Consider the following 60948-nt stretch of genomic DNA (forward strand, 5'->3'; position numbering starts at 1 on the left):
CCTACAAAAATGTATGGCATTTGGCAGGGATTTAATACATATCAGCTAAATGCCTAATTGTATTATTCATGATAATATCCATTTGCTTTATTTTGGCACACAGGCCTTTACACGTGGCCTTCCTCTCCAGCCCCACTTCCCACTCTAACATCTCATAGTCCCCCAAGTGCCCCATGTTCTCATAGTTTTGTACCCTCTTGCCCTTGTCTACCCGATTCCTTCTCTTTGAAAACTTAATCATGTCCTCTAGTAATCCTCTCCTCACTCCAACTGCCAGCTGCATTAGGCACCTCTGTTTTTTGTGCTTATTTACACCATAGCAATTATGATGAATTATTATCATTATCACCATTATTAATCAGCTAATGACCTCTTATCATCTGTTGTGTTAAACATCCTGCAAACGTGATCTCATTCAACCCTTAAGACAGCTCAAAAAACCAGGTATTATCCCCATTTGTCATGTTAAAAAATGAATCTCTCTCAATCCCACGTCTCCTGACAGCTACCATCCCATATTGTTGCTCCTCTGTATGGGAATAAAAAGTTGCTTGAAAAAAGTTAAAACAAACTTTGGCTGCTAGCGCACCATCTGTTCTACTCAGATTCCTCAGCTGGGTCTCTCATCTCCCCAGCATGTGAAAGTCAGAGGACCACATGGCTGGGACACACCTTTTTCTCTCACTCCTCTTGTGGTCTCATTCAGTTTAGTGGCTTTAAATTCGCCTGTAACTCCCTAGGTTGAATCTCTCCCCTTAATTCACTTATTGAACTGCCCACTCAACATCCCCCCTTAGATGTCTAGTAGATATCTCAATTTTAACATGAGGAAAATGTTAAGATGCTCTGCCCCTCCAAAATCCCCCTCCTCGCCATCACAGTTACTGGCAACGCAATTCTCTCTGTGACTTAAGCTAAATATGCTGGAGGCATTCTCTCCTCCACTCTTTCTTGTACCTTGGTCTGATCCATCAGCAAATCCTGTTGGCTCAGCCTTCAAAATATTTCCAGAATCCAACCACGTCTTGTCACTTCCCTACCACCCTAGTATTCATTTTTACTTTTTGCTGTTAGCACTGCAAGAGCTTCCCAACTAGTCTCCGGCTTGTACCTTTGCTCCTCAACCTAGTAGCCAGCGATCCTGTTAACACTTAGATCATGTCATTCCTTGACCGCAAGCCGTCCAATGGCTTCCCCTCTGCAGTCTAATCAAAGTCCGAGTCCCTCCAGTGGCCTACAAGCCCCTCTAAATCTGCTGCTCTTCTACCCCTCAGTCTTTATCTCCTACCATATCTTCTTAGAACACCCCATCCCAGCCTCTCCGGCCTTGTGGGGTCTCTCAAACGCCAGGCTCACTCCCACATCAAGGCTTTTACACTTGCTGTTCATGTTCACTCTTCCTGGAATGCTCTTCCTCCAGGCCTTTGTTCAAACATTACCTTCAGTGACACTTTTTTACAACCATCCTGTCAAAAATGACAACTTTCACAACTTCCCTCCTACTCCACAAACATCTCAGGCCTTCCTTTTTCTCTAAGACATGTATCACTACTGAATTTCTATTTTGACTGTCTGTTTCTCCATCCTAGAATGTAAACTCCACGAGGCGGGGCTCTTTCTATGGTCTATTTGCTCATGCATCCTGCAGCACCTAGAGCAGAGCTTGGTACAGCGTGGGGGCCCCATAGGTACTGACTAAATAACAGACGAGAGACATAAAATCTCGGTCAGTTTCTTACCCAAGGTCTTCCTAGTAAGTGGTGTGTTACATTCTAGAGCCCTGCCCTGGATCTTAAGCCTAAGTGAAGCTTCCCTGTCTGTCATTCATCAGGCAGAGAGCCAGAGGGGAGCTCTCTCCTGAAAGTGCAGGGTTCATCCTCCTCGCCAGGTGGGAACAGTACTGGCTTCACAGGGTTTTTAGGACACATGGAGGTATCTTCCTATCTGTTCGAATTGTTTGGGAAACCCTCTTCTCTGGAAACCACCCTGGATAAGAAGAGAAGAGCAGAGGTCTTCCTATCCATATCGTCTGAATAGGGCTATACCATCCCACTGTGAATTGTTCCAGCTCATCCACCAGACTGTACGGAGCCTGGCGCAGAAGTTACTTGCTCATATCATCATGATCCTGAATCAGGAGTTTTTAGGAAGGGGTTCTCTGTACTTTTTCTTTGTATGGCATCTAAGACAGAACTTAAGGCCTTCAAGGTAAGCTTTCTGCTATGGGAAAACTTTTCTGCAAACGATGGTAGAACTCTCAAAACAATCAAAACTACATGAAGTACATATGCACAAAAGAAACCCAAAGATGGATGACAAAGACGGAGTGGAAGAAGGAGTCCTCAGCGAGCGGAGTTAGCACACAAAGGATTAGGGGTGACCACGAGGATATACAGGTTAGAGGGCAAGCTGGGACCAGCACTGCTATTAAAATCACTACCGTGATCCCAGCTCCTATCCTAAACAGAGGTGTCATTTACTAGTAGCTCTCAGACTTTAGCAGAGGACCAATTCGGACAAAGGCAGTATATACACACAACAAGGACGCTGTCTTAGATTCAGAAATCAACCCCGCTGAGGTCATGCCATTTTATCGGGGGCCTTGATCTACTTCATTCTGTCCACCAAGTATTAGGGTACAGAATGTAACCTCCTTCCCTCCGTGGCTGGCCTTCTCCCTCCCTTGATTGGCCAATACCTCAGGAACTACCAGTAGTACCCTCTGGCCATCCCTAGGCCTCCCATAATCTGTAGGGGACCAGGTCAAAACAATCACGTATTAAAAAGCTAGTTATTGCTGCCACATGAAAGGAAGACCGAAGAGGCAGCTGGAGTAGACCAAACAGACCAAGACAATGAGAGGTTATGGGAATGGAGAAGGAATGGTTCTGAACGACGCGTCTGAGGAGACATCAGCAAGAATCGGTGATGCTCTGGAGTGGCGCGGGGGGACGGCAGTGAGGAGGGCTCTGAGTGAGGTGCAGCCACGGTCCTGCCACCACGCAGCACTGCGGCTGTTCCTTCACCTGCTCTTCACTAGTGGCGCCCAGCTCCCCTAGGGTAATACACATACATCCCAGGTAACAAATGACAGACAGATCTTGTCAAATCAAAGACAAAGTACATCAATCTGCATTGGCAATTTTTAATGTTTCACTGGTGTAGAACTGAAATTTGTATTTAAAGGCAAGGAAAGAAGGAAAGGCAGTTATCATGAATTCATAGGTAAAAGATGCTGGATAAAATCATAGGACTGTTCCTTAGGAAAATAAATAATGTGGTACTAAACTAGAGGCTTATTTTTATTATGTTTCCATGTAGAGACATCATCCAAATATCATCTGAGCGAAAGACTTTCTGGCCAGAGGCCAAGCGCACACAGTTGATCCCACTTTGGAATAAATGCCTAGAAGGTACACATCACCAGTGAGTGGGACTCTGGGCACAAAGTTGGGTCTCATTCAGAAAGTGAACAGAGGTGTGAGTCAGACATGCAGCTTCAAAAACTGTAAATCTTTCATGACATTTGTTTTGAAAATAAAAATTGCCTGCATATCAAGAACTATAATTTTCTAAAATGGAATTAGGCCTGATTAAATAAAACAGTACTCATGACTTACTAATAAAAATTAGAAAAATAAAAACAGAAACTCTTCTGTCCAAAGAGATAGAAAATTATATTTCTTCCTGTAACATCATAAGAGAATGATCAGTATTTCACCATTATGTCTCTTAAAATGTCATTTCTTCTTCTTCCCACATTCTCCCACTTTTAACAGCAAAACCTGTTCAATATGGCAATTTCTGCTAAGTAAAAGGATATACTATTTATTGAATACTTAAGAGTATGAATGAAAAAAGCTGAATGTTTGGGAAAATACTATATTACCACTAATGGGATCATACCCACCAGGTGGAAAGAAAGATAAAGACTGAGATTTTCTAAAAAAGAAAAACAAAACCCAAATACTCTGTACATAATTTCTAATTTCAAAACATTAGGAATTCCTGATCAGTGTATAACAAGAGAGGGAACCAAGAAATTTGGTAGAATAGTAGAGAGCATATTTCTAACTACTTTCAGTTACATAACATCAGCCTTATGAATTATTATCTTTCTTCCTTATTTAAAACACTGATTGGCCAGCTTAAATTGTAACAGCTTAAAAGTAGAAATAAGTTTCAACTTAGGTATGAGCACAGTGATTCGGGACCAGTTTCTGCCTTACAGAGAGAATTCAGAGGTGGTGTTCCCTTTTTAAACATATGCCCCCAAATACCTTATATGCAGGTTCCATATAAGCATGTAAATAAAACAAGTTCTGTATTTTCTCAATTTTACAAGTTGATGGTAAACTGGATTTTAAAGATAAAACTATGCCTTTAAAAACATTAAGCCTCAAAATTTCATCCAGTGTTTTCTTTAAGAAATGGAATATTAAAATCATTTTTGAAATGAGATATTAAATGTATTTAAATCTTGGCTTTTCTGTACTCAATCATTTTTCCTAAAAAAAGAAAAAAAAAAAGTTAAAAACATCAAGAGCCAGAACATGCTGCCAGGATGGAAAATAATCAGAAATGTCTTCAGTTGCAGATCCTGGGCAACTCAGTCTTGTTTTGAATTTTTCAGAGCTTGAAGTCTCTCTAGTAGTGGAGGATGAGAATAATGCCACATGGAAAACAACCAGTCAGAAACAGGGAATCCCAAATTGTCTTTGTTTAGTTTGATTAAAGCAGAATATAAGTCTTTGGCCTTCCCAAGTTTCTTTGCAAATGCATCGGCTTGAAACTCAAATCTGCGGCTGAGGACTGTTAGGCAAAAAGAAAGAACCTGAAAAAGGAAATAAAAGCATTTTAACCACTTCCCCTCTTTGTTGTCACTAAAGCTTTCATGAGCCAGTACTGCAGAGGAAGTTCAGCTCAGGACAAGAGAAACAGCAAGCCAGAAGAAACACCACTTGTATTGTGGAGACCCTGGGGTGGGGGAATTATTAGAAACCGAGGCTTTCCCCCTCGAAGCAAATGTATCAGAAACAGATATATATCCAAAGACATGTCAATCTTAATGAAGAGATACTGACTTCTGACAACCTGTCATGGGCCAGGCACTGAGTTGGCATTTTACATTCTCCAGCAATCCTACAAGCTGATTACTCTTACTCCTGTTTTACAGATGAAGAAGCCATATCTCAGGAGTGAGACAACTTGTTCGTGGTCACACAACTAGAAGGTGGTAGTGGTGACATTCTTGATGACTCCAAAGCCCATGACACCATCTTTCTCAGAGGTAAGATGTGGGGATTTATATTCAGACTCTTTTTTTCATTTAAAAAAAAATACTTGCTCACTTACCCACATTTAGATGTTAACAACAGTCTTCACTGAGAATATTCTAATATATATATATGTAAGTATACATGTATAGGTGTATATACATGTATATAAACACACTATAGCCTCTAATGATGGCCTCAAAATAGAATTTTCTAGAGTGTTCTGAGCTATGGTAGCTTCATTAGAATATTCAGTCTCCGAGGGAGACTACTATGAAGGGGACAAGTTTCATTTGAAAATAGAAATTTCTGAGGGAAAAACAGTTTATTTGCATACTGACATATTAATATTACAGGTTGGATGACATGATGTCTATCTCTTACTTTAAAATACATCAAGCAATAAAGCAAAAAAAAAGTTTAAATCTCTCAACTGTACTTCATATTGCCATCAGCAGATCCAGAGCTTCAACATAAAGTCTGGGAGCTCCTGACATCTTCTTAGACATGTTCAAAGCTAGTATCTGGCTCCTACCTGAAATTTCTTTCCAAATCTTGAATGTACTTTTTGGGTTATAATCATTAACTAATCTGTCTGTCTATGTGCCTCCTGATTTCAAGTGTCCCAGGGCAGCTGTCCCTTGAACCTCACTGTGACACAAATAAACCCTGAGCAGACACTAGCCCGCATTCATCTGCTCCACTGTAGGTTTTCAAACCCTTCTCAATAAGGCATGTTTCCCATTTCCCAGGAAAATATCTCTTTCTTATTATGACCTCTTAAATGCAGACATTAAACATACAGTTCTCTGTTTAAATACTTCAGTTCAGTTCAGTCACTCAGTTGTGTCCGACTCTTTGCGACCCCATGAACTGCAGCACGCCAGGCCTCCTTGTCCATCACCAACTCCCGCAGTCCACCCAAACCCATGTCCATTGAGTCAGTGATGCCATCCAACCATCTCATCCTCTGTCGTCCCCTTCTCCTCCTGCCCTCAATCTTTCGTTTAAATACTTAGTCTTTTTGAAATGAGTACCCTGGGCTCATTGAGGTTTTTAAAACAGTTGCTAATATCTCTAAATTAATTATATTTCAAATCACTCTAATATCCCTAAGTAAATATCTAATTTACTTAGCTACTTTTTGAAGTGAACTCAACTACTCAAAATAGAAGGAGGTAAAACCAAAAACTGAGAGGCCAAATCAGATGCCCAAAGCAGACTAACATTACTGGTGCCTTATTTATCAGAGGACACTTACACTCAGTCAGAATCCAGTAACCTTTACCTAATAAGTTTGATTATCTGATTTCCCAGTCTATAGTTGGTTGAAGAAGAAAATTATAAAAAATAATGACCATATCAGAAAGTTACACTGACATTAGCAAGGATTATCAGCCTGACAGTCAACGAAGAGATTATAAGAAAATTAGTTATATAAATAAATAGCACTACTGCATAAAGAGTAGAGGATTCTGGGGCATTTCATACACACAGCTCAGTGTCTTTAAGGCATTCCTGAATTGTGACTGAAGACAGAAATGACAACATCATTATGATGGTAGTTTAGCTGCTAAGTTATGTCCCATGGACTGCAACCTGCCAGGTTCCTCTGTCCATGGGATTCTCCAAGCAAGAATACTGGAGTGGGTTGCCATTTCCTTCTCCACAATACCATTACAAGCGGTTCTATAACCTCTTTAAGAAGTAACAATCAGCATACAGCACTTTATAAATATTCTCAACAAAAGTTAAAAAATTAAAACATTTAGAGTTTAATGATAATAAATCTTATTTCTCTGGAAAATGAATGTAGATTCTGTGGACAATGCTATACAAACATGATTTCTTCCTCCCCGTTTTTCTTTCCTGTTGCCTTATACCTCACCCTTCCCCCACCTTTCAAGGAGAAAGTTAAAACCTAAACTCTACAACTTGTCCCAAAGAAAGAATTCTTCTGAATGGAGATATCTCAAGATCCCTGATCTCTTGGCTTACTCTGGAAGCCTAATCAAGTAGTATGTTGCCATCACTGGATTTATTCATACACAGTCTCATTAATCCATGTCTTATCACATATATGGCATTCCCCTACTGACCAGTCATGGAGCAGTGGTTCTCAAACTTTGCTTACCATAAAACATCCAACTTTGCTTCAGAGGGTCTGGAGTGGGATGCCAAGTCTGTTATGAAGTAGGTGGTCAGGAAATGCAACCAGAGGAACAGTCATACAATCTCTCTTATCCAGTCATACACACACTCAATTATCAGTTGTTTTGTCCCCTCACACACAGATTTTCACCAGTACTTGGAGAAATGTGGTCTAGGACATAGTGTTCCAATAGTTAATTTCCATCTACCAAGTCTCTGAGGTACATGCTACATCGAGGTTTTCACCACTGAAATCTAATTCTCTACTCTTTTCCCCCTAACAATATAGAAGCACTTATTATTTGGGACTGGGTTTTTCTGCTACATTCTTATACTGGCCAGTAAATAAAGGGACTAAAACTTTGTTTTATCTGCTTGTTAAAACTATAGTTTTGTTTCTTTTTTCACTACTCTCAAGGTACTAGATTTGAAATAGACAAGAGCATAGGTGAGATAATTTTAAAGATTATATACATTACCTCATTATAAGGTGAAAAAATAAACTGGAAGATGATCAACAGTCCAATTAGAGTGGGCTGGCTGTCATTAAAACCAAATGCAACAAAAAGTTCCTTTCGACCAATTAATACAGCAAACAAGAAAAAACACAGGAAAGAATTCATCTAGAAAGAAGGATACAAAATTTCTAAGTTATTACTAAGGTATTTTCATTGTGGGATCAGTAGAACAAGACATCATGATGTGATTTTAAGAATGATGCTAGCGTGACCACAGAAAAAGTTACTTAGGTGGTTTTATGGTTTTGCTTTTATTCTAGAAGTAGAGAGGGCCTGAGTTGAGGATATATATATATACTAATTCATTATTAGTGAGCAAATAATGGTTTAGCTGGATGATTAGGGCCTTGGAACAAACTAGAGGATGGCTAACAAGGAGATTTGGAAAACAGTTATGTGGGAAAACTTCCAAAACTAGCCCAGAGTATGATAATACTTAGGTCTAATGTGAATCTTCACCAAAACTATTCCACAGCAGAGGCGGCTCTCTCAATGCTCAGGTGGAGAAGATACCTGCTCTGTGGATGTAAGCCAGCTTCTTTGCCCAGCCACTCTAGGACTTGGTCAATTGCTCATGAAAAGAGTGGCCATAGTGACAGGGATGGAGTCAATGCACTAATCAGCAACACAGACATTCCCCACTGGCTCTAGCTGAAGTGCCCAATCTATTAGAAGAGGCAATCAATTCCAACCCCGATGAGGCACCTCAGGGATCAGCCACTACCCTCACAGTAGGCTACTGGACCCCTTCTTTCATGAATGGACCAGTGATTTTCCTTATTAAACTGAGTACTTAAATAAACTTGGATTTGGACTTATTTAATGTCTTACTCACTGCCATGTATCCATACAACATAGCTTCCAGCCAAGGCACTCATTTTTATACCTACAGATGTAAGGCAACAAAGAAGTGCCTATAGGAGCAGGTACATAAGTCTTCCCATGCAATCCATCACCCAGAACCAGCTGACCTTTTAGAAAGCTACAAAGACCATTAAAGATGCAACTGAGACCATACATGTTCAGAACCAGTCAAAAAACAAGAGTGCTATTTCACTCAGAGCCTGAAAACTATGGTCATTCTGTTGGTTTAGCAGTATTAATACCCAGAAATGTTACAGAAAGTATTTTCTTCTTTATATTTACTACTTTTTGCAATTTCTTTTCAATGATTGTACAATGACTTTTTAAAAGAGAAAAAATGGTTTTTAAAAAGCATTTTAATGTCCAACTTATCTAGGCTCACTCCTTTTGAACTTCATAGCTCCTACAGCTGAGCAACTGATAACAACAATAAATATTTATGTAGTATTTACCACATTTCAGGTACTACTCCAAACTCTTTACATGTATTAACTCATTTAATTCTTTCAGTCTTACGAGGTATCATCACTCAACAAGGGAATGGAGGCAGAGAGAGGCTCAAGAACTTGTTTGAGGTCACAAAGGTAATAAGTCAGCAAGCTGTGATGTGAAGCCTGGCTACAGAGTTTCTCTTCACTTCTCTACTATCTGAACTCTCATGCCTGCTATACTTATTATTTGACTCTCCTGCCATAAAAAGAGAATTGTTGGGACTTCTCTAGTGGTCCAGTGGTCAAGACTCTGTGCTTCTACTGCAGGGGGCATGGATTCAATCCCTGGTTGGAGAAGCTGGTGGTGTGGCCAAGAGAAAAGGGGTAGAGAGAGGATTACTCCAGACTTACCTGGCTAATAATGATATTTTTGACCGTGTGTCCCAGCTTCCAGTGCCCCAGCTCATGGCCTAGTACAGCAAGCACCTCCTCATTTCTACATCCTTGCTTCTTACTCTGGATCAGAAAACAAATTGAAAATAAACCGTCAAGAAGCTTCAAAAAGTATATAGCTTTTAACCAAGTAAGAGCCCTTCTTAGATTCTAGCTTAAGGAAACAATCAAACTTTTGTGCAAAACTGTTCATTCACTGAACAGAACATTATTCCCCCAGCCACTCCACATTAGATACTGGGTTAAGCTCAAACATAGAATCATGAAGAAGACACACAAATTCTGATTACATGAGTCTAATTTAGGTTAGAAAACATATAAATCTTTATCAACAGGAAAAGAGTTAAATAAATCATGACAAAGTCATGTAACAGTCATATTATAAACCCACTAGAAATTTTGCTTTCAAAGATTATGTTATAACATGGGAAACTGCTCATGATAGTGTCAAACAACATTTATATTATACATCCATTAGAAATGTTTTGAAAGATTATGTTCTGACAAGGGGAAAATGGCTCATTAGGTAAAGAAAGCAGGAAACAAAACTAAAAATAAATAGTGTGATTCCAATTATGAAAAGAGGCAAATGTGTATGTAAGAATACACAAATAAAGAAAACAGACTGAAAGTATATCAAAATGTTAACAGTTTTTTCTGTATGGTAGAAATACAGTGATGTTTAACTATCTCAAATCATTCCTATTTTCCAAATGATCTACAAATAAGTACATGTCACTTGTGACCTCCAAAAACATCATGAATTGCCGTTTTAAAAACTGAGACCCTATAGAGTGAGGTAAGCCAGAAAGATAAAGAACATCACAGTATACTAACACATATATATGGAATTTAGAAAGATGGTAATGATAACCCTATATGCAAAACAGAAAAAGAGACACAGATGTACAGAACAGACTTTTGGACTCTGTGGGATAAGGCGAGGGTGGGATGTTTCGAGAGAACAGCATGTATATTATCTATAGTGAAACAGATCACCAGCCCAGGTGGGATGCATGAGACAAGTGCTCGGGCCTGGTGCACTGGGAAGACCCAGAGGAATCGGGTGCAGAGGGAGGTGGGAGGGGGATCAGGATGGGGAACACATGTAACTCCATGGCTGATTCATGTCAATGTATGACAAAACCCACTGCAATACTGTGAAGTAATTAGCCTCCAACTAATAAAAATAAATGAAAAAAAATTTTTTTTAATAAATAAATAAAAAAAACCTGAGACCTCCAAGTTAAAATGGCAGAAGGAACATTCACATCTAATTTTATTCCCTCCAAAAACTCCAGTAAAACTGCAATCAAGAGTTTTTTTTTTTAAAGACATAAACAGGATAGAGAAAAGGATAGGGAAAACAGGAGAGCTGGCAACAGTAACAAGATTTTGGAAGCAGGAAAGCAGACAGACAAATAAAAATGGACTAGGCAGGTCAAGAAGAATCATAAGCCAGCAGTGGAGAAAATATATAGAACCAGTCTGATTTACACTACAGTGTCTTCAAAGGACTCGAATACTAACAGTAACCAGGTATTTCTGAAATGGGAGGAACAGGAAGGAGGTTGTGGCAAATAAAAGAATTGGGTGAGAGCTGTTTGAGAAATGGTACAGATTCCTCTCCAACTCCACACTCAAGCAATAGGCAATTGCTTGTCCCTCATCCTGGCAGAAGCCTGAAAGCTCATTTTGGATAGGGCAAAGAAAAGGACACTTCACCTGGAAGTTCGGCATAGTTGAAGGCCTCAGTACACCAGCAACAGACCATGGATTTGCTTACCTAATGGTATTGTACACTGACTACCGAGCACTCCCTCTCCCAAGCTAGCCCTCTCCCCATACCTGGTTCCCAAAACACTCCCCTCCAGGCAAAAGACTGGAAGAGTACTCCCTGGGAACTCTGATCCCTCTTCCAGGAAAGACCAGGAGATACTAACGCAGGAATCCCCCAACTGCAAGCACCCCTAGGACACACCACAGTGAAGCTCAAAGTTGATAAGCCTTATCTACAGGCTCAGAGAATCAACCAGGTTTTTAGTCCCATTCTCTTACTAAAATGAAAGAAAGTGAAAGTTGCACAGTCGTGTCTGACTCTGCTATCCATGGACTGTAGCCTGCCTGGCTCCTCTGTCCATGAAATTCTCCAGGCAAGAGTATTGGAGTGGGTTGCCATTTCCTTCTCCAGGGAATCTTCCCCACCCAGGGACTGAACCCAGGTCTCCCGCACTGCAGGCAGATTCCTTCCCAACTGAGCCACTTGGGAAGCCCATTCTCTCACTAAGGAGCAGACAAACAACTGTATATGTTATAAGATATACAAGGTAAGGGTCAAGGTGGAAGACCAGATACAGAAAAAATGCAGTATGGAAGAACAAATTACCTAAGGAGAAAATTGAGAGAGACGCTGCTTTCATGGGAAAACTGAAGATACTACAAAGAATGGGCAATTCAGGACTCCCCTGGTGGTTCGGCGGTTAAGAATCCAACTGCCAATGCAGGGGACACAGGTTTGGTCCTGGGAAGACTCCACGCAGCTCAGGGCAGCCAAGTCTGTACACCACAACGACTGAGCCTGCGCTTCAAAGCTCGCGCTCTGCCGTAAGGGAAGCCACTGCGGTGAGAGGCCTGTGCGCCACAACCAGGAGGAGCCCTCGCTGGGCGCAACCAGAGAAAGCCTGTGTGCAGCAACAGGAGCAGCCAAAAAAAAAAATCCTAAAAATAAATTTAAAAAAAAAGAGGACATTCAGAGAAAAATAATTCTTAGAAATTTAAGCTTAATAGAATGATTGGAAGATGATGGTATCACCCAGAAAATAGAAGAAAGAGATAAACAAATGGAAAAGCAGGGAAGAAAAGGTAAGAAAGTTCAGTATAAGGAAGCCAACATTCAAATAACAGGAACTCTGAAAAGAAAGAATAGAAAAAATAGAGAGGAGAAAATCATCAACAAAACAATTTCAATAAGTCTCCTAGAACCAATGAACTTCAATTTCCAAATTAAAAGGGCCAAATACATACCCAGCACAACGGGTAAAAACAGACTCACAAGGTTATACACTGGAAACTAGTATAATATTGTATATCAACTATACTTCACTTTTAAAAAACAAAAGGCACACACCAAGGTATGTGAAATTTCAGAACACAGAGAAAGGATTCAACAATTTTCCAGAAGAATAAAATTAAGGTAACATATTAAGGATCAGGAATTTGAATGGTTTCAGACGCCTCACCAGCAATGTTGGAATCAAGATGGTGATGAAACAGTGCCTTCACAATCCTGAAAAAAAAGTATTTTCAATCTAGAAATCTAAACCCTAGTCTAAGTGACAGGAAAAACATGTGACAGAAAAATGAAGGCACTTTGATGCAAGAACTCAAAAACTTTACTATGCAACCTTTCTCAGGAAGGTGTTGGAGGATGTTCTTTACTAAAATGAAGGAGTAAATTAAGAACAAAAAGTCTGGAACACAGAACACAGGAGACCCAGTGAAGGAGAGAAGTGAAAGGGATCTCTAATGGTAAAGGACAACCACAGAACGACAACCGTACACCAGATAAAAGAGGAAAACCTATTCAGATTTGAACAATGTGACTCAAAAGACAAATCTGCTGAGGACTGCCATGATCGCATTCTTTCAGTCACCATAGCATCTTTTTTACACTGAAGAAATTTGTAGAAGATGTACACTGCTGACAGAAAACGGTAGATCAACATGAATTTCAACCTAAAGAAAAGGAAAAGAAATATCAAGAATGACCTGGTGGTCCTGCAGCTGAGACTCCGTGCTCCCAAAGCAGGGGGCCTGGGTTTGACTCCTGGTAAGGGAACTAGACCCCACATGCCACCCCACATGCTGCAACTAAGACCTGGCTCAGCCAAATATAGAAGAATAACCACAGGGGAAGTCTACTGTGAGAGCTGGAGAGCAGGACTTCAGAGAAACACCCCAAAGAAAGAGAACAGAAATCTCTCCCAGGGTGTAGGAGGGATGAGGGGGACTAAAACTAATAAGGTTAATGATGCAATTAACCTTGTAGGAAATTATATTGAGAGATAGCAAAAGTTGTGAGAAGAATTAGCAAAAAGAAAAAGGAACACTAAGCACTTTTTTTTAAAAAAAGCAATTATTAAGCAAGAGGGAAAAAAAGGTAACATATTCTCAGCAGTGAAAAGGTACAATATTGTTTAACAATAATGTTTTGATACTGGTTGAGAGACAGACATAGAGAACAGACTTATGGACAGGGGTGGGGGGTGGAAGGAAAGAGTGGCATGAATGGAGAGAGTAGCATGGAAACAGTACACTACCATATACAAAATAAGACAGCCAGTGGGAATGTGCTGTACAGCTTAGCGAACTCAAACTGGGGCTCTGTGACAACCTAGAGGGATAGGATGGGGTGGGAGGTGGGAGCGAGGTTCAAGAGAAAGGGGACATATGTATACCTATAGCTGATTTATGTTGATATAGGGCAGAAACCAACACAATATTGTAAAGCAATTATCCCTCAATTAAAACTAAATAAATTTTAAAAAACCCACAAGAACTATAACTGGACTATACTGGAAGAATTGGGAGAAGGTAGGAGCAGAGCACATGTTAGCCCAAGAACTAAATCCTCATCTACCATAACTAAAAGTCAAGATACTGTCAGTAGATAATACTATACATATATTGTATATATAAATGATATGCATAAATGTCAGAAGAAGCTAACAGAGCTGAAATCTGTAGGGAGAGGAGCCTGACGGGGTGAGAGGCATAGAGAAGGGAGGAACACGAAACTACTATATTTCATTATATGCTTTTTTGTACTCCTAACTTTTAAACAATATGTTTACATTACTTTAATAAAGTTAAATTTAATGTTAAAATTTATTGGTGTTCTACTTCCCTAATTTTATCATAGCTCCTCAAACCAACATTAAAAATACATATATGTAAATACATATATATGTATACACAAAAATATATATACACATGCATAAATATATTTTTTTCCTTCAACACACATGAAGAATAGGCCAGGAAAGATTTAAAAAATAACAATAAAAGTTGATAACATGTATTAAACACTGACCATGTACCAGGCCCTCTGTGCTATATACTGTATTATTTATACATCATAATCATGATATGAAATAAGTATACTTATTACCATTTTACAGATGAGAAAATCTAGGTACAGAGAGATTAGCTAATTTTCCTATGGCCACACAGCCAATAAATAGAAAACCTGGGATTTGAAGCCAAGTAGTCTGATGCCAGAGACCTGTGCTTTCAACTTTCACACAACTATAGATAGAAAAATAAATTATTCAACATTTATCAAATAAACAATTTTTAGTTAACAGATATGTAATCATTTGTATATTGTTATAGTACTGCTTTTAAAATAAACATAAATGGCAGGTGGTCATATGAATGATACAATATAATGTTTACAAAACCAAATAAAACTCTCATTGTTTATAAACTTTCCAGGTTCAATTTAAATAGTGCCAAGACACAATGAACAATTTCTTGTACACACACTCACATGTGCATACCCACATTCACTCACCAATACACACACACTCTGAAAAACATCTAAAAAATGCTTAATAAGGTAAAACAAATACCCTTTTAAACATACAGTTTAGTTCATTTTAAAGTAAGGAAAAGCTGAGGAGTTGAAATTAACATTCCTTGTATAAAACTATGAACAGCTATACTCTGAGTCAAAGAGTGAGCTAGGGGGGGAAATGCTGGCAAAATAACCCAATTTTGTCAAGCTCACCTAAAGTGGAGAAAAAGAAAAGTCTCTTATTGAAATTAAAAAACATGGGACTTCCCTAGTGGTCCAGTGGTTAAGACTCCACACTTCCACTGCAGGGGGCATGGATTTGATCCCTGGATGGGGAACTAAGATCCTGCATGCCCAATGGCATGCACAGCAAAAAAAAAAAGAAAGAAAAAAAATTCAAAAACATTATCTGCCTGGACAAGAAAATGCCAAGTTGGCTTGCTAGCACTCGAGGCAACTGATAGAAGCAAATGCATATGCTCTATTGAGGAATGTACCCTAAACCCAGACCCTTCAAGATTCCTGAAGATTAAGATTACTGAACTATTATGAATTTACAGTAAAAATTATCAAATACTGCAGAAAACAAGCCACAGTAAATAAGAGTTAGCAGAAACAATACAGAATTGCAGTAGTTCCTTAAGACTTCAGATAACGGAATCATCAGATACAGAATATGAAATAAACATGTTTTATACAAAGAAGGGTGGGCTTCCCAGGTAGCATTAGTAGTAAAGAACCTGCCTGCTAATGCATGAGATATAAGAGATGAGGGTTCAATCCCTAGGTCAGGAAGATCCCCTGGAGAAGGGAATGACTACTCACTCCAGTATTCTTGCCTGGAGAATTCCATGGACAGAGAAGCCTGGCAGGCTACAGCCCACGGGGTCGCAAAGAGTTGGACATGACTGAAGCGACTTAGCACAGCACACATACAAACAAAGGAACTAAAAACATGAGGAAGGAAAAAAAGGCTACCAGAAATGACTGATTTGAAAAAGAACCAAACAGAACTTTAAAACACAATGGACTGGTCAAAAAACAGACTAAACATAGCTAAATTCTATGAACTGGAATGTGGAGCTCGAAGAAACAAATTTAAAAGTGTCAGTACATGTGGGAGACAGAATGAGATGGTACAACATTCATCTAATTGGAATTCCAGAAAGATAAACTGGGGAGAATGGGAAAGAAGCAATACTCAAAGATATAATGGAAAAAAATTTTTAAACTTCAGGAAAAGACATGAGTCCTTATAGTGGCCAAAATATATCCCAAGCAGGACTGGGATAAAGTTCATACTTGCACAACACAAAAATCAAAGAGAAATCTTAAGAATAACCAGAAAGAACTAAAAAATAAATAAGTAAAACACAACTAAGCTTAGAGCAGACTTTTTCAACAGGAACAAAGGAAACCAGGACAAAATAGAATAGTATCTTTAAAGTGCTAGGATGAATAGTTGTTAATCTTGAATTGACATAAAGAATGAGAGCAAAATAAAAACAAAACCAGAAATTTCCAAAGAAATTTCTAAAGCATATACTTCTGGAAGAACCAAAGTAATTTCTAAAAGGAAGGTGTGAGGGACTTCCCTAGTGATCCAGTGGTTAAGACTCCATGTTTCCACTGCAGGGGACTTGGGTTTGATCCTCAGTTGGGGAGCTATGATCACACATGCTGCATGCAGCCAAAAAAAAAAAAAGAAAAGAAAAGAAAAATAAATAAGATAAAGCTAAAATATAACATGAAAGGGGTAATTAAATCAAACTGTCTATATAAGGTTCCTGGATTGTTTAGGAAGCAGTGAAGATACTGTATATTTTAGGATTTTAGGCTTTGTGGGCATGATTTATTTTTAACAGCAACCATAAAAGAATAGTCACATATGAACCTTCAAACCTAAATGAAAACTCATTATAATTTTTTAAAAACCTTCCATCAGTTCTAAAAATAGAACAGAAGGAGGTGTGTGTATGTTTAGGGTGGAGGTGGGGTGGGGGGATATAAAAAGGATAAAGGGGAAAAAAAGGCCATAAAATAATATGGCAGAAATAATTCCAAATATATCAGTAATCACAATATATATGAACAAACAAAGCTCATCAAAAAAAAAGATAGTGTCAGTCTGGATTTAAAAGCAATCATAAGAACAAAGTATATCTATGTATGAGACAAAGATACATAGTAAGGTTAAAAGTAAAAGGATGAAAGTGATATGGTGATATCCATATCACCATATTATGGTGCAGCCATAAAGTGATATGGCTGCACATTAAGAACATACTTTAAAAAACACTAAATTGTACACTTTAAAATGGTTACAATGGTAAATTCTATCTCAATACTATTGTTAAAAAGTTAAAGGATGACATCCAGCAAATATTAACCGATAGGCATCTGGTATCACTGTATTAACACCAGACAAAATCAACTTAAAGGCAAAAAGGATTATTAAAGAAAGTCACAAAAGAATGAAAAAAGATTCAATTTACCAGGAGGACACATAATCCTAAATTTGTATGTTCCTAATACTAACGCCTCAGGATATATTCATTCAAAATTATCAGATATTCAAAGAAAATCTGACAAATGTATCATAATAGAGAATGTTAATACATCATTATCAATTAAGACATCAAACAAATAAAATGTCAACAAAGATATAAAGATTTAAACAAAATAATAAAAAAGCTTAAAAAAAAGCTTCATCTATGGGAGACATATCATCAGTTCTGCAGCAAACGAGAGAATATATATCCTAGAAAGTGAAGGCTAGTGGTTTTGAAATAAACTCCAGCTACTTAAAAGAGTGAAGTACAAATAGATGAACATGGAACTGATTTTGTTTTATACACCTTAGAAAAACACAACCTAATGGGAACACAGGCAGCAAAATACTGGAATCCAGATATTCTACCAGTTTTCCATTCCTTCACCAATTCCTAATTTTTAAGGAAAATGACCACTTAAAAACGAGGCTGGGTAGATGCATGAAAAAGAGGGATAGATTAAAAGTGACTGGCAAGACAGCTTTTACATTCACTATCTCTTTTCCTTTTAAACATGAGAATCTAGGTCAGAATATACTTGGTAGAGAAAGTAAAGAATGAGCTAACTAGCCTAGCTTCTTAAATGGCTCAGAGACACGTGTACCTGTACCTTCAGGCAATGGCCATCAACAGGGGAGAACAAAGCACTAATTAACAGACATCTATTCTAAGGGGGAAATTAAGAGATGCAACTGAAGATTTCCATACAAAAATATTCATTATAAAAATATTTTTAACAGCAAAAAACTGGAAACCCATATACCCAATAAGAGGAAAAATAGTTTTTAATAAAAAAAACAGAAATACATATAGCAAGATGTTTATGGCTAGTTGGATTATTCATGTTTTCTAATTTATCTATTACTTTAGTAATTGGCAAAATAGCTGCTATGTTTAATAATAATGATTAACAGTTTCCATTCATTAAATGACCTATGTACCAGATACTGTATTATTTGATATTTTACAGTTAATCTCCACTACTACAAGGCAGCTATCATCAGCCTCATTGGTTCTTAATCTGAACTATGAATTAATTCTTTTATAAAACAAGCAGGTCTCTATTAGAAAACATAGGTTCTTGTATCTTGGTTTGATGTCTGCCTTTAGGAAGCTATTCAGAACTCCACGGAGTCATGTTCAAAGCTATGGAATGACAAGAGCTTAAATAAGGGTCATTTTTTGCAAAAATGAAACCTGTTTATTTGTGGTAGATTTCTTAGATAAAATTGGATTTTCTTTTCCCATGTTAATTTCATACATAAGGGAAAAAAAAGTATCTTTCTCTTTTCTATATCACTTTCCTTTTCATAAAATAAAATTCACATGTTGATTCATTTGATCGTCACAACAGCAAGCTGGGCAAGATGGGAAGTATTATCTTCATTTTAGAGATGATGGACGCCAGGAAGTTAAAATATCTTAAGATTATCATGCTGATAAGCAGTAGGTAAAACCCAAACTCACACCTCTGGATCTTGTCCTCTTTCTATTATACTTATCACCTGGGAAGACATTCACATGACCCTAGCTCTTGCTGGGGAAATACTTGTTTTCTTCTATAAAAGGACAGTTTTTATATATTTAAAATTTTCCTTTCACTTAAAATGCTTTTGAGACAGGTTGTTCAAACTACTGAATTTGTCTTCTGAAGGATAAACTGCAGGGAGAAAGGTTCCTAGACATCTTTTAAAATGTGAATAGCCAGTATGGAGATACTCATCGAAATGTTAATAATAGTTATCTCTAAGAAGAGGGATTTAGTTTTTTTCTTTAAACACCTGCTCAAATTGAAACACTTCATCTTCTCTACACTATCCAGACTTAAAACCATTTCTGCATTCCCCACTGTGTTGTATCAATACGTAGTAGGTATACAGTAGCAAGTGCTGAATAAACCACCATGTCCTAAACTTCTGCCACACTTGTGTATTTGCTGTGTAATTACTTAATATCTTTTAAAAAGTAAATTCACTTTTTAAAACTTAGCCTTATCCCAAATGACAACTTTCATGAAATCATGATACACTAGTTTGATCTTTTTCCTAATATACATTAATACACATATAGCCACTCAAATTTCAAATATTGATATCCTACCAAAATCACCTCACCTGTATACATGCATTGAAAAGCAATACATGAGATTTGGGTCAATCTTTGACTTTCTCCTTCAGTCTCCATAATAGCAATCACCCTAAGTTCGTCTTTTATTATGACTCCTCACTTATTCTGACCTCTCACTCTGGTGTAGGCCCTTATTTCATGCCTATCTGGGTTATCTTGATGCAGTAAGTCCCTAGCAGTCCCCTTTGCCTCTAATCTTTGCTCTATCACATATGTTGCCATCAAATCTTAAACTTCCTAAAAACAAGCTTTTCCCCAAGGGATCTTCCTGACCCAGGAATTGAACCTGGGTCTCCTGCATTGCAGGCAGATTCTTTACCATCTGAAACACCAGAGAAGCCCCTTGGCCTTTACCCAAATCAATCGAAACTTTCCAGGTCACTGAAAACAACCACTAGAGGAAGTACTTTACAAACTGGTCCTGGCCTACCTTTCTATCCCCTTCTACAAGAATCCATTTATTCATTAGTCTTAGAGTAGCCACTGTGCAGTTGTTTTTATAGCTTTACTCATTACATATCTTCATCCTGAAAATCTCCAGCCCCAAATCAAAATTCTGCCTAGTTCAAATATCCTCTCTTTTAAGAAATCTGTCTGACCATTAGAATCTGCACTCATTTCTGAATTTCTAAAAGTCACACTATTTCAGCCACTTATTTACTACCCCCTGCCTTAAACTATGAGCCAAATCTAGTCTCCTCTACTACAGGTTCTCTAGGGTAGGACTATGTAATTTATATATAGATGCTAAAACATTTGCATCTGGACTTCCTTGTGGTACAGTGGATAAAAATCCGCCTGCCAAAGCAGGGGACACCGGTTCAATCCCTGGTCTGGGAAGATTCCACATACTTAGGCGCAATTAAGCCTGTATGCCATAACTACTGAATCCACGTGCCACAACTACTGAAGCCTGTGCTCCACAACGAGAGAAGCAATGAGAAAGCTGCACACCACAACAAAGAGTAGCCTCCACTCACCACAACTAGAGAAAGCCTGCATGCAGCAATGAAGACCCAGCACAACCGCAAATAAAATGATTTTTTTTAATTTTAAAAAATAAAATTTTTGCAGGTATCAATGAAATAAAGCAGTCTCTTCAAGAATGCAGCAATGAAGACCCAGCACAACCGCAAATAAAATGATTTTTTTTAATTTTAAAAAATAAAATTTTTGCAGGTATCAATGAAATAAAGCAGTCTCTTCAAGAATGCAGCAATGAAGACCCAGCACAACCGCAAATAAAATGATTTTTTTTAATTTTAAAAAATAAAATTTTTGCAGGTATCAATGAAATAAAGCAGTCTCTTCAAACAAAATAACTCAAACTCCATTCAACACAGTTCAAAAGACTAACCTTTTCTAAGATCTAAACCAAAGAATACTGTTCTCATAGATACTGTGTTATGCATGTAAGTCACTTCAGTCATGTCCGACTCTTTGTGATCCCATGGACTGTAGCCCACCAGGCTCCTCTACCCATGGGATTCTCCAGGCAAGAATACTGGAGTGGGTTGTCATTTCTTCCTCCAGAGCCTCATAGATACTAAAGGTCAGTAATTTCATTAGATCGCTTGAAACCAGCAGACCACTATCTAAGATCCAGGTCTGACTATAGTCATCTACCCTGTATGTAGATACCACTTCAGCAGGTTGACTTGCTGAACATGCATGATTCCCCAGTGTTCTTACCTGGTTACTCTTTCTGGGCTTCAGTTTTCCTATCTATAAGATGACCTTAAGAGCTCTTCCTAGCTTAAAACCCTATGATCATTGGTCAGATCAAAATGACTTTTATCCCAGTAGCCTGATAAAATAAACCTACTTAAAAAAAAAAATACAATCCAAAGAGTTAACCCTCATCCAATGCTATTTAACCCCTTCACATTTTGTGATATTTATAACAGTCTAGATATTTATAACAGTCCAGGCACTCTATTAGACCGTCTCTTTAAAATCAAAACAGATGTTCAATGATAATAGTTTTTTCCACTGGTACTCAGAGTACACAGGTTTTTCACATATATTATTTCATTAAGTCTCCACAACCCTAAAAGGTAGGCATCTTTATCTCAGTGTTTTTCAATTAGCAGTGATCTTGCCTCTTCTCTCCTAACCCTGGGGACATCTGGGAATATCTAGTGACATTTTCCATGGTCACAATTGCTGGGAAGGAGGGACTGATATTGGCACCTGGTAGGGAGAGGCCAAGGATGCTGCTAAACATCTCATGAGGCACAAGACAGCCTCCCACAGTGAAAAACTATTTGGTCCAAGATGTCAATTGTTTCAAGATAAGAGACCCTGCTGGCATTGTCTATCAGTTAAGAAATCAAAGATTTAGTCAGCTAAACTTATTTGCACAGTTACACAGACCTCAAATCATCTCTGAATGCCATCAAAGCTAATGGCACATGCCATCACATATGCAACTACTAGAGACTGTTTCTGATTAAACATGTATTGTTTTCTTATCACTGTCTCCCCTTCCCCATTTAGTCTTGGTATACTTTAGATTTTGCTAATTACCATCAGTTGACCTCATCTAGGAGAAGATTCAGAAGAAGCTTTCTCAGACTATAAGGTCAGATTAAAGAAATGTCTTCTCTTAGGCTCTCACTGCATTTCTTATGCTCTCACAAGTATATATAGCTTCGCTGCAGCAACTACCATATGGAGCTGCGCTTGTATGATTTTCTCCCCTTTAGAGTATAAGCTCCTTGACAGTAAGGTTTCCCTCTTTGTTTCTGAATTCCAAAGAAAGTATCTCAGCAGAGTTTACAATTCATAAATGTTTGTTAAGCAAACAAAAGAAAACTGACCAAGTTACACAGTATACTCCAAAATGTACAGCTACTAAATGACAACCAGGATTCAGATTTGAGTCTCCATCACCAAAGACTATAATTACTACATCTCAATGAAGTTAAAAATGAGATGATTATTATCACCTCTTTGTCTTGTCTGTGGGAATTCTTCAATCATAAACATATCAGGAATTATATATAAAGTCCCTGTTTTTAAAAAGTTTATAATCATACAAATTTTCCTATCTTATACTTGTGCACATTCTGTGAAAACTTGAAAGATGGTTAACGGGTAACAACAGTGATATTCTTTCCCAAATACCACAATTATAAAGGGGCAGTTATATTTTTATTTGATAGTCTCCCTGAGTTCAACACTCACTACATAGAAATTAATATTATTTTGAGTTGTCATAGAAATCGTTTATAAAAACTAAGCCAGGGTCTCTTAGGAAAAGAAGAACTCACTTTAACTTTAGCTTTTATTTCTTCACTGTCCCCTTCTCCATCATTGCGGGGTTCCATGCCAGACTCCTCCTGGATGTCTTTGTTTAGTACAGAATACTCTTCTAGTAGAGTGTCAAACAAAACTATTCGCTTGTTCTTGAAGAAGCCATAAAAATAAGCATTGCTGTGGGAAGAGCGTTTAGATCCTAAGGAAAAGACAGTTCAAAGCATGGAAAATAATTAAAAAGTCTGGGGTCTTTTGGAGAGATGCCTAGAAACTGAATTACTAGAAAGGACGTTAACATTTTCAAATTGTTTAATACCTGAAGAATATTATATCAACATATATCACCACCAGCAATGGAGAGTGTCTGTTTCTCTTCAGTCTTAACAACAAATATTTATGCTCATTGCAGCTTTCTAACAATAAATAAATAAATAAAGCCTAAATATCCAATGGTCATGGAATGATTCAATTATGATAAAGCTATGAGTTGGAATTTTAAGCAGCCAGAAAAAAACTATACTATTGAAATATTTTAACAAGATAGGAAAAGCTCACCAACATACTGAAAAGGATATAAAACCTCATGTATACAAAGTTCCATTACTGTTGTGAAAAAATGTACATGTAAATAGAAAAGCCTAACAGAAGCTTATTAAGAAATATATTAAAATACTGAAGTGTTTATTACTGGCTTATAGAAACATGGATTTTTGCTCCCTCCTTTATACTTTCTTCTCTTCCAAAGCTTTTAAAGTAAGTATACTTATTTAATCAGAAAAAATTAAAACTATATTAAAATCAACTGGAAAAAAAAAAAGCCCTAAATTTTTAGCAGTGGCTAACAACAGCTAAACTATGGTTGATATTTATTTTCTTCTTTATATTTTTCTTTATTTTCATTATATTTTATGTTCTGCCATGTGCAGTGAATTAATTGGTTAATGATAAACTTTAAGTTCAAATCTTGACTCTGCCATGTATTATTCATATAAATGCAAGAAATTTTCTTAATTTCTTTAAGCTTTATTTTCCTGTTTATGATATGAGGCTAGCACTTTTTGGTTTGATTGCCTGGAAGTTAAGAGTCAAACATGTGGTCCAATTTTATCAGTGATATAGGATCTTAGCATCTGCAAAGTTGTGTATCTGCAAAGTTGTGTATCTGTATCTTGTATTTCTATCTCATTCCTATTTTTTCAAATTTTTTAATTAATTTAAAAATATTTCTTAGAAGTTACCTGAAATTATCTATGGAAGTAGGCAGATAAGCAAAACGAAATTAATGTCTTAGTATCTCCCACTGGCCCAGGGATCTCAAAGTATGGCCCAAAGAATGCCTACACCAAAATCACCTACAGGTACTTGTTAGATGTAAACAGAAGAAATATCCAATAAGTCAAAATGTCTGGGAACAGGGCCAAGGAACCTTTTAACAGATTTTCCAGGGAATTGTTATACTCACTAAAGTTTAAGACAATAAGCTCTTGTATCACTGTGCCTTGCATGTAGCATTTATTCAATAATGCTTGTTTACTGAATAGATTTATCGAACCATTTGAGGTATGAAGTAATGTATCTGAGAATTCTGAACACAAAAATGTCCTATGTGACTATACGGCACTGCCGGCTGTCTCTTCATCTTTTTTTTATGATGTCTTATCTTAATCAACCTCTCAGCAGCATCTGACACAATTGACCATTCCCTCCTTGAAACACTTTTTTCTCTTATCCCAGAAGAAACACCATCTTCTCCTCATTTTCTTCCTACCTCAGTGGTCTCTCCTCCTCAGCCTCCTTTGCCCACTCTTCCCCCTCTGCTGACCCTGACCTGAGCCCCCTTCTCTTCTCTGAACGCCCTCATCCATGGAAGTATCTACACACCAGATACTTTCCAGACCACTATATCCAGCCCTGGCCTCTCCCTAGAACTCTGGAGTCACCCAGAGTTGACATGCTTACATCTCCACAAGAATGTCTATAGTACATCTTTCCTGTTTATATTCTCACATGTCATTTTTTCCCTGACCAGTATTCGAATCCCCTTGCAGAGTTAAGGGAATTTAGCATCATGCAAGACTTGTGAGAGACTGCTTCTCATTTAAGAAATCCAAAAAAGCTAGATATCTGCTTCCCCAGCACTCCTGACAGCTAGCCCAGTGCCCTGGCCCAGTCCATCAGATGCACCCACTGGGGACTCTGAATAGTAGCTAATTACACGAGGAAGCAGGGCAGTGAGAAATTAATTCTGCAGGTACTAGTGGGAGGGATGTTAGAGATGTAAATGCTAAACTCCAACATCAGTGTCCTCACCAGACTGGTTCTTCAGGGTGATTCTGAGTTCCTAGTCTCCCAGTGAAGAGCCCATTTCCCAAGTTTGGCAAATTTAACTTTCCTGTGACCTTGTGAGTTATCAAATATTGTTTCAAAAGGAATTTTTCATGTTAAATTAGCCATAGTTGGTTTCTATGGCTGACTTGCTTGTAGAACTCCAGTATGATATTCAATAGGTATCTCAAATTATAACACACCTAACAGAACTCCAACTCACACACTTGTTCTTCTCCCAGTTTTCTCCCATCTCAGTAGCCTACCATTTATCTAACTGCTTAGGCCAAAAATCTAAGTCATTATCTTTAAGGTCTCTAGCTCCCTTATTCTTTTACATGTCATCTATTATCAAATTCCATCAACCCTACCTCTAAAACACATCCTTGATACACCCACTTCTCTCCATCAATTACTACTGTTGTTGTGGTTCAGTCGCTAAATTGTGTCCAATTCTTTGCAACCCCATGGACTGTAGCCCACCAGGCTCCTCTGTCCATGGGATTTCCGAGGCAAGTATACTGGAGTGGGCTGCTGCTTCTTCCTCCAGGGAATCTTCTGATCCAGGGATGGAGCCCAGGTCTCCCAGGCTGGAAGGTGGATTCTCTACCCCTGAGCCCTCAGGACAGACTGCTCTGGCCTAATTAACCTCCTCTCCGGAACGGCACCAGCCTCTTAACTGCTCACCCTGCTTCTCCTCTCACCTCCCTACCACCTTCTCTATATGGCAACCTGAGATAGGTCACAAAGTAAAAACCCAGGCCATGGCACTTTCCTGCCTAAAACCTTCCACAGCTTATCTGTGGACTGAAAATTCAAGATTCTCACCCTGATTTATAAAGGCCTGTATGGTCTGACTCTAGCCTATGTCTCAGATTTTATGTCAAAACACTTTCCTGCCATGTGGCAGCCACACTGGACTTTTTTCTGTTTCTTAAAGATACCAAGCTCTGGATAGTCTCCCCATGGATGGCTCCTTCCTTCAGATCTCAGTTTAAATTCATTTGCTCGGAGAAGTCTTGTCTAATGACCTAATCTAAAGTATCTACACAGCCATTCTTCGTCACTTCATACCAGTTTAATTCTCTGTGCAGTGCTTGCTCCCTGATATTTTCTGATCAAGAATATTAGTTTTTCACTTGGTTTTTCCTTTCAGTTTACAAATCCATAATATGTGTTGCTGTTAGTGACAACATTCATTCACTCAAAATATTTTTGAGGATTGTCACCATTATTAACAAAAATATGCATTACAGATGAGTAACTTCTGCTTAGCAGAGGTAAGTTCCCCAAAGTCAAAAAGGGACTGTGTGATAGAACTAGAATTTAAATCCAAGCCTATTGGCTCTACAACCTGACCTCTGAAATGCTATCCCCACCTACTCAAATCTTGATTTTCCCCACAAAGTCCCATATAACCGTCCATAAAGTCTTCTCTATTTCAGCTAACATCATATAGTACTGACAGTATATTTCACATATCTTCTTAATTACCTGTATTGTCATAGAATTAGCATTCACATTTTCTGATTATAACTTAAGTGATCAGCAACTTAGGTTGCTCCCTCAGTAAAAGTGCCTCAGAGATTGTTCTACTACACTCATCATTGTGCTACTGGTTTAATATTAATTAAAAGAATAATAATCTCAGAGGCTAAAGAAGTAGTATGCACTGGCTTATTTTTCTACCATTTCCCCAAAGACATGTTCCAATTGTGCCTTCAGTTGGCCACCAAATGTCTAAGATTTCTTTACTCTTCTGGTTACTGATAACTCAGCTTTCCTTGATGAAAGACTCCTTGAGACTTTAGTAGTCTTACACAAGCTAACATAGATAGCTTAACTCTCAAAAGTAATCATCAGAAAAGCAGAATATAACTAATATAAAGTATTCAGTGGTACCAGCCTTGGGTAATTTGCAGGTGAAATCAGAGTCTAGCAGAACACTGGAAGTCTTCTTGGGGGAGATAAAGCCAATAACACTGGTTTTGTTTCCAAGCCCCCAAACCAGTGCCAAACGGAATCTGACAAAGCAAGAGTCCAATTCAATTACCTAAAGAAGCCAGGTAGGTAACAGAAGTGAATAAATCAGTCTAGTATCATGACATAACAAGGACCGAAAAAGGCCTTGGCCCAGAATTAACAATACTGTAAAGCCAAACAAATGAAGCTAGAGGTAAGAGCAGGAGTTGGCATCAGGCCACCAGTTTCTATCCCTGGACTAAGTTATCAATTCTTATAAATCTTCAAGAGCCAAGACGGAAAATCCTACTCTTTAAAGGACAAAAACACCCACCCACCCCTCAAAACCAACTGATGTGCTCTTTTATTAAAGTTTTAAGAATAAAATACTCAACTAAAACAAATTACTCAAATAAAACCTTCTTACCCCAGGGAGCCTTACCTTCAACAACATACACCTTAGTCAAAGGGAAGTCAATACTCTTCGCCATGACTTCGATTTCTTGTTTCAGCTTTCCCTCAGGAAGAGGGGTGAATTTGTCAAATAAAGGGGCAATGTAATCAGCATAGATGGTGACAAGCACCTGAAAAGCAAATGTTAGATCGACCTGATTATGTCCTTAAAGAGAAACAACTCATTATACAAATTCAATACAAAAACAATTATGTAATTCCAAGCCCTGAAAGCAGGGACCTTATCTTATTTGTTCTGGTATTCCCAGCCCCAAATAGTATCGGACAGTAAGCACTTAATATGTGTTTGATGAAATAAATCAAAATGAGTAGTCCCTAGATGATAATAATTAAGAAGACAAATGGTCTGCTCAAAACTATCTTGGGTATTTCTGACACTTCATAAGCCCATCATAACTTGGAATTCTTTCAGGGTAATCATAATAGACTTGAAGTGTTCGCTAAAAAAAGAACTACTAGAGCTTAATTTGCCTGCTAACACTAATGACCTGCAGTTCACAAGTGTACACACTGGCTGAAACAGCACTTCTTTAAGCATTTTGGGAGCATTTCTTGTGCTCTCTCTCCTCTCACTTCAATTAGCCATACAACATATATTTGTAAGTCCAACTAACACCCGTTTTGCAGTTATAATCCACTAGCTGAGAATGAAGCAATGAGCACCATAGTAACCTCATCATGAGTGCAGCTGATAGGTGGCATTTTCTAGGGGCTGTTAATAGACCACTTTGATTCTGTTGTACGTAGTGTTTGTACCATGAAGCAGTTTAGAATTTGGGAAAGAGAAGAGGAAAAGAAGACGTGAGGCAGGGATCACGAGGGAGAGGAGAGGAAGAAGGGGAGGGAGGAGGATGAGAAGGAAGAAAAGGGAGCTGCAGGGGAGAGAAGGGAGGAGACAGGGAGAAGGGACGGGCACAGGGGACGGGGAAGAAGAGGTAGTGGGAAAGGGAAGGAGGAGGAAGGGAAAGGGGGGGAAGGAGGACAGAAGAAAGCAAATACAGTTATGCTTTCTTCTTCTCATCCCATTTATATCTGTTCTCTCTTCAAAATATCGACGGTTTTTAGACACTGGAGCTCAGTCAAGGGTCATCAAAATTGTCAGTCATCACTCTGGTGGAAACTCACAAATGCACAGCCCCAAACTGCCTGACAACTGGATAATTAAAAGTAACTAACAACTAGCTTCTAGAATCTGTAAGAGTCAGTATAAGGAGAAGAAAATCTATGGTCAGAGTCAGCTCTCCTATTTCTATAGCTAAAAGCAGAAAACAAAAGGGGAATTTATATGAGCACCTATTTATATTTCTTCTGCTTCTTAAGAACCGTATAGATGCTAAGTCACAGTTATCTCACCAAGGTACACTTTGTAAAAGAAAATCAAAACAAAGATTTCACTCACCAGAGATACAACTAGCGTGAACAGCCAGGCATAAATAAAAAAATAGTCTCCCCCAATTTTAATAATGTAAAGTAGAAGTGAAGATACAGGTAATAAAATGCACTGAGTCACAACAAATTTCTTGATCGCATCTTTCATGAAGAACCCCAAAGTCTGAAAAAATAAAAAGTCATCATAAGAAACTAAGAAACTGCTTTTAAAATAATGAGTGAATAGCAAAGGATATATCATTAAAGCGATTTTAAAAATGAAAAGGCAGTCATATAAAGACTATATAATAACAGGTAGCCTAAGACAGTAAGTCAATGCCTTGCATTTTACAGTTTAAAATAAACTTATTTAAACGTTATTAGCTGAAAAACACTAGACGTTAGTAGTAAAAGAATTTATGGCAAGACCTTAAACTATGATCTTTACCATATCTGCAGTTCCTTTTTTCTAGATTAATTCATGCTCTAAAATAGCAAATTGTTGTTGTTGTTAGTCACTCAGTCGTGTCCGACTCTTTGTGACCCCATGGACTATAGCCTGGCAGGTTTCTCTGTCCATGGGATTCTCCAGGTAAGAATACTGGAGTGGGTTGCCATTTCCTTCTCCAAAATAGCAAATTATATTTTAATTACTACTAGCAGAGGACAAAAGCACAAAAGATCTTCACACTGAAAAGACAACATTTGCATTCTCTATTTTACCTGTTGATTAAAACCATGTTTTTCTTCTATCACGAAAGTATTATAAAGACTCCATGGCAAACCAGTCAATGCACTGAAAAGTGTAGCCAACAGCAGAAACACCAAGGACTGACTGATCTAAACACAAGAGAAAAAAAGGCAGTTTTTAAATATTAATTCATTCTTCAAACAAATTACTAGGGAACAAATCAATGAGTATACACTAAGTACTTACTATAACTCAAGCAATGTGCTTGATTCTATGGGTGACACAAGGTCTAAAACATCACCTCCACCCTCAGGGCTTATTTGTAAGATAGGGAGGCAATAAAATACCTCTTTAATTACACGAGCACCATATGAAAGTTAACTTGAAGTCATACAGACAAAATGATTAAAAGAACTTAAAAATGAGAGAAGCCACATACACTAATGAATTCAAGAGGTTTACAAAGCTGATGAGACTTGGAGTGCTACTCTGAAGAAAGAGATAAATTAGTGGAACAGAAAAGACAAAGAGGAATTCCACACAATTTGAAAAAGCAAGGAGAAAGAAAAGAGCGTCCTGAAAGTGAAAGATGACAAGATGATGTGCCTGGTTGGGACCAGGCAGAGAAACATAATGGAGCATCAGAAAAGCTGGGCCAGGGCAGGTGGGGCAGAGTGTGCTGAAACTTTCACAGAGCCCAAATCCAAGAGACAATTGTTCTCAAGGATTCCTTTCATTGCCTTTACAACAGATCCTTAGGAAAGCAAAAGCTGAGAACTGCCTCATTTTTCTTCACAAACACTTTCCTATGATAGTGGAGGACAATGGCTAATTAGCATAAAGGGACTTGTAGGGAGGGGGAAAGGGCAATGAAGCAAACAGAACCCTCTCCTTCCCTCCCACCACATTATCACTCTCCCTCTTACTCCGCAGCGGACAACTGAATTCTTTCTTTTTTAAAAAAAAATCAATTAATTTTTTGCTGTGCTGGGTCTTCACTGATGTATGGGTTTTTCTCTAGTTGCTGTGAGCACAGGCTACTCTCCAGTTGCGGTGTGTAGGCTTCTCGATGCAGTGGCTTCTCCTGTGGAGCACAGGCTATAGGGCTTGCAGGCTTCAGCAGCTGCGGCCAGTAGATCAGCAGTTGCAGCTCACTGGCTCTAGAGTACAGGCTCAATAGTTGCAGCACACGGGCTTAGTTACCCCAAGGCATGTGGGATCTTCCTGGACTAGGATCAAACCTGTGTCTCCTGCATTGGCAGGCAGATTCTTATCCAATGTGCCACCAGGGAAGCCCCTAAAACTGAATTCTTTTAAATGGGAGCATACCACCAAAGCATATTTGATTTGGTAGTGAAGATGCAGCCACTATGTTTCTAAGCACAGAAAAAGGGAGAAGGGAATGGGAAGAAAGGAAATTTGGCTACAACAGGCAGGTGATTTATTTCAGCATTTGTCCCCAAATGGAATATGAGATACTTTTTAAAAAAACAGACAAAAACAGATTCCAGGACCTTCTTCAAAATTACCGAGTCAGAATCCCATCTTCAAAAAATATAACCATATTAAATAATAGAGCATAATGTAATCTTGGTATAGGGTATGCTTGCTGCAACTTCTGAAGCCCACAAGCTCCAGAGCCCATGTGCCACAACTAGAGAGTCTGGGTGCTGCAACAAAGATCCCACGTGTGATGTAGTCAAATAATTAATTAATTAATAAGTCTAATTCCCTAATCACTGAGCTTATTTCCCCCTTAGACACTAAGATTCCAAGGGTGTTTTAAATTATTTTGCCTTAAACACTAAAACAGCCGGCACCATCCCCTGCCTGTTATCAATCCCTCCCCTTCCAATCCATCCTACATACGCACCAGATGAATCTAAAATGCCACTTCTCTACTTGGAAAACTCGTAATGGCTCTAAAAGACTGCAAACTCATTACGCTTTTAACGATTTTCATAATCCAATCCCGAAATGCTACTTTTCACTACTCTTTTCTAAGACCCTTCTACTTCTAACAGATAACTGTAAGCTACTATTTAAGGAAGATGATTGAGTTAAGGAAGATATTAATACTCTAGTGAAAAACGGAGGTGTGACAGTCACATTGGGAAAACTGGAGAATACACAAATGCCCAGGACCTTTTCTCAGAAGAACCCTAATTCTAACTCAGAAAGGAGAAAATATCTTAGAAACAAGATCTACTGGGCAGTGAGGGGAAAGGGTTTTGACTTATAGCCTCTCAAAGGCAAAAAGATCTGGGCTATAGCCCCATAAGTGAATAACTTAAGGTTCCAGACAGAGTATTATAAAGTCCTGTGCTGTGAGGGTGGAGTGATCCAGGCCAAAATGGCCTGATGGCACACTTCACCTCTTGTCTGAGATGAACCTACTCATTCCAGCTCATATTCACAATATGGCAACAGAACTCTGGAGCATTCTGAGTCTTTAAGTTGAGCACTTGCTGGAAAAGGCTGGGCCAAATCTCACCGTCAAAAAGTAAGGACACTAATTGTGAGACCACTTGTTGGTATTCTGGAAAGCAGAAAAGTGAGTGCAAGTCACTCAGTCGTGTCTGACTCTTTGCAACCCCCTGGACTATCCAGTCCATGGAATTCTCTAGGCCAGTTTACTGGAGTGGATAACCTTTCCCTTCTCCAGGGGATCTTCCCATCCCAGGGATCGAACCCAGGTCTCCCACAATGCAGGCAGATTCTTTACCAACTGAGCTATCAGGGAATCCTGGAAAGCAGAAAGTCCTGCCAAAAAACACACTACCTATGCCTAAGGATAGGTTGAGGTCCACTTTGTTCTCTTCTTTTTTTAGTGAAGAATTTGGTTTTCATTATATAAGAAGTACATGCTCATTACTGAATTTTCTTAAGAGATAAGCAAAAATAAGGAAATAAAAATTGCCAAAATTCTCTCCAGAGGAAACTACTTTTTGAATTTTGGTATGTACTAGTTCAGGTTTCTTATAGATGTGAAACCTGTCTACAACAATGGACACCTCTATATTCAATCAAGAAAAATTGAACCAACTTAAATATTCATCACTAGGACACTAGTTATATGAAAAATCTGTATGGATATTCACACATACTTTTACTTTCATATGCTGCTTCATTACTGACTTTTCCATTCAACAATAAGTTATATGAAATAATAGTACAATAATATTTTCTCCCTGTCCAACTGGCAAAAATAAGAATATCATGTATATAATAAGTACTGTTGGGACCCAAGAAAGAGGCATTTTAGTACTTCATACACTATGAAAAAACATAAACCAAGAAGAGCTGTATCAGGTAGGAATTTGGTCAGCTACTTCCTCTATCCCATGAACATTAGATGTGAATTTTAATACCAATGTTATCATCTTTCATGTCTTTACTTTCTTTTTAAGTATTTATTCATCTGGCTGCGTCGGGTCTTAGCTGTGGTACACAGGCTCTCTGCTGCAGCCTGCAGGCTCCTCTCCAGCTGTAGCACATGGGCTTCAGAGCACAGCGGCTCTCCAGTCATGTCACGCACAGGCTGAGCTGCTTTGCGGCACGTGAGATGTTCCCGGAGCAGGGATGGAACCCACGTCCCCTGCATTGGAAGGCAGACTCTTAACCACTGGGCCACCAGAGAAGTCCCTATACTTTCATCTTTGTTGGCCAATTCCCTCTTTCAATGATCCATCTTTGTAAAATATCACGTGGGTTCATAGCTGGGAGACAGGAGACAAGACAACTGCACACTCTGAATCACTGAGCAGCAGCTGGGCAGTGACCAGTCACTGGCAGAATTTGAAAAGAGTGATGTGATCAGTCACTGTATGAGCATCTGTTATTTGCACAGCGATTTATGAACTGAAGAGCTAGCAGGGAACTTGTACTTTATGCAGTTACACATATAACATATTTTGGTAAGTGAAATTTGAAACTGCTGAGGCGCTGGTGTTATTAACTAAACCAGGGAAACTGAAATGTGTGTATATCAGAATGGTGCAGAGTGAGGACTGCTGCCAGTACCATGTACCCATCAAAGAAAATGAAGATCTATATACACAGACAGAAAGAGAGCTCTAAAACATTGTTAAATGCAAAGATAACATCTAAGAACATTATATAAAAAACTTCCTGTTAAGGTAAGGAATATTTTTATATGTATGTATATAGATTGGGTTCATTAACTCAACAAATATTTATGAAGTACCTACTCTGTGACTAGCATTGTTCTAGGCACAAGTCCCATCAGTGAAGAAAATATGGAAGATCTCTGTCCCCTTATAACCTAAAAGTTTTGTCCGGGTGATAGATCAGAAGTAAACAAATAAACAACAAGATAAACGGAGGGCTTCCCTGGTGGCTCAGACAGCAAAGATAAATGCAGACAGTGGTAAACGCATTTGTACAGAAAATAAAATAAGGTGATGTGCTTCACTAAAGAGTGACAGGGGGATGCTATTTTAGCTGATAGTGGTCAAAGAAGGCCTCTTAGGAACCAGTCATGTCTACAGAAAACCACCTTAAACTGTTTACAAAACAATGCAGAGAACAAGCAAGCAAACAGCAATAGTGCAATGGCAGGTCAGGACATGTCTACAAAGACACAGCGATATCACAGGAAGAAGAGGTCTTAAAAGAGTTTGGCTTCCTTAGAAAATGGTATACAAAAAGTGACTCGGTATGAGCTGAATTAAAGCCCAAGGTACCTACACATGTCACGTTGAAGAGATGCATCATTTCAAATAAACAGGAAGGAGAGAACAGACTAATTACTGAGAAAAAGTCAAAAACAGTGTCCCAGCATCCACTACAGGCAAAGTCTCAGATCTAAGGCTTTGATTCCAACATTGTTCCTAGAATTCCCAGAAGAGTGGGCCGCCAACTCAAGGAGCTCAGTGGAGATACTAGGAGATATATTTGATACATGTGTATCACAGTGATTTGCTTAGCATTAAGTTCAACAAAATTCATACTTCACTTTTCACTGATTGCACAGAGTGGTTTCTAAGAATCAGATGCCTACCCAGAGGCTACATTACCTAGCTCCCTTGCATCTGAGACTAAGTGACTGGTTCACCAGTGAAATGTGAATGCCAAGGACAGGTATCACTTCGGAGCCAAGGGAGTTAAGAAGGGGATGCACTTTCTCAACCCTCTCATTCCTTTTGCCTGTTGGATGCAGAGAACATAGGGGAACTTAGGGAATGGCAGAGCCATATAAGAAAAGACTGGGTCTCTGGCTTACCACAAAAAAGGATGTCACCTGTTGACTCCCAAAATACTCACACTGGACTATTATGTGATTGAGAAATAAACTACTGTGATAAACCATTGAAATTCAGGAGTTTACTACAGTAATGTGCATTATCTTAACATAAGTGGATGAGAACTACACAGAGAAGCCTTCATTAGGTAGATGCCAAAAAATTAACTTGAGTAGAAAGCTGGCCAAGGAAGAAGAAAAGACTGAAAATATATGCTAATGAATGACATACCTCATACTCTGGTCCAAAGCCAGCATAACCACAGAAGCGCCCAGAGAGTCTCCAGAGGTACGGAATTCCTCCAAAGAGAAGAATAAGCTGTAAAACAAAGCATATGTTGGTCACATTTAAGCAGTACTAGAAACTACCATATGAGAGTATGTTAAAAAAAAAGAGAGAGATCGATCTATCTTATTTAGGATAAAATACACATTTAGACAAATACAAACCAACTGATATACTAAGGTTAGACTGTTAAGCAAAAGTTTTCTGCCTATACATTTTATATGGATGAATTGTATATGTTATTTTATCTCAATAAAGCTGTTTAGAGAGAGAGAAAAAAAAAAACTGTTGTCAAAAGACCACAAAAGACCTTAAGAATCAGGAACTAAGCTTAGAATGACTGAGTCAACTTATCAAAAATCCTATGAGTGACAGAAATGGGATTTAAGCTGGGCTCTAGGGCTCCATAACTGGCTTCTCCTTGAAAGGAAACAGCTCTCTCGGTTAGGACAAAGTATTAGTATTGGTGTAACTAAACATGTCCACCTACCAAACCTGGGGACAGAATAGGCTATCAGAGTCATCTTTCAATAAGGAAAAAAGTGAATCCTGAGGTGGGAATCAGGGTTTCACAGGAGTAGGCCCCTTTCTCAGCACCACCCTTTGTCTTGAGCAGATAAAGAGAACAGAGATATCCACCAAACCAACAGGACATATGAATGAGGGAGCAGCTCTTAAAATGTGAAAAGGATATATGCTTCCGAAACACAGCTTCTCACAACAAATACCAAGTCTGTGGAAGCACTTTGGCCAGAGTCGTCAACATATTGTTTCTTCACCCATGGAGCCTTGGAAACACAATGATGACACTCCTTGGTTAGAAGCACAATATTCCCATCCATTCAGACATGGTTCCTTGTGGCTTTGAGAGTTTGGGGCATTATTATATATTGCACAGGTGTCCTTCCAACCCACTTTCCATTTATATATCCATAAATAACATAGCGGTTTGGCGCTACTGGTATCGTTTTGTTGCTAAGTCATGTCCGACTCTGTCTGACCCCATGGACTGTAGCCTGCTAGGCTACTCTGTCCATGGGATTTCCCAAGCACGAATACGAGAGTGGGTTGCCATTTCCTTCTCCAGGGGATCTTCCCAACCCAGGGATCAAACCTGCATCTCCTGCTTGGCAGGAGGATTCTTCACCACTGGAGCCACCAGGAAAGCCTAATACAATGGTTTACCTATGCCTTTTAAGAATATATATAAATGAGATCATATTGTATTTGTCATTCTACAACTTACTTTTTACACTCTACATCTTTTTAGATACATACATGGTGAGTTTTAACTTTATTTGGTATCATCAGCCTGTTCTCTAAAGCGTTTATACCAAATTACACTCCCATTAGAGCATTCCTGTTTTCCCCACTATCTCACTCATACTTGATCTATTCATCTTTCAGATTTTTTAAAATATTTATTTGGCTACCTCAGGTCTTAGTTGCTGCACGTGGGATCTTTCGTTGCGGCACACAGGCTCAGTAGTTATACTGTGTGGACTTAGCTGCCCAGCAGCATGTGAGATCTTAGTTCCCCAACCACGGATCGAACTCACATTCCCTGCACTGCAAGGCAGATTCTTAACTGCTGGACCATGAGAGAAGTCCCCATCTTTTAGAGTTTTACCAGTATGCAGGGGATTGACATAATACCACAGGTTTCAAATATGGTCTCTGGACAGCAGCATCAGCCTTGCCTGGGAATCTGTTAGAAATACGTCTCCAGCTCCACCCTAGAACCAGAATCAGAAACTGGGAGAGGGGCCCGAGAGTCAGTCTCCAGTTATATGTGATGTACAACCAAAGTCTGAAAATCACTATTTTAATAAACCGCTTTTTAAAAGTAAGGCCCCCTTAACTCTACATCCAGTCATTTCCACTTTAACTAACTCAATCTTGGATATAAACTATTTTCCCAGAGGACATGCTTTGGCACCATTTTATGTGGTATATGCTCCACTTGTTGAACTAATTGACTTGGAATGGCATTTCCTTCATCCTGTTCTCAATACTAATAAATAATGCAGAATTAAGGATTTATAATGCTTTGGGGAAAAGGCTGGGACACCTATGATTAAAAGTCCAGCTTTTAAGTAAGTATCAAGGGTAGCTTTAATATGAACTCTGAATGCATTTGGAAACAGCTATTGCTAATGTTGTTTAGCATGCTTTGGGGAATGAAAAACAAAACACAGCCAACGGTAAAGTTTCTCTGTATAGACAGGATGTCCTTCAAAAAGAACTAATGATGCCAAGAAAAACAAGTCAACCTACCTGCTTTCACATATATTATTTCACTAAAGTCTTGAAAAGGAGCCAGGCTAGGGAGCACAGTAATCTCTATCTGATAAGGCGACTGACACTCAGAAATGTTTAAGTAACTTGCCCAGAGAAACCCAATGACTAAGTCATTGCTTTGTGTTGAGTACTGTACTAATTGCTTCATTTATATTACCTTACTCAGTCCTTGCCACAAACCATATGAAACATGGTATTAATCAATCTGCTTCTCATCTTAAAATAGGAGAAAAAATGAGACTCAAAGAGGATGAACTGCTCACTCAGAAGTGATCAGAAATTAGAGAAGCTAGTTTGAAATTCTTCCACTCTACCCTACTCTACTCTCCAACCATTTCATTCCATTTCTTGAGAGGACTCTTTAGTGACACCTATGAGATACCAGGAAAGTTTGTCTCAGAGAGGGGAGACATTTCATATCTGGGTGCTCTGTCACATTTGTGTGAGCAGTGGCATCTGTAACTGGTCACATGGGCCTCTTACGTTCCCTTGGGTAGAAAGTAGCACAGCAAAAAAAAGTCTAATTTAATCTTTGTACTTTTCCTTTGTAACCAAAGCTTACAAACCAATTAATTTTAATCAACACAAAATGGGAACTAATGAATTTGCTTTCAAACAGAACAGGATTTCAAAGTAACATAAAACGCTTCTTATCTAATGGCAAATATAGTTTGCTAATTCCCCAAGGGTAAATTTACTATATCCATGTTGCAGTCCCAAGAGTTTCAAGAATGGTTTCTTCTTTAGATTCAGAAGAACAGAGTCTGAAACTCCATTTTCTCATTTGGCAGTGAGTGTCACCTGGCCATTATATGGTCAAGCTGTTTAATTTCTCTGAGCCTTTGCTTTCTCATCCATAAAAAGAGAATAATAACGCCTATATACTTTCAACCTCAATGTGTGTGTGGCTAAGTCGCTTCAGTCATGTTCAATTCTGTGCGGCCCTATGGACTGTACCCCCAGGCTCCTCTGTCCAGGGGATTCTCCAGGCAAGAATACTGGAGTGGGTTGCCATGCCCTCCTCCAGAGGACCTTCCTGACCAAGGGACTGGACCCGTGTCTCTTACGTCTGCTGCAATGACAGGCCAGTTCTTTACTAGTGCCACCTGGGAAGCCCTTCTAGAACCTCAGAGCACTGTTGTAAACATCAAACAAAAAAATAAATATAAAAGAAATATATGAAGTGAAAATCACAACCCATACAATTATTATGAAGATGACTGTTACTGTTCCCAGCTTTAGCCCATCAGTACAGCTTCTAGTTTGAGCCGTAGCACATTACAAAGGTCTCTCATTCTATATATGGATTCTCCCTACCTCTGTCATCTCCTAGAACAAACTGAGCCATTCTCATGGCCACTAAGCATAATAAACAAGCTACTACGCATCTTTCCTAGAACCGATTATGTGACAGCTGAGGAGACTGAAAATATTTCCCCTGTCATTGTATAGTGGCCTTGTAGGGGCAAGTGAATGAATTTCAAAGAATCAAACATCAATGAGGGAAGAGGACAGTGTCTAAATTCTGCCCTTCTACTTCCATCTGACGGCAGATTTCCTACTTGGACCATGTCTCTGATAGAAGAAATGCTTCAGATAAATTAGCCAAAACCACATACAATCCACATATATCACACATGTATACCTTTCCTGGCTTAGCTGGAAGGGACTGAGTTTTAATATTAATCCTCAATATCTCAGTAAATAAACGTGGCTTAGACTAGTAAAAATATAATAAAAAGTCAATTCTGAAAAGACTAATTACTAGGAATCACTCTGTACCCTAAAAGGCAATATAATTTTATTTTTCAGACCATTTATTAATTTTTCTAAAATGCCAAGATTTAACTTTTCCAGAATCTTTGCCATTTTCCATACTCTTAAGGATATTAGAGAGGTTCCTAACAACTCGGTTCTAACCATACTAGTCTTAACAATACATGTTTGTCAATGCAAATTTTGTGACTTACTAGACAATTCCATAATCATTTAACAAAGCCACAAACAGCTGGTTTCTTTAACTGATTAAACAATTATGGTAGCCAATCTCAATTACTTTCCCACGTTTGTATTTTTGCCGTAAGCTTCTTTGCCTTAAACATGTTGCTGCAAACATTTTCATTGCATAACAAACTGGCTGTAAGTGAAATTTCTTGTGAAAGATAAAACAACTGGTTGACAGTTTGGTTTCAACTGCCTAAAATTAGTTAGCATAACCTGCAGTTAGTGATGTTATTGATGGTTTTACTGAATTGGCTTCTTACTTTGAAACACACTACTTCACAGGTGAAAGAGGTATTGAGCGTCTCAAAGGTGCACAGTTGAACCCATATTTTCCATAGAATTTTGGAACATCTATCAGTGGACATATTACAGTACACCAGAAAAAAATACAGTATAGAGGCTTTAACAAAGCAATACAGGGCTCAGTTACAAATATGCATCCTAGTATTTATAAACCAATACTTCTCTTAACAAAGGAATAAGTTTTAGTGAAAAAGTGCGATACTAAACAATGAAACAAATCAACAAGAAAAAAATGTATACAATACTATGAACAAAAGACTTGGAAGACAAAAATGTTTATATACAATTCACAAAATAATATTAGTTCTTACACAGTATTGACATGAATTCACACACATTTTAAATACATTCAAATGTTCTACATTTTGCAATAATGTCTTCTTAATTTTGGTATTAATTTTACATGCTTCATTATGTCTTTTTTAATGTCTCTCTTATTTTTCATTATTTTATCTTTTATGGCAAAAATGCCTTACAGTCAATTGGTTATGTGAAGAAAATGTTTGCAGCAAAGATGCTTACAGTGAAAGTACCTAAAACCTTATTTTCAATTTAGGAATCTTTCTCTTAGTGATACTAAGGGATCAAAAAGAGTTCTGGAGAAATTATGACAGAGTATTCTCTCAAAAAGAATATAAAATGAAGCCATGAAAAGAAACAGGAGACTTAGTAATAGGCACTCAAGTAATAGGCACTCAATCTGAAAAGGTTATAAGCTGTAAGACTGCAATTACATGACATTCTGGAAAACATAAAACTATGGGAATAATAAAAAGATCGGTTGTCGCTGAGGATGAGAGGGCAGGCAGGGACGAATGGGCAGAGCACAGGCCAGTGAAACTATTCTGTATGGTACAGTAATGGTGAATGTTTGTCATTATACTTTTGTCCAAACCTACAGAATGGAAAACACCAAGGGCAATGGTAATGTAATGATGGATTCTGAGTGATAGCGATGTGTCAGTGTAGGTTAATCCATTTAAACAAACATGTCATTGTGACTCAGGATGTGGACAGTAGGAGAGTTCTGCACATATGTGGGGGCTCGGGGTGTATGGGGATGTCTGTACTTTTCACTCAGTTTTGCTGTCAACCTAAAACTGCTCTAAAAAATAGCCTAGTCTATTTTTTAAAAAAGAATATATACCCATTTTTCATGAATATAAACTTGTGGATTCTATTCAAGTATATATCACTCTATATTGTACTATTTATCAATAGTAGCTCTTAAAAATGTCAATAAAATTTAAGTTTTATAACTTAATTTTGTGCCTAACGAAATAAATAGAGTATGGTGTTTTGGCTCAGTTAGATATATGATAGATACATAGAATGAGTCACATTTCAGAATAACAGAATGGTGCTGAGTTTTAAACTAAGTTTTATAAATGGATAAAGAATAGCAGATCTGTCTTTAAAAAATAAATAAAAATAATAAAAATGTAAATAAAAGAATTCTGGGGGCACAGTGATAACCATGACTATGATGATAAAAAAACACAATAGACAACACTTACGGAGCATCTTACAGTGGATCTGGAATTGTTCTAAGCATCCTACATATATTAAATAATTTTCAATCCTCTGAACAACATATGAATGAGGAACTATTATTACCATACGATTTTAATGGAAAATTTTAGGCACAGAAATGCTGAATGACTTGCTTGAGGTCACAAAGCTAGTATGATTGAGCTCAGATTCAAACTCAAGCCACTGCAGTTCAGTCAGCTCTTAACCTCAACAGCATGCACTTTCTATTGCTCCTGCTGTTTACTTGCTCAGTCATGTCCAACTCTTTGTGATCCCATGGACATAACCTGTCAGGCTCCTCTGTCCATGGGATTTTCCAGGCAAGAATACTGCAGTGGGCTGCCATTTCCTTCTCCAGGGTTCATGGTTCTCAGGGGTGGAAAACCAAGAATCAGTCTTATGGGTGCGGTCGTGAAAAAATCTTACTCATTTTATGTGTAAAGCACACTTTTATATACACAAACAGTACAGAAACAGACATACAGATATCTGTGGAGGGGCAGTTAGGAAAATTGGCTAAAAAAGTACCAGGGTCAGGGGCCAGGAAAGATCACAAGAAGAAGACAGAGAAACGGCTCGGTACTGTATAGCCTCTCTTCTTTTAGTATGGAGAAAGACTGGCCCTGTTTTACTAAGTAAAATCTATCTGTCACTCATTACTTCACTCAGTAAATATGCATTATATGCTTACTATATGTCAGATACTAGCTATAAAATGATGAACAAGACTTTAAAGTACCCTGTCTTTAAGGAACTACCAGTCTGTAATCCAAACAGGCAAATTCAATACAATGTGCCAAGTAAGTACTCTGATGGGAATAATAATGGGATGCTGCCTAACCCAGACTTGAGGGATGGGGAAATTTTAAAGAATTTCTTAGAAAAGATGATGTTTCAGCTGGATTCTAGTGAAAGAATAGGGATTAATCAGGCCCCAGTGCAAGAGTGGACATGATCGGGGACAGGAAGGGCAGCCCAGACAGAGATACCAGCATGTGAAAAGACTCAAGGTCATAAGAAACCAATCTGGGTGTGAGATGGACAATAAAGAAGTGGGAAGAATTTGGGGGAAGGAATAAAAAGATGAGGCTCAAGTAACCAATGCCCCAGTCAAAAGGACCTCTTAAATCATGCCAGGAAATTTAGACTTTACTCTGAAGGAAACAGTGGGCCAGCAAAAGGTTTTATGCAGAATAACATGATCAGAATTGTGCTTCAGGATTCCTTGGGCTGCAATGTGGAGAAAGGGTTAGAGTAGTGAAGCAAGAAGACAAGCTGAAATTGTTACAATAATAGCTTACAATGTAAGGTTCTTTTTCATACATGGCCTCAGGGTGACAGTTACCACAGTCCACAATTTTCAACTGTTTATAGACAGTTATGTTTCTGCCTCTTTTGCTCCCACTCATTACTATCAACAATAAAGGTTAAGAAAGTATTCTGGGATTTGTAGGTGTGGTACCTACCCTCTTTTGTGTCACAAAACCCAAAAATGAAAATAAACATTACAAGGTATTAAATAATTTGAGAGACTGTCTCTCCAAGAAGTAAGGTACTCACAGTGCCTTCAACCTCTGAATAGAGTCCTGACCAGAAGCTGAAAGTACTTTTATCCAGCTGATACAGTCGAGATTTCTCAAATGTTTCTGAATCCATGATCTGTCCTAACTCCAGCGGTACATGAGTTGTAGTTTTATATACCCGTCTCTGAAATATTTTGAAGAAAACACCTTAAGGAAACAGTTAAGTCAACTTGTTACTTATTACAATAGTTGTTTACAATGAAACATTGACTGGCTTATAACATTAACTTGCCACTTAAGCCTGATGAATTTGCTCTCAGCTCAGTTCCATTCAGTTCAGTTGCTCAGTCGTGTCCGACTCTTTGCAACTTCATGAATCGCAGGATGCCAGGCCTCCCTGTCCATCACCAACTCCCAGAGTTTACCCAAACTCATGTCCATCGAGTCAGTGATGCCATCCAGCCATCTCAGCCTCTGTTGTCCCCTTCTCCTCCTGCCCCCAGTCCCTCCCAGCATCAGGGTCTTTTTCAATGAGTCAACTCTGCATGAGGTGGCCAAAGTATTGGAGTTTCAGAATTTGCTCTATACATGCACAAATACTGCATTTGGTCAAATACACTGACCACTAAAACAACTGGTAGAAGAAAGTAACAGGAGAAAACCTGAAACTAGTTGACCAGGTGAAATTAAAATCAAAGCTGTCATCACACTTAAGTTTGCACAGGTAAACCAAAATTGTAACATTACAAAGGCTACCAATCATTCCAGGAATAACATATACCCTATAACACAGAAAACAAATCTCTGGATAGAAGAAAGTAAATATGCTAACCATGGGTATTAACAGCTACTGGAGCTAGTCATTAAATTTGATTCTAGAAGCCAAATTAAGGGAAATTTGAGAAACGACAGAAACAGATCAGGTCTTCAAGAAAGAAACTTATTATACCAAACTCTAAAAAGTAATTTCAGCCCATGGTACATAATAGAGGGAACAGATTCCAAATAATATAATGGACAGCATTTTATACAATGGTTTTGTAACAAATGGCTTTTCTGTATTATTGGACACCTTAACAAACCCTTGATAACTGGCATTACATTAAAGCATAATTGAATAAAGAAGACTACCAAAAAGTAGTTACCATAACTAGGCTTATTATTAAAGATAGGTAAATGTTCAATACCCCATCTTCAATTTAGACACTAGATCCTGTGTGCTTACTTTCTGCAAAGGTACTTCTCTAGGCCTCAAGATTCTGTACTAATGAAGCTATCCTAAGAGCTTAGTCAGAGAACCTAGTGCTATATAGTTTAACACCTCTTTGAATATCGCGGACTAAAAAAAAGAAATCTAGATAGAATCCAGACATGACATAGAAAACTTAAAATTTTGATTTAAAGATTCATATAGAATGCAATCTGAGAGGAAAAAATTGCAGAGGAAAAAGAAAGTAATGCTAAAGAAAAAGGTTCCAACAGTTAAAAAAGGAAAGGTTTTCCTAACCATCACAGGTGACAATTCAGTGCCAGCATAGAAGAAAACCAGCAGTGAAAGACTGGTCAATTACACTTAAAAATCTATCTTACTTCAAAGTTCACATTTCAGGAATTCCCTGGTGGTTAAGTGGTTAGGACTTCTGCCCTTCCACTGCCAGGGTGAGTAGGGAAACTAAGATCCCTCAAGCAGTACCGTGCTGCCAGAAAAAGAAAATTTCAGATCTGTAATCCATCAAACTGTTAATTCTGATTATCTCCAGGGAACTGTTACTAGGTAGTTTTCACTTTCTACTTTACTGTTTGAACAAAAACAATAAATATGCTTTTAAGAAAATACTGTTCTTTAGGCAAAAACCAACATACTTGTTTCTTTTTTTAAGGGAAAAGAGTTCAGGTCCTTGGAAGGACTGAGAAATCTTTATTTTCAGAAAACGGCTTTCCTAGTCCTACCGTTAAACAAGACACAAATGTCATTGGGAACCTGTGATTCTAAACTTTCAGCACCTTCCTTCTAAAGGCTTATGGGTTGCTGCCAAACATAAAGGAGGTAAGTCTGGGTCCGAGAATCTTCAGGAAGCTGTGGGGCAGGTACAAGAGCTCAGGGCTGACAAGGCGGAAGCCCTGATTCCCCTTTTATCAGGCCCTAAACGGCCTGGGGCCTATGACCACGTTGCGGAAAACATCCTGAAGCACCAGATTCCCTCAAGGCCTACCCCGCCATCGGGCCAAGCTAGGAGGCTCATAGGGACCCATCAGGTCAAGGCTGCTGCTGTGGCCGCAGCAATCATCCAGGGACTTGGAGTGGAGAACGAGGCTGGCCGAAGGCAGGCCGGGTGTCGGGGCCAGGTGGGCCCTGTCTAGGCTCACCTGCCGCTGTGCTAGGAAGGTCTCCCAGAGATACACCGTCCAGGAGAAGAGCAGCACGGCCCCGAAGATACGCTTCTCGGCCGGCATCTCCCACATCGCGTCCAGCAATGCCCACAACCCCATGGCCACCCGGTTCCGCCGGCTCCTTCAGCGTGCACTGGTGCCACACCGACACCCGTCCCCGCAGAGAGTCCCCGCAGTGTCACAGCAATACGCGTCCCTCCCGAACGCCTCTATACCGACACCCCGCCCATCCCATTCTCTCCGCTCAGCCCGCAGTGTTACACAGACACTCTTCCCCATACTGACGCTCCCTAGGGCCGCCTAGTGTCTGCTGAACAGGACAAGCCCCGCCTTTCTCACTTCCGGCCCGAAGAAGGTCCAGATGCCGATTTCCGGCCTCCGCCAGCGCCAGCGTCTGTGTTGCTGCGTTGCACCAACATTCCCACCCTCCACTTCACGCCGGGTGCCTGCTAAGTGTTCCGGTTTCCCTTCTATCCGAGGCAGTGAGGTGGAATCTCCGCTTTCTAGCCTCCAGAGGGGAAATTACTTCTTGTTCCGGGTCTTGTCCTAGTTGGGCTACAACCTCTCCTGCACTTTCCGCGGCCAGGACCAGTCCACTGTATTTGGGGCTAAGTGGGAACGAACAGAGTGGACCGCTGCTCCAGCCCTGAGGAAAAACTGAAGACGAGCCTGCTTCCCAGGCTCTAGGAATCATTCCTTTAAACTGGTGCTTCGCAGAGCATGGTGTGCATCCTGGGGAAATTTTAAGACTAAAGGAATAGTTAAGAGCGGGAGTAGACATTGTAAGTGTAGTATTTTTACTTTATTGAGCTGTTCTGAATTTAGGCATGTTAGAGAGTGGGCGGTAGTAAGGAATTTTTTGTTTTCTTTTGCCACTTTGTACCAGTTAGGTTCACAAATTTTCTAGAACGTCCCACAGAACTAAGGAAAACACCTCACTTACTTTACAGGTTTGTTATAAGAATACACCTGAGGAATAGCCAAATGGAAGAGGTAAGCCACGGTATGGGCTACCGGGTGGCTTAGTGGTAAAGAATCCACCTGCCAATGTAGGAGACACAGGAGTTGCAGGCTCAGTCGCTGGGTCTGGAAGATCCCTTGGAGGAGGAAATGGCAACCCACTCCAGTATGTTCACCTGGGAAATTCCATGGACAGAGGAGTCTGGGGGCGAGGGGGTTGGGGCGGGGGGCGCTAATGTCCATATAGTCTCAAAAGAGCTGGGCAACACTTAGCGACAACCTCCTAGAAGATCTTAGTTCCTCACCAGGAATTGAACCCAGGCAACAGCAGTGAAAGTCTTTAATCCTAACGGGGGGCTTTGCTAGTTGCAGCAGGCTGGTTCAGTAGTTGCAGCATATGAGAATTTTCATTTAAAAATCTCAAGGCAAAAAAAAATAAATAAAAACCTCAAGGCTCCCATCCCAAGTGAAGTCAGAGGTGGCATTTTGCCAAAGAGAGTGTGCCCTGGATTAAAGCAAGGAGCTAGGTTAGACGTATCTGAAGTGAAGGAACTCTCCTATACCGTTTAAACTTAAACTGAGAATTTAAATTAATACAGCCACTATGGAGAACAGTATGGAGTTTCCTTTAAAAACAGCTACCATATCCTGCAGTCCCATTCCTGGGCAGATATCCAGAGAAAAACACAGTCTGAAAGGATACATACACCCAATGTTGCCTGGAGCACTGTTTACAATAGCCAGTGCAGGGAAGCAACCTAAATATCAACCAACAGAGGAACGGATAAAGAAGACATGGTGTATATATAGTATATATATAATGGGATATTGCTCACCCATTAAAAAGAATGAAATAATGCCACTTGCAGCAACAAGCATGAACCTAGACATTGTCATACTGAGTGAAGTCACAGAAAGAGGAATATCGTATGATATTGTTTATATGCAAAACCTGAAAAGAAGTGATACAAATGAACTTATTTGCAAGACAGAAGCAGACTGGCAGACTTAGAGAATAAACATGATTGGTTCCAGGGGAGGGGGAGAATAGATACATAGATAAAGCTGAGTCCCTTTGCTGTGCACCTGGAAGTGTCAACAACAGTGTCCGTCAGTTACACTCCAATATAAAATGAAAAGTTAAAAAAAATTACCTAAAGTGAAAGAGATTTACTCCTTATCCAAGAACAGATTTCTATCAAAACTCCGTGCCATGTGTGTCTTGAAATTTACAAATGAATTGTGGTCACAATAATACCTGTTATCACATTGATTTGACTTGAAAATTTTTCTGACTGAAGTCCGATTTAACTAGTTTGACAAAGGAACTGGCCTTGCTAATTTCCATGATTCTTATTTACAATAAATTGAGCTGCAGCTAAAATATATTTAAAGTGATATTTTAATGCTAAAGATGTGTTGCAATTAACAGTATCTCGAATTTATCATCTCTTCCTAAATGCCTCTCAGTGAGAGTGATCAGGATAATTAAAGGTCCCTTGAGAAAGTTAACAAATCTAATGACAGAATAACAAATTTTTTTGCATGTCAAATGGTTATAAGTTCTTTGCTTTCAACAAAATTAGTAATGGAGCTAATTGACTTGTCAGCTGAGGAAGGAACACTATTGGATTTTTGACATAAAGTCAGAAGGTAACTGTCCAATGAAAAAAATGGAAAACCTAAAAGCTGAGAATTATCTCTTTTTTTTTGAGGACATTGCTGAAGACTATAACCTGGGAAGGCCTCTCAGAACTCTGAGGGATTGTTTCTAAGAAGTAAGGGGTAAGCCAGGATAAGCGAGGTTTTGCTGGGGAAAAAAAGCAAAACAAAACATGTAGTCAAACACGAAAAGATTACTGCTCAGCACAAAAAACAGGCATCTCAAGTTAATGGTTTCAGTGCTTCTCTATGAATCAGTTCAGTTCAGTCACTCAGTTGTGTCCAACTCTGCAACTCCATGGACTAGCACTCGAGGCTTCCATGTCCATCTCTAACTCCCGGAGCTTACTCAAACTCATGTCCATCAAGTCGGTGATGCCATCCAACCATCTCATCCTCTGTCATCCCATTCTCCTCCTACCTTCAATCTTTCCCGGCATCGGGGTCTTTTCCAGTGAGTCAGTTCTTCGCATCAGATGGCCAAAGTATTGGATTTTCAGCTTCAGCATCTGTCCTTTCAGTGAATATTCAGTACTGATTTCCTTTAGGTTGGACTGGTTGGATCTCCTTGCAGTCCAAGGGACTCTCAAGAGTCTTCTCCAACACCACAGTTCAAAAGCATCAATTCTCTATGAAAGGGAAGATGTAAGATTCTGGGCTCATTGAAATTATTCCCTTTGATATAACGTCTTACTATCTAGAGCCAGTATGCTCATTTTCTCCATCCTAAATTCCTTTCAGGGCGCAATATTGGGGCAGCTGCAGTAGCTATTGGCTTGATGGCAGGCAACAGTCTGTGTTTTTCATGTTGTTGTTTTCTCGTTTTTTGACCAATTGCAGCTTTCAGGATCTTAGTTCCCTGGCCAGGATTTGAACCCAGCGCCACTGTAGTGAAGCACAAATCCCTCAGCACAGGGGCAGCAGGGAATTCTTGCAGGCAACATTCTTTGTTTACTGAAATAGCCAGCAGCATTTTTTTTGTCCATAAAACCAAAGAACTGATTAATATTCTTCTTACAAAACTACCAGCATTATCATATATTTTTGTGAGTAATATTCCTCAGCACTGTATCAGCTAAAACAAAGAAGAAATAAAATTGAAAGGGAAACCTTTTATCTAACAGCAAGAAATAGTCATTCAGATACATGAATTAATTGGTAGAGAGGCCCCATCTATCTCACTGAGAGTTGCATTTCCAGTAGAATTTTACCTTTTTTGTTTATGTATTATCAAATTTGTAATCATGTCATTTTGAGCAGCTACATGTTAAAGATGACTATAATAATTATTTCAGAAGGATTCTTTCTAATACAGTCATACAATTACAGAAAATATTTTAAAATTTTACCTATATACATATTTTTATTGCAAAGATGTGATCAGTAAAATGTTTTTCAAACATAAAACATATTACATTTGGATACCATTCTATGGGGAAGTAGAACATAAATATAAGTTATAAAAGAACGGTGTAGAATTACAGAATGTTGAAGACCTCATTTATGTAATTTTAAATGGTTGATGGTTATTCAGTTGTTATGTAGATCCTGTTGGAGATATTATGATGAATGATTTAAGTTTTATCTTAAATTGTCATTGTTTACAATTTACAGTTACATCAAAAAAGCAAGAGAGTTCCAGAAAAACATCTATTTCTGCTTCATTGACTATGCCAAAGCCTTTGACTGTGTGGATGACAGCAAACTGTGGAAAATTCTTAAAGAGATTGGAATACCAGACCACCTGAGCTGCCTCCTGAGAAATCTATATGCAGGTCAAGAAGCAACAGTTAGAACTGGGCATGGAACAACAGACTGGTTCCAAGTTGGGAAAGGAGTACATCAAGGCTGTATATTGTCACCCTGCTTATTTAACTTTTACGCAGAGTACATCATGAGAAATACTAGGCTGGATGAAGCACAAGCTGGAATCAAGATTGCTGGAAGAAATATCAATAACCTCAGATATGCAGATGACACCACCCTTATGGCAGAAAGTGAAGAAGAAGTAAAGAGCCTCTTGATGAAAGTGAAAGAGGAGAGTGAAAAAGTTGGCTTAAACTCAACATTCAGAAAACTAAGATCATGACATCTGGTCCCATTAGTTCAGTCGCTCAATCATGTCCGACTCTTTGTGACCCCGTGGACTGCAGCACGCCAGGCCTCCCTGTCCATCACCAGCTCCCGGAGTTTACCCAAACTCATGTCCATCGAGTCGGTGATGCCATCACTTCATGGCAAATAGATGGGGAAACAATGGAAACAGTGACAGACTTTATTTTGGGGGGTTCCAAAATCACAGCAGATGGTGACTGCAGCCATTGAATTAAAAGACGCTTGTTCCTTGGAAGAAAAGTTATGACCAACGTAGACAGCATATTAAAAAGCAGAAACATTACTTTATCAACAAAGGTCCGTCTAGTCAAAGCTATGGTATTTCCAGTAGTCATGTATGGATGTGAGAGTTGGACCATGAAGAAGACTGAGTGCCAAAGAATTGATGCTTCTGAGCTGTGGTGTAGGAGAAGACTCTTGAGAGTCCCTTGGACTACAAGGAGATTGAACCAGTCCATCCTGAAGGAAATCAGTCCTGAATATTTATTGGAAGGACTGATGCTGAAGCTGAAACTCCAATACTTTGGCCACCTGATGTGAAGCACTGACTCACTGGAAAAGACCCTGATGGGGGAAAGATTGAAGGCAGGAGGAGAATGGGACGACAGAGAATGAGATGGTTGGATGGCATCACTAACTCTATGGACATGAGTTTGAGTAAGTTCTGGGAGTTGGTGATGGACAGGGAAGCCTGGCGTGCTGCAGTTCATGGGGTCGCAGAGTTGGACATGAATGAGCAACTGAACTGACTGACAATTTTCCAGGATTAACATACATTGCAACTATTCCAATTTATGATGAAAACTTTTAGATGTTGTTCAGTCACTAAGTCGTGTCTGACTCTTTGTATCCGCATCGACTGCAGCACACCAGGGGATGTGCTGTCCTTCCCTGTCCTTCACTATCTCCCATAGTTTGCTCAAATTCATGACCATTGAGTTAGCGATGCTATCTAACCATCTCATCCTCTGCCGCCCTCTTCTTTTGCCTTCAATCTTTCCCAGCATCAAGGTCTTTCCTAATGAGTCTGCTCTTCAAGGTTAGGTGGCCAAAGCATTGGAACTTCAGTTTCAGCATCAGTCCTTCCAATGAATATTCCGGGTAGGTTTCCTTTAGGTTTGATCTTTCAGTCCAAGGGACTTTCAGGAGTCCTCCAGCACCACAGTTTGAAAGCATCAATTGTTCGGTCCTCAGCCTTCTTTTAGAAGACAATTTAGATATCAACTTAAAAATGCAAGGAGATAAACATTTTCACAAAATGCTCTCTTGGACTTTCATTGCTGTGTCCTCTTCAATCTTGTCTCGTCTCTCTGGGTCCATCCAGCCTGCTGCATTTAGTTCAGAGCCTCACAGAAGCCCCTGCCACCTAGGCTAAGGGTACAGATGTAGAGTCACTGGTTGCATGCTAGGACTTCACAGCTACACCACATGTTAGTAACATAACACCTCTGTGCATCATTTCCTTATCAGTAAAATGAGAATAATAGTATTACCCCGTCATTTTGTGAGGATTAAATGAGCAAAGTCATGTAAAGCACTTAGTCATGTGTCTGGCTCTGAGTAAGTGTCCAATAAGGATTAACTACTAGCTCACCATACTTCGGAGAATCGCACCTTAGTTGATCTGTCACCATTAGTCTGAGGAGACGGGATCAGAAAGCTGGTATGAGATTTCTAAAAGTCAAAACTGGAATTCAGTCATTTATTTAATAAATATATGTCTGCTAAGGTGATGGACAGGGAGACCTGGCGTGCTGCGGTTCACGGGGTCACAAAGAGTCAGGCATGACTGAGCAACTGAACTGAAGTACTAGACAGTGTTCTAGGTGCTGAGGATATTACAATGAACCAAACAAAGCCCCTTCCTCTCCTGAAACTTTAATTTTCGTAGTGGGCTGAAATGGATGAGGAGTTGATAGCTAAGAAGCATATATACAGCAGTAAAAGCTGAGGATGTCATAAGTTCTATGAAGAGAAAGTAGGGAAAGAGGGAGGCAGTGTGTCGGGATGGGCACTACTTCATATTAGATGGTCAAGGAAAACCTCTCAAGTTGTTCAGCAAAAAACTGGGTCACCAGTCTTTATGGTGGGTATCCAGCCAGAGAACACAACCAATGGGAATTCCCTGGCAGTCCAGATGAAACTGTCCGTGTCAGATTGAGACTTGAACCCTGGCAAAATCCATGGTCTTCCATCTAAGATCACACACCTGATTTCAGAACTTAGTGAAGCTCAAGTCTTCACTTGATGTCTCATCACAGAAAGAATTCCTTGAGAGACAAACTGATAGGCAAGAAGTAGATTTATTAATATAGGAAGCTTGTAAGATGAAAGTGGGCAGGTGAGGGAGCTCTGTCCCAAGGATTAAGTGGGCTACAGTTTTATAATCAAAGGAAAGTTTTGGAGTAGGAAAGACCCCCTTTTCTGAGTAGACATCAGGCTTACATCATTATCTCCTCCTTAATATCAGGAAGACAGTGTCTGACCCTATGAGGTCAAACTAGGGTTATCATAGTACTTATTCAAATCAGTAGAAGGGTAGTGACATTTTTCTTTCACCTAATGACCTGGAGGCATATCTTGTGCTCTTATTGGCTTTATAGTTAAGCGAGACTACTTAGTTTCATGACCTTGTTCTGTTAGCTTTCTTGAGTGATCATTTACATACTGTGGTCTCCCAAAATTTCCTAGAGTTCCCTCTATATATCGGTCCTAAAGGAAATCAACCCTGGATATTCACTGGAGGTGGCTTCAATACTTCGACCACCTGATGCAAAGAGTCAACTCATTGGGAAAGACCCTGATGATGAAATGGAGCAGGACCATATGGTCCTTGACCCCACACCATGTCCTCTGCCTGTCTTTTGCCTGTGGAAAACTTTAGTCAAAGAATAAGTTTAATCAGAGAAGTGAGAAATGCTGAAACAAAGGAGACTAAATGATAATAATGTAGTCTTTAAGCATAGTCAAGGACCTTTAGTTCTTTCTCAAGAGCTATAGATAATGTTCTGAGCCATATCCTGTGAGCTGTCTTACAGATACCAAAACGTCAGGTGGAGAAGTTAACTACGTGCTGACCAGACTGTACCCAGGACTTGAGTGAGCTGCCACAGTTCTGAGAACTGACCTCAAAGAAATGGGAGCAAGTGTACCCTGGAAATGAAGATTTAACTGTATCTAAAACAACCAAGATGATGCTGGTCACACCACTGATGACCAATTGAACATAACTGTTAGAGATGACTGTGCTGTTTCTGCATGTAACCCACTGCCCCCCAACCCACTCTATTTATAAAAACTCTCACCCCCTCCTTATTGGCAGGGAGCTGGGGGGAATTGGCCTTTGGACAGGTGTCTGCCACCTTCCCGCCCCCCCCACCCCACCCCCAGTTGCCAGCATCTGAAATAAAGCAAACTTTCCTTTCCACCAACCTGGTCTGCTTATTGGCTTTTGAGCGTTGAGCAGCTGGACGCCCTCCCCCGCCCCAAGCCCACACACACACCTCCTTTGGGTAACAATGCTGGGAAATATTGAAGGCAAAAGGAGAAGGGAGTTGCAGAGGATGAGATGGTTAGATGGCATCACCAACTCACCGGACATGAATTTGGGCAAATTCTAGGAGACAGTGAAGGACAAGGAAGCCTGGTATGCTGCAATCCATGGGGGTCACAAAGAGTTGGACATGACTTAGCAACTGAACAAGAAAAACTGGAACTTTCACAGCTACCTGTATAACTATTCTATTCTATTCCTATTCCCAGGTGGCACTAGTGGTAAAGAATCCATCTGCCAGTGCAGGAGACCTAAGAGATAGGGGTTCGATCCCTGGGTGAGAAAGATCCCCAAGCAGAGGGCATGGCAACCCACTCCAGTATTCTTTTGTTTATTTGTTTGTTTTTACACTCCAATATTCTTGCCTGAAAAACCCAATGGACAGAGGAGCCTAGCGGGCTTCACTGTATAAGTTCAAAAGGAGGCAGACATGACTGAAATGACTTATCACACACACATTTCCTATCACAGTGGTCAGGACTCTGCATTCACTGCTGAGGATCCAGGTTCAATCCCTAGTCAGAGAACTAAGACCTTGCAAGCCATGTGGTGCAGCCAAAAACAAAAACAACAAAAAAGACACAAGTAAGCCAAAGAGTGGAAGAAGGAATGATTTATTTCTTGCAGCAAGTAAGGAGAACACCATGGATTTTTCCTGTAGCAGTATCTCCCCAAACAGCAAAATTGGGCAAGTTTTGAACTATGGGAACATGCATATTCATGAAGGAACTCAAGCTAAAGAGAATTCAGCATAGAATTGGGACAAAGCTTGCCAGAACCCAAGCTTTAGTTGATTGAGGGTCAGAACACATCAGCATTATCATGCCTTAGGTTCCAACCAGTTTGGGATCTTGACATGTATTGACAGTTACCATCCTCCACCTGGGTGGAGACCTTGTGTGTTAGTTGCTCAGTTGTGTCCAACTCTTTGCCACCCCATAGACTGTTGCCTGCCAGGCTCCTCTATCCATGAACTTCTCCAGGCAAGAATACAGGAGTGGATAGCCATTACCTTCTTCAGGGGATCTTCCCAGCTCAGGGATCAAACCCAGCTCTTCCACATTGCAGGCAGACTCTTTACCATCTGAGCCACAAGGGAAGCCGCTAAGGTGGAGACCTTAGTTCCTGAAGAACAGCTCAAAGATATACATCAGATTGTTAAAAGACTGTTTTAGCACTGAACTATTGTTTCTTGACTGCTTTTCCTTTGTTACTGCCTTCTTTTTTTCCCTTGTTGTTGCCGTTCTGTCACTAAGTCCTGTCCAACTCTTTGTGACCCCATGAACTGCAGCATGTCAGGCTTCCCTGTCCTTAACTATTTCCTGGAGTTTGCTCAAACTCATGTCCATTGAGTCAGTGATGCCATCCAACCATCTCATCCTCTGTCACCCACTTCTTTTGCCCTCAAATCTTTCCCAGCATCAGGGTCTTTTCCACTGAGTTGACTCTTTGTATCAGGTGGCCAAAGTATTGGTGCTTCAGCTTCAACATCAGTCCTTCCAGTGAATATTCAGGGTTGATTTGCTTTAGGATTGACTGGTTTCATCTCCTTGCTGTCCAAGGGACTCTCAAATTCAGGGGACTCTCCACAGTTCAAAAGCATCAATAATTTGCGTTTTGCCTTCTTTATGGTCCAGATCTGACATCTGAACATGACTTAAGACCATTAATTACTCAGGCCTGTTCAAGGGCAGCCATTTTTGCCAGGCTTAGATCACAAAATGGCTTAGGCCAAAAATGGATTCTCTTATGTCAAGAAAGCCATGCCTGGTTCTTTTTCTCTGAGGGCCTCGTATGTTATCTGTTTACAAGATTAGCTGACATTTGAGTACAGACAGACTCAAAGAAAGTAAGAGAAAAACTGTGGGTCTAGGAAAAGTGTGCCATGCACAGCGAACAATAAGAGCAAAGGCCCTGAGGTCTGACAATGTTTAGCATATTTGAGGAGGAAGAAACCGGGAAAGAGTGGGAAAAGTAAGAAGGAGGCGGGAACGTGGGTCATGCCGTAATGCATAGTCTTTTACTTAAGAATTTGACCTTTACACAGAAGGAAATAATAAGCTATTAAAAAGTTTTGATAAAAGGAGTAATATGATGTTTTCAGCTACTATGTAAAGAATAAATTGAAAGGGGACAAAGATGAAAGTAGGGAGTCCAGTTAGGAGCCCAATTCATAGAAGATCCAGATGAGAAATGTTTGTGGCTGGGACTTGGGTGGTAGGGGTGTAGCTCTAGAGAAGTAAATCATGGAAAATGAGTAATAACTTGTTCCCCTTTGCAGAAAAATAGTGTTGATAGATGGGCTGGAGAGCTCCATGAGGCAGCCCCTATTCATCCTTTGTAACTTTAGCCCTGACCCTGGAACAAGAAAGGGGCTCCATAAATGTCAATTCATCAGTGAAAAAAAAAATAAAACTTTTTTTTTTTTTTTTTTGCCACTGCAGCTGCAGCCATGAGTATACTCAGACTTCAGGAGAGTCTTGCCTCCAGGATCCTCCGCTGTGGCAAAAAGAAGGTCCGGTTGGATCCCAGTGAGACTAATGAAATTGCCAGTGCCACCTCCCATCGGCAGATCTGGAAGCTGATCAAAGATAGGCTGATCATGGGGAAGCCTGTGACTGTCCATTCCTGGGGTTGATGCCCGAAAACACACTGGCTTGCCGGAAGGGCAGGCATATAGGCATAGGTAAGCAAAAGGGTACTGCTGCTGCTGCTAAGTCACTTCAGTCGTGTCCGACTCTGTGTGATCCCATAGACAGCATCCCACCAGGCTCCACTGTCCCCGGGATTCTCCAGGCAAGAACACTGGAGTGGGCTGCCATTTCCTTCTCCAATGTGTAAAAGTGAAAAGTGAAAGTGAAGTCGCTCAGTCGAGTCCGACTCTTAGCGACCCCATGGACTGCAGCCCACCAGGCTCCTCCGTCCATGGGACTTTCCAGGCAAGAGGACTGGAGTGGGGTGCCATTGCCTTGTACTACTAGTGTTCAAATGCCTGGGAAGGTAACCTGGATGAGGAGGTTGATAATTCTGTGCCAGCTGCTCAGCTGGTACTGTGAATCTAAGATTGACTGCCACATATATCACAGCCTGTACCTGAAGGTGAAGGATAACGTGTTCAAAAACAAGCAGATCCCCATGGAACATATCCACAAGCTGAAGGCAGACAAGACTCACAAGAAATTTCTGGTGGACCAGGCTGAGGCCCATAGGTCTAAGACCAAGGAAGCCTGCAAGCCCCATGAAGAGCATCTCCAGGGCAAAAAGGAGGAAATCATCAAGACTCTGTCCAAGAAGGAAGAGACCAAGAAATAAAGTTCTCCCCTTCTTCTCTGTGCATAGTGGCTTCAGCAATTGCATAGATCACTCATTCAATAAAAAACAAGCCTTCATCTACCAAAAAAAAAAAAAAAAAAAAAGATGGGCTGGCCTGCATGGAGACTGACATGGAAGCCTCAAAACAGGCTGTTGTCTGGGTTTTGCCAAAGAAGAGAGACTGGTGGGTAAGGATTCTCCTCCTTAGAGTGGTGGCCACTGGTATAGGATAGTTCATGTACCCCATCTAACCTGAATGATAAAGTAGCTCTCAAACCTTTTCCCTATTTTGCCTTGATTCTCTGCTTGCCCAGCATGCAAGATCTCTTAATTGATGTATTTTGCATAAGTGGTTTGATCTCAAAAGAAGAATGACCCTCTCCCATTAGGAATGAGTTGTTTGGTATCAATCTCTTATGTTTGTAGTGTGAATCACCTATCTTTTCTGGAACCGAGAGCTAGGAACAAGGTGACACCCATCAGTTTCTTTTGCATCTAGCTCATTGTATCCTCTGTCTCCCTCACAGACTACCAAATCTTATTGGTAGTCAAAGTTACTCCCCTGTTTAAAAACCTATACTGGGCCATTTCCAAGAGTAATGGTATGAACTTTAAGGCCCTTCATTACCTGACATTGAAATGGTGCACCTCTGATTGGAACTTGAATCCATGGTTTTTTCATTAGAATCACTCACCTGGTGTCTAGACTTACTGAGGATCAGGTTCTTTGTGTCTCAGAGCAGAAAGAATTCAGTGAAAGACAAAGTGATAGGTAAGAAATGGATTTGTTTAGAGAGAAGCACGCCCCACAGACAGCGACTGGGCCATCTCAGAAAGCAAGAGACCCTGAAATATGACACGGTTATTTTTTATGGGCTGGGTAATTTCATAGGCTCATGAGTGGGAGAATTATTCCAATTATTTTGGAAAGGGGTGGGGAGTTCCAGGAATTGGGCCAATACCCACTTTTTGATCTTTGATGGTCAGTCTCAGAATTTTCATGATGCCTGTGGGTGTTCATTTAGCTTTCTGATGTGTTAAAATGAGTGTATACTGAGGCACCAGGTCTAGTGGAAGTCAACTTCTCCACCATCTTGGACCTATTTGGGTCTAATCAGTTTATGTCATGTCCTCGGGCCATTCTTTTAAAATTTGTGCCCTGTTTCAACATCACTCTACTCTTCTAGGTCCTTTTGATATAGCCCAGATCGGTAACCAAGACAAGAAAACAGGAAATTTGCAGGAAGGCACTGAAAATTAGCACAAAAATTGAGACACTGACTTTAAAAGATTGATTGGCACCCCTTCAGCAGCACAATTAAAAATCTTCCCACCTACACTGTCAGCTAATGTACATTATTGATAAACCCCATCTGTTCTGTTCACATCATGAATTATAGCTGATTTGAGGATGTGTCCTTGCCTGAAGCCAAAATCCTTCATGGTAGCTCTGGAAATAGCCAGTTCTCAGTCATCCTGAAATTCTCTCTGTCCACCAGGTCAGTTCAGTTCAGTCACTCAGTCGTGTCCGACTCTTTGCAACTTCATGAGTCACAGCACGCCAGGCCTCCCTGTCCATCACCAACTGCCGGAGTTTGCTCAAACTCATGCCCATCAAGTCGGTGATGCCATCCAGCCATCTCATCCTCTGTCGTCCCCTTCTCCTCCTGCCCCCAATCTCTCACAGCATCAGGGTCTTTTCCAATGAGTCAACTCTTCACATGAGGTGGCCAAAGTATTGGAGTTTCAGCTTCAGCATCAGTCCTTCCAAGAACACCCAGGACTGATCTCCTTTAGGATGGACTGGTTGGATCTCCTTGCAGTCCAAGGGACTCTCAAGAGTCTTCTCCAACACCACAGTTCAAAAGCATCAATTTTTCGGTGCTCAGCTTTCTTCACAGTCCAACTGTCACATCCATTCATGACCCCTGGAAAAACCATGGCCTTGACTAGACGGATTTTTGTTGGCAAAGTAATGTCTCTGCTTTTTAATATGCTATCTAGGTTGGCCATAACTTTCCTTCCAAGGAGTAAGCGTCTTTTTAATTTCATGGCTGCAGTCACCATCTGCAGTGATTTTGGAGCCCAAAAAAATAAAGTCTGACACTGTTTCCACTGTCTCCCCATCTATTTCCCATGAGGTAATGGGGCCAGATGCCATGATCTTAGTTTTCTGTCCACCAGGTCAGCCATCCTCTTTTGTCTATGGCTGTGTGATAACCCCACCAGTAAGAATACTTTCCATGTCATTGTCTGCCTAATGTAACCCTTTATGGGATAACTCAATGTCACTTTCTCTACAAAGCCTTTCCTGGCCCCCACCCTGTATTCACTAGCCAAGTTTTGCATGGTCTCATCTTTATTCAGCAGTTGCATTTTAATTCCTGTGCACTAGACAAAAGTTATGATCAGAGTTACCTGCAGAAATCCCTTAGGAAAACGCCACTTGGGAGACTGCTATATTGTCTCCTGTGGAACAAGGCAGCCAGTTTTTCTTGAATATGGCAACAAATCACTGTTTATTTGCACATAAAATATTCCATTTAGGTGTCAAAGTGTTTCAATGACTGTAATCACACTTGTGGCAAAAAGCACACACAAAAGCTTTGACACACATAGACAGAGACATCACCTTGTCAACAAAAGTACATATAGTCAAAGCTATGGTTTTTCCAGTAGTCGTGTACAGATGTGAGAGTTGGACCATAAAGAAGGTTGAGTGTCCAAGAATTGATACTTTGGAATTATGGTGCTAGAGAAGACTCTTGAGAGTCCCTTGGACATCAAGGAGATCAAACCAGTCAATCCTAAAGGAAATCAAGCCTGAATATTCACTGGAAGGACTGATGCTGAAGTGTCAATACTCTGGTCAACTGATGTGAAGAGCCAATTCACTGGAAAAGATCCTAATGCTGGGAAAGATTGAGGGCAGGAGAAGAAGGAGGCGACAGAAGATGAGATGGTTGGATAGCGTCATTGACTCAATGGACATGAGTTTGAACAGACTCCAGGAGATAGTGAAGGACAGGGAAGCCTGTCATGCTGGGATTCACGGGCTCTCAAAGACTGGTGTACATGGGGTCTCCAAGAGTTGGACACGTCTAAGTGACTGAACAACAAACAAAGTTTGTGGAATCTGAGACTCACTGAAACGACCACCTACCACTGTCTCTCCAGGAAGCTATCTGTCTCAGCGTGGAACAGTAGGTAGGTGTCTCCTTCCCTTCTTCCCTCCCTACTAAGCCAGGATTCACATGTGGAAAATTCACATAAGTCAAGATTATATGACCCTTGTTCAGTATTATCTTTTCTTTTCTTTTTTTACCACGTGGCTTGCAGGATTTTAGTTCCTCAACCAGGGATCTGATGCCAAAACCTCAGCCTCTCTGTACACTGGTGCCTAATTGAATCTGGGAAACAGAGTTTTGGGTAAAGCAGAAAAGGATAGCTTTATTGTTTTGCCAGACGAAGAGGGACACAGTGGGCTAATGCCCTCAAAATCATCTGTCCCACTTGGAGATGATAGCAAGAAGTTTTATAGTACTGTTCAAAGATGGCATGATCAATTCCTGGACATTCTTCTGATGGGTTGGTGGTGCGTAAGTAGGAGTCAGCATCAACAACCTTCAGGTCCAACTGGTGTAGGGTCTCCACGCTGTGGGCAGCACACCATCATTAATCATTAACTTGCCCACCGGAAGTTTCAGGATC

General features: G+C 39.7%; 2 protein-coding genes and 1 long non-coding RNA gene across 3 annotated transcripts; 2 read left to right on the forward strand and 1 right to left on the reverse strand.

Moving 5' to 3' along the window:
* Nucleotides 1-3131: 3131 nt before the first annotated feature.
* On the reverse strand, nucleotides 3132-45859 carry ZMPSTE24 (zinc metallopeptidase STE24). Its single transcript, XM_020894093.2, has 10 exons — nucleotides 45612-45859; nucleotides 43282-43428; nucleotides 35527-35613; nucleotides 30064-30180; nucleotides 29372-29524; nucleotides 27941-28082; nucleotides 23226-23410; nucleotides 9652-9756; nucleotides 7907-8050; nucleotides 3132-4834 (listed from the first exon to the last, which is right to left on the reverse strand). Exons 1-10 carry the CDS (start codon nucleotides 45732-45734, stop codon nucleotides 4610-4612), a joined length of 1428 nt encoding a protein of 475 aa, XP_020749752.1. The 5' UTR covers nucleotides 45735-45859; the 3' UTR covers nucleotides 3132-4609.
* A 42-nt stretch (nucleotides 45860-45901) lies between these two features.
* On the forward strand, nucleotides 45902-51631 carry LOC139035271 (uncharacterized). Its single transcript, XR_011487932.1, has 2 exons — nucleotides 45902-46417; nucleotides 49872-51631. It is a non-coding gene; the product is annotated as an uncharacterized lncRNA (long non-coding RNA).
* Nucleotides 51632-56347: 4716 nt separating this feature from the next.
* On the forward strand, nucleotides 56348-57257 carry LOC110137561 (large ribosomal subunit protein eL19-like). The gene is given in 3 exon segments (XM_070467171.1): nucleotides 56348-56564; nucleotides 56567-56642; nucleotides 56907-57257. Coding segments are annotated over 3 exon segments (594 nt in total). The 5' UTR covers nucleotides 56348-56377; the 3' UTR covers nucleotides 57238-57257.
* Nucleotides 57258-60948: the final 3691 nt, after the last annotated feature.

The sequence above is a fragment of the Odocoileus virginianus genome, chromosome 5 (genome assembly GCF_023699985.2).
Source record: "Odocoileus virginianus isolate 20LAN1187 ecotype Illinois chromosome 5, Ovbor_1.2, whole genome shotgun sequence".
NCBI lineage: Eukaryota > Metazoa > Chordata > Mammalia > Artiodactyla > Cervidae > Odocoileus > Odocoileus virginianus.

Coding starts and splice junctions, on each gene's coding strand:
- ZMPSTE24 (XM_020894093.2), bottom strand. CDS start 45,734: ATGGGGTTGTGGGCATTGCTGGACGCGATGTGGGAGATGCCGGCCGAG. Junction 43,429..45,611: donor CCTTCCTAGCACAGCGGCAG/GTGAGCCTAGAC, acceptor AAAATATTTCAG/AGACGGGTATATAAAACTAC. Junction 30,181..35,526: donor GCTTTGGACCAGAGTATGAG/GTATGTCATTCA, acceptor TCTTGTGTTTAG/ATCAGTCAGTCCTTGGTGTT.